Raw genomic sequence first — 72,089 nt, forward strand, 5'->3', positions numbered from 1 at the left:
TTTATCCCTTAACTTTTATTCTTTCTTTTTATTAATAATTTGAAAGCAAATGATAATAAATTTAACCCCGAAAAGAGATTATAAATGAGAAAATAAAGTATTGTCACTAAAATAAATTAAAAAATATATCACTCGACATTTTTTTGTGAAAGATTGTATATTATATGCATGCATAGTAAAATTTGGTGACGATTTTTTTTTTTTAATGTGTGTGAATCCTCTTGACATTATTGTTCCCGTTTGCTTTGGAATTGACGCCTTTGATTAAAGAAAATTGAGAAGAGAACAATAAGGAAAAATAGAAGAAGAAGAAGAAGTCATAGCAGTTGTTTGACTTGTGTTGACGAAAACCAAAACGAACTGCCCTTATCAAATTATTTCCAAAGAAAACGGATAGATAAGAAGAAAACAAGTTTACTCCATCAGACCGTTGAACGTAACTATCTAGTTTCTCAATTTCCCACTATTTCCAGATCCATTCCATTGCACTCAAATGATCGCCTCTAACAATCGCCCACATTTAGTTCACCACACAAAACCACGTTCACTCTTGCGGTGGAAAAATGTTTTAAAAATAAATAAAAAATCATTTTAATATATTTTAAAATAAAAAATAATTATCATTACAGCACTTTTTTAATAGTAATACTATCTAGACTATCGCTACAATCATTCAAACATTCCTTGAAATTAATCGATAAAACAACTATTCTTACAATCATGAAACACGGACAATTAGGTCTTATAACATGGAAAATCATCATTAGATTTTTGAAAATGAAATATATGCTCTAACTAATTATGTTAATCTTGGGGCTAGGCCCCTTTCGTTTTAAAAAAAAAAACCAAAAAACTAATTATGATAATTTTGATTTAGACAAAACACATGCCATTCTATGATTTCATAAAATTTAAATTTTTTTCTTTTAAAAATTAATTTTTTATATTTTCAATCGTTTTGATATATTAATCTCAAAAATAAATTTTAAAAAATAAAAAAATATTATTTTAATGTAATTCAGCATAAAAAAATATTTTAAAAAATAAACACAACTACACTTTTATACATACTCTCAAGTGTTTGATTAAATGTGTTGAACTTTTTCTATTGATAAAAAATATATTGTTTTATTAAAAATAAGTAAAATGGCTTGTGATGATATATATTATTTATAAATCTAAAATAAAGAGTAAAATTTTTATTAATTGATACAACACTTAATATAGGGTAAACAATAATTTTTTTAATTTGTATATGGTATTAAAAGTCCAGATAATTTTTTAATATAAAAGACAAATATTTTAAACGTTCAGATAATTTTGCAGGTTTGGTTTTCTAAATTTGGTCTCATGCTCGAAATAAAGAGTTATGAACCTTCCTCCAATAATTATTAATTTTATGACATGATTTAGAAAACTCATAATTTAAAACTTCTTTCATATTATATTTTAAATTAAATTGAAAAGATATTTACTTGATAAAACATGTTTAATTTAATTAAGTTGTTAATAATTCAATTAATTAAGTTAAAATTAATCTAAAACTCAACCAAATTAATATAGAAAACATTAAAAAAAAAATGACACAGACTTTTTATTAAAAAAAATTGTTTTTAAAATTGGGATTAAGAAGCATGTTTTCTTCAGTGAAGAGATGAAGAGACGCGTGCATATAATGTTTTTATGAAAGCCCGTGCAAAGTAACTACAGTAATTAGCAAAATATTACAGGAATTTTTTTATAAAATATAAGCAAAATATATATTTTTATTCAACTTGCAAACTAAAAAATAAACTTTAATTAAAATATCAAAAACTTATTATTTATATAATAGTTATCCTATATTTTTTAGTATTAATGATGTAGCCGAGTTAGCAATAATAAATGATTCTAAACACTAAAATATGCTTCTACCGTAACTAAATGATGATAAGCTAATAGATATATTTATGAACTAATGTAACAAGTTTAGGTTCAAGAAGAGGTTTAATTGTATTATATCAAAATAATGACTAGAAAAATCATAACTTTTATGGTTTGTTTTGGAGTATAGTTACAATTGTTTTTCAAATAATTTTTCATATTAAAATATATATCAATTATTTTTTTATTTTAAAAAAATTATTTTTAATATTAACATATAAAAATAATTTAAAAATACTAAAAACATATTAATTTGAAGTAAATAAAAAAATAAAAAATTTAAATTTTTTCAAAAATATTTTTAAAATGCAAATACAACCATTGAATTGCACTTAAATTTTTATATGAGTTTCAAGAGGTTGTTTTGCTAAAATTAGCAATGAAATTTCTACTCCAACCATCAAATCTTTAGATTTTAAAAATCTTACATTAAAGCCTTAATTTTAACAATTTTATGATTTTTCTTATGAATCAATCAATTGATTTAATTGATTGTTATAAACTAAACACTTAATAGTCTTGAATTTAATAGATATTATGATTATAAATCATAATATTAATTAAAATTATATCTAGTAACTAATAAATTTAATTAATATCATGATTCAAAAACATAATATTTAATTAAATATAACATTTCATAATCGTGACTTCTATACATATATTATTTCACCAAAAAAATTTACTACTATTGATTCATTTTTTCTTTTTAATTTTGTTTTTTAATTATCCAATTTTTATCTCATATTTCAAAACATGGATCCGAGAAAAGAAGACCGTTCCCCGACACTTGTTCCCTAAGTTTCTCTCTGTCTCTTTTAACTCACTTCCCTCCCTCTCTTAAACGAACCTCGCCAAGATCTCTCTCTCACACACAAACTCCAAGACTATCTGTCTGTCTGTCTCTCTCTCTCTCTCTCTCTCTTATTTCAGACACCACGGGAGACAACGACGCCTTCGTTTCTACCCGCATCATAAGAACCAGTGGACCATAAAATCGAAACCAAATAAAAAGGAAGTAAAAAAGAGAATAACAAGAAAACTAACCCACAAATCGATAGAGACATTGGAGAGATAACATTGATATCTCTCTTAAAAGTTTGGAATTATGGTAGCTGGTAAGGTTAGGCTGGCAATGGTTTTGCAAAATCACCTGCAAACAAAACTGAAACTCATAATAATACACCACCACCAAAACCACCGATTCCACCTAGCTCCGGCAAAGTATCCTCTCAAAAGGCGGTTTTTTCACGCTCTTTCGGTGTTTACTTCCCCCGCTCCTCTGCTCAAGTCCAACCTCGTCCGCCTGACGTAACCGAGCTTTTAAAACTCGTTGAAGAGCTTCGTGAACGTGAGTCTCTCTTAAAGACTGAACTTCTTGAATTTAAACTGTTAAAAGAGAGTGTGGCAATTGTTCCAGTTTTGGAAACTGTGATTTCTAATAAAAATACGGAGATTGAGAAGGCAGTGAAGGAGGTGGAATCACTAGAGCGTGAAAACGAGAGCTTAAAAGCCGAATTAAGTGAAGTGAGATTGAGATTCGGAGAGGAGAGAAAAGAGGGTGCAAAGAAAGTTAAGGAATTAGAAGCGGAAGTTGTAGAGCTGAAGAAAGTGGTGTCAGATCGTGAGAATGAAATAGAGCTCTCTTCTTCACAGAGGTTTCAAGGGTTAATGGAGGCCACAACCCAGTCTACTTTGATTAGAAGCTTGAAGAAAGGAGTCAAATGTACCGACATTATGAGTTCATCGAGCCAGAATCAAAATGTAGATCATCATTCTAAGAGATTGGAAGAGAATGTCGAAACCGAGAAGCCAAGGCATTCGAGGTGTAACTCTGAGGAACTCACTGCGTCAACTCTGTCATCTCGAGTTCCTAGGGTCCCTAAACCACCACCAAAACGATCATTGTCATCGCTGGCGACATCATCATCGTCAGTTTCATCCAGCGGCTCTGATCACTCAGTTTCATGTCCACCTGCTCCTCATCCACCACCACCTCCTCCTCCACCTCCGGTGGCTAAGAAGTTTGGTCCACCTCAGCCGCCACCTCCTCCAAAGGGGAAGAGATCAGGGACGGAGAAAGTGAGGAGAGTTCCGGAGGTGGCGGAGTTTTATCACTCGTTAATGCGGAGGGAATCTCGGCGGGATTCCGGCGGTGGAGTAGCGGAGGCCTTAGCAGTAACGGCTAATGCCCGTGATATGATTGGGGAGATAGAGAATAGGTCGACTTATTTGTTAGCGGTAAGTACCGGTTTCTCCCTGTTTTTAATCTTTTGAGATATTTACGAGATTTGCCATTCTGGGTTTTGGTGTCTTTATATGTGTATTTGTAAAGGAAAAAAAGTTGTAATTTTTTTATGAATCTGATGGCAAATTGGGCAATTGAAATCTGATCTAGAAAGTGTGCAGGCATGAACTCCGTTTGCAACTATATGAAATATGGAATTTTTTAAAAGTGGATTTTTTTTAAATATATTAAAATAATATTTTTTATTTTTATTATTAAATCATCAAAAATAAAAATAAAAACAAATTAATTTAAAGTTAAGAAATCTTTAAATTTAGAATTACAGTTAAATTAAAATGTTTGTGTGTTATTTGGTCACATGATTATGGATTATGTTTTGCCTTGTTCCTGCGATTAGAGGTATTTATTAGTTAGCCAAGTATAAGGCCTCTCTGTGTATGGTTTGGCAGATAAAAACAGACGTGGAAATACAAGGAGATTTCATCAAGTTCTTGATAAAAGAAGTTGAGATTGCTGCATTTACAGACATCGAAGACGTCGTCCCTTTTGTTAAATGGCTCGACGATGAGCTATCTTATCTGGTAGATTTTCAATTTTCCAAGAAACCCCTTTGATTTAGTTCAGATTAATTTAAAGACCTGGGAGAGATCATAAAGAATTTGTTTCCTTGCTTGGTATTTAGGTTGATGAAAGAGCAGTGCTTAAACACTTTGATTGGCCGGAGCAGAAGGCAGATGCATTACGTGAGGCTGCCTTTGGCTACTGTGATCTCAAGAAGCTAGAATCGGAAGCCTCGTTGTTTCGAGACAACCCCCGCTAGCCATGCGGTCCTGCTCTCAAGAAAATGCAGGCGTTGCTTGAAAAGTACGTCCTTAATATTTATCTCTTTTTTACCCATCTGAGTCTGTATTTATTTGTTTTTGATATTGCAAAGAATGGAGCTTTCTTATCGAATTCCATAAGTTGTGTTGTCGGTCCAGATTGGAGCATGGTGTTTACAATCTAGCAAGAATGAGAGAATCAGCAACCATGAGATACAAAAGATTTCAAATTCCAACGACTTGGATGCTTGAAACAGGAATAGTTAGTCAGGTAATTTAACCTTTTCTTACGGCTTTGGACAATAATGGGTGTTTAGAGCCTGTTTGTTTATGTACTTTAAAAGTGTTTTTTAAAAAAATTAAATTTTTTTTATTTTTTTTATTAATTTTAAATTAATATATTTTTAATGTTTTCAAGTCATTTTAATGATAATATCAAAAATAATTTTTAAAAAATAAAAAAATATTATTAACATATATTAACACAAAAAACTATTTAAAAAACAACAACACCATTTACATACATGTGTTTAAGGAAAAACAACAGTAACACGCAGACACCACAAATCCCACTTTTTGACACATAGTTATATTTAATTATTAGTAACCAGAGAGAGAACATAACTTTGTAGTTCACCATCTGGGGAGTTTTTTTCTTTTTTTATTTTTTGGTGGATTATTGGTAAAAAAATATCAATAAAATTATAGCATAAAAATATTTTAAAAAATAACATATAATTGCAAATAATATTTGTGATTCAACTGTTATTTATGGTTACTTTTATCATAAAAAAATTAAAAATAAAATTTAATAAAAAAATAAAAATAACAAAAACATTATAACTCTGATGATAATATTAATATAAAAAAAAAAAATACAACTAATGATCAGACTAGGTCACACATGTAGCCCTAAGAAAAATAAGCTTCAATATTTTTAGATAGCTTATGTGGTCCATTTTATTTTTTATTTGTGATTTTTTTTATTGTTTAATTTTTATTGTCAAAGTTTTTTTATGGTACTAGTAATATTGTTATTTAAGCTTTATTTTGTTTTTGATATCTTTTTTATTTATATTTTATTTTTTTCTCTCTCTTATCTTTTCATCGGTGACAAAGAAAAGAGAGATAGAATAAAATAAAAAAAAATTGAAGACATATCAAAGCTCTAAAAACTAATATTGGTATCATTAAAAAGATATTAACAAAATAAATCTAACAACACCAAAAAAATATTATAAATATAAATAGAGTGTGCTACACGAGTTGTTTAAAAATATCATAATTGACTTATCTTTTGACCATTTATGTTGCTCATTCTAATCATTATTGATAATTTTTCTTGGTATTATTGAATTTATTGCATGAAAATCTTTTTAATGATGTCATTATGAAGTTTCAATATATCTATGAGATCTTTTTTTTTTTTAATCTTGTATCTAATAATTTTACCATTTAAGAGTGTTACATATAAATATTTATCTATAACTTTTTAAATTATGCTATTTTTTAAAATATTTGTTACTGTATTATTTTATTGTTCTTTTACTATGCTGTAATCCAAAAAAAATACTCCTATTTTGCTAGGCATTATTGTAAAAATACCAGGGGTAACAAGATGACAAAAGAAAAGTTTAGATTTTTGCGTCATTTTCTCTGCCAACGCCTGCCTGCTAGCCTGCTAGCGTGCATGTAATTTCCAGATTTCTAAAATTTATTTTCTTGTTTGCTTTGGAATTTGGATTCATTGATATAGAATCTCTAAGTTGCCCCGTAAAAACTAGCACATTTTTTTCTTTTTTTAATATAGCTCGAAGGATTTTAAAGCTGTAAAAGCCCAACAGAACTTTAAAGAACTTGTTGTCCCTTTTTGATAGGACTAAACTTCTAAACTTATTCAAATTATATGATGAAGCTAGCATAATATTTACTTCATAGATCATGTACTTAATCTTCAGTAGATACAATGCAGATTGTTGACTGTCTTGTTAAATAGCAGTTGATTCAGTTGTTAAGTAGGCATTTAAGTCGTTAATTTCTTTTGGGTTTTTTGCTTTGAAGCTTCATCAATAGTTCTGATTTATTTAGTTCTGAACTTATTTAGTTCTACTCACACATTGTTGCAGATTCAGTTGGCATCTGTGAAAATAGCGATGAAGTTCTTGAAGAGAGTATCTTCAGAACTTGAGACTGTTGGCGGGGGGGGGCGAAGAAGAGGAGTTGTTAGTCCAAGGCGTTCGATATGCATTCCGGGTACATCAGGTGAAGATCCATTTGCTTGCATTTACCTTTAACGATTAGAATAATTATACTTTGTTGCAGTGAGGCTCTAGTGCTTTCATTTTTTGTGGCAGTTTGCTGGAGGTTTCGATGTGGAAACAATGAGGGCATTCCGAGAATTGAGAGATAAACCCAGATCATGTCATGTACAATGTCAAAACCAGCAGCAACAGAAACTTGTATGCGGATCTACACCTTGCTAATCTGTAGCAAACTCAGCTTCAGAATTGCTGCCTTTTGTTGTAAAGATAAAACACCATGTTTGTCATCTATACTATGACCGTGGCCAAGGACGGAGCCTTCTAGAAGGCTTAGGTGGGCTGTAGCCCAGGTAAAAAAATTAATGCCGATCTATTACGTCAATAGTTCTTAAATAAATAGGAAAGTAACCCATATTTTTTGTCCCATGTGGAATGTCAAAAGAAGCCAGCAAAAAGGCTACCAATGTAAGTGCGCAGAGTTAATCACAGGGAAATCTCCAAGTTTTTTCTAACCTCCGACTCATTATACTTTGATGGCTTGCTTGCTTGTTTTGTTTAGCTTGTTTCCTTCGAGGTGTCGCTCTTTCAACCCTGTTATAAAAAAATATAATAACCCACTTTTTCTTTGTTTTTTTCACGGAAAAACCTAACAAAAATAATTAATTGATTGTTTTCTTTAGTCTTTTGCATAAAACCTAAACAAAAATAATGTGTGAGAATTAAATTTACATGCTTTTCAACTAACATACTAACATGGAGTTTTAGCTTTTTATTTCTCAATAACATATCAAAAAGCTATAAAAATATAAAATCATCATATAAAAATTTAGAAGTTTTAACTTTGATTTTGAATTCAATATTTTACATTTACTGCAATAAACTATACCCTAAAAATCTAATAATTTAAATATATTAAATTTTTTAAATATTTTAATGGATCTCAATTTATAGGTTATGATTCATTGAAACCTTGTTAAGTGCATTGTTTTAATATATATAAAGTAGAAGGAATCGTGACCAGATTGTTTAATGATAATTTCTCTTTCATGTTTTTTTTTAATGAACCATTAATCTAGACCATAGTTTTTTAATTTTTTAAAACCAATTCAAGCCAAGCTAACATTAATTTGAGTTGAACTTGAACAAGCCAAGGTTATACACAACAACCATAATTGAAGTTACGAGGATATAAAAAAAAATAAACACATGAAAAAAATGACATGAAGGATGTGAGGTTCGAATTTAGACTCATGAAAAAACATGAAATAAACATATGAAAAAATAATTTACTAGTTATTTCAAAAATAAGTTTCTCAAATCTTCTTGTAGTCTATATCACTATTTTATCCTTGTATATTCTGCATTTCATAAATATTTTATTATGATATTACTATCTTTTCATCTTATACCTGACTTCCCTAATCCTTTTTATTTGAATAGATTATAAATTATAATGGAAAATCAATCATGCAAGAGAGAAAAAATTATGCTTTTATTCTTTAAACCAAGTAAATAAACATCAACCAATAAAAAAAGAGTTCTTAACGGATTCTATAATGATTTACATTGAACGAAAACTTGTTAAAGATATTGATTTAAATTCTATTATAGATGAATTATATTCTACAAAATATTAAAGGATTCAATTTTGATAGTGTAATTTATTTTTATTTTTATTTTCAATTTTATTTACTTTAAATTTTATTTTATTTTTTATATTTTATGTTATGTATTTGAATTAATATTTTATTATTAATTTGATAAATTTATATATACAAATTAATGATCAGTTAATAATTGATCTTAAAAAATAATTTATTTATATATATATATATATATATTTATAATGTAGCCCAAGGCAAAAAAACATTCCTAGTTCCGCCCTTGACCGTGGCGATCTTGGAATCAATATTTTATCATGATTCTTTGGTTCATTCTTTTATTTTATCAGTGCCCTTAGGTAGTGTACTTAGTGCCCATTTGTTTATGACTTTGATTACCTGACCGTCCAACTTTTACCGGGTATACTGTTGAATATCTAAAATATGAAGAAAATCTCTAATGCCACCCTCACCATTGTTGCCTTGTAAAAATTGTTAGTTACCTGTAAAATTATATAATTTTATTATTAATTTTATGATTATAAAAATTATACAAGTCAATATATATTTATTATGTAAAACCATGTAAAAATTAAGAAATAATAAAATTATACCAAAACCATTTTAAATAAGGTAAAATCATGATTTTATTATCGATATTATAATTTTACAATAATTTTAGATTTTCAATTCTTATTTTCCTCGTTGCATATACTTCTATTTACTCACTAATGCACAAGTCTCACCAACACTTGTATCCATATTTTTTTTTTCAATAAAATACACAAGGACAAAGAAAATATAGTTTTGTATAAATCCTTCTAAACAAATAAAAAATTATTTATCATTGGATAAAACTTTGAAAAATCTTATTCTAGAAGGATATTTTTATGAACAAGAGTAATAGATCATACTCTAAAGTTTGATTTAACATGTGTTTATGCTTAAATATCATTATCTTTTAAATAAGTTTACAATATTATAATCTAACATGAACTAGAGTTCAAGATTTTAAAAAATCTATTTTGAATGATAGACCATACTCTTATTCTAGAAGGATATTTTTATGAACAAGAGTGATAGATCATACTCTAAAGTTTGATTTAATATGTGTTTATACTTGAATATCATTATTTTTTAAATAAGTTTACAATATTATAATCTAACATGAACTAGACTTCAAGATTTAAAAAAATCTATTTTGAATTGTTTGATTCATTCATTTTAGTTCATACAAAGTCTATCATTGCATGTATGCAGCATTACAATAATTGTTTTTTTTAATTGGGATCTTTATGGTAATGTGTGTGAAAAAAACAAGAAATTATTATTCTTTATTATTAAAAAGAAGATATAATCATTATCTAGTATTTTAGTTATTAAAAACTCTAAATAGTGATATAATTTGAATAAGAAGATTTTTATCTAATATAAATTAAGGTATTTTTATATTTTTTAACTGTCAATCTATTTAAAGTTTTTTAAAAAATATTTTTGATAAGTAAATCTTTATTTTATTAAGTTAAAATTTAAATATTTTAAAGTTAAATATGAAAATAAAAAATTTTATTTTTATTCAATATCAAAAATATACTTTACATATTAGTTTATAATTTTATATATTAAAAGATACAAAATATATTTTTACAAATACATTTATAATCTTAAATGGGCTAGACAAGACCCAGCGGCCCAGACGATCCAGTAACCGGCCCTTGGTTTTTTTTAATCTGCAGGTGTGCGTGAACGGTTTACGCACACCTGCTACAGTACATAGTTAATTAAATTGCAGGAAAGGAGGAACGAAGACTTACCTGGTTTACAGGCGTTTAGGACGAGAATCCACCGGTGCTTGTTGCTGGGAGACGCTTCCTTTCGTCTTTCTTTCCTTTCGTTCTCTCTGTCTCTGTTCACCCGTTAATTCTCCCTTCGTCTCTTGGGTTTTTTTGGTTCTCTCCTCTGTTCTATGTTCTCCCTCCCTTTTTTTTTTACCCGTCCCCTGTGTTGCTCTTCGAGTCTCCTTTTATAGGAAGTGGACTCCTACTTATCCCCAGCAGTCCTTCCTTATCTTGGGGACTTGGTGTTTTGGTTGGACAAAAACACCGACAGTCCTGCCATTGTTGGACTGTCGGTGGTGGGTTTCCTCGGCGTTTAAAGGCACGTCGGGGCGTGAAGGAGATTGGACTGAAGATTGGATTCGTGGTAGACTAAACGGTCTACCGTTTGCCTGGGTTGAGCTGATACCGTCAGCATTTTTTTGTTTTCTTTTTTGCAGGTGGTCTCCTCCATACATAATTTCTAAACTCACGACCGTCCAACGTACAGGTTTCGAGTTTTGGTTGAATAATTGATTGTCTGAATTAATTTTTTTAAATTAAAAAAATATTATTTTAATAAAAAAATAAAAGTTCATGAAATATAATTAAATTTTTGATCGAGTTAGTTGAGTTATCAAATTATGCTAGGTTTTTGTTTTTTTTCTTTTCTTTAACCTAACCTAATACTAGTTCCAAGTTGGTCAAATTTTAAATTGATTTTTGGAGTTAGATCAGATTTCAAAACTATAATGTTTTTTGTTTCTAGAGGAAGAAAATAAAAAAAAACAGGGAACGTGAAACGTTATTGTCTTGAACTGAGGTAGTCATTTTCAATTTGATCATTAAGGTTTTAATATTTTTTAATTAGGTCCCCTATATAAATTGTAATTAGACCCCTACATTTCAGAGCCCTTTACGAAATAGTCATTGGTTTCTTATCTAATCAATTCAATTCTTAATTAGATCTTCAACTTTTAATTTTTTCAAAATTATTCCTAGAAAAATCAAGATATTAAAGTGAAAAGATAAGGGTTGAGTTGTTTGACCCTTAAGAGTTGTAGAGATGTGTTTGTTTCCTAATGTGAAGGTGCCAAAAGAATTTAGAGCATCAGAATTCATAAAATACACCGGTAGCTAATGCCCAATAACTCACCAAAAGGTATATTATAATAAAATGATGAAAGTAGTAAAAGATGAAAAGTTGTTGATCCATTTATTTTAGGATAGTTTGAGCAACACTACCTAGCCGAGTACATGAGGATAGATAATATCAATATTAGAAGGTGGAAAGAGTTAGTAGAGGCTTTTATAAAATTATACAAGTTTAATATTGATATTGTCCTAGATAGATCTAATTTGCTGGTTATGAAGAAGGAAGACAATAAATCTTTCCATAAATATGCTTAAAGATAGAGTGAGAAGACTCCACAAATAAGCCCACCATTGTTAGAAAAATAAATGATTAATAAATTCTCTCGTTTTTGTTTTTTACTTCTACCAAATCTGGAATTTCGACTTTGCTTTAGGTTCTACAATTTCATATTTATGTTTTGTCTTTGTATTTATTTTGGTATTTCGTCATTTCTTCAGTTTTTGCAATTTGGTATTTGTTCAATTTCTGTAATTTTTTTTGGAGTGATATCTTATCTTTCACTTATGTAAAATATGGTATTTCAACTTTCCTTCAGCTTTTGCCATGACATTTACTACAAAAAAGATTGTTTGGTTACATTGGTTACTTGTTAATATGAGAGTTTTCTTTTCTCATCCTATTCTTATGTATTGTGATAACCAAAGTTCTATTTAGATTACTCACAACTCGGTTTTTCATAAATGAACTAAGCATATTGAGATCGATTGTCTTCGTACTCGTCATCATCTTAAGCATGACATCATTACTTTGCCATTTGTTCTTTCTTCCTTGCACATTATAGATTTCTTTACCAAGACGTATTTTATCTCTCGTTTTTGTTTTTTAGTTGGCAAACTCTCGATGCTTGTAGCTGCCGTATCGTGAATTTGAGAGGAGATGTTAAATAATATTTATCTAGTTTTATTTATTAAGGGTAAAATAATATTTTCAGTTTAACCTATATATAATTCCTTTGTATTTAGGTTAACTTAAGCACTCATAATAAACAGATTATTGAGAATTCTAACCTCCCTTTATGTTTGATTTGAATTACTTTAACACTAACAACCAACCTATGAAATATACCAATCATTGTTTTCTTAAACACATGTTTTTATGGAACATTGGAGTGGAAAAATTATAGAGTTGTCAGCGGTGGAATGGTATGTTTAAGTGTTGTGTATATTGAAGAAATGGAAGACAAAAGTGGTGATTGTTACATAATGAATGATGCATTATATGTTGGCTATTAGCTTTTATTACATTACAAGAAAAACAATAAATACAAATAGAAATACTGGGGGAATATTTTTGTTGGTAAATTGTTGATGGATTTTACAAACAAAAATATTTCCTTAATATTTATCGAAGGAATTATAGTGGGAAAAAATAATTAAAATAAAGCAAAAAAAATAATGATATGCTATTTTTACCAATGGAATTACTGATGGTAAAATCCGTTGGTAAATTCATTGGTAAAATATAAATATTGTTCATCTTGTCAAATTATAAAGGGCATCACTAACAAAAAATTTTGTCGGTATTTTTCAAAGAGTGTTGGAATTGTTCACTTCCTAGTTATACTATTAATTATTATTTTTTAAAGACAAAATCATCGATGGATTGAAAAGTAGTGGGTGTTATTTGACAGTTTTTTTTTAAAAATTTATTAAATTAAAATTTTAATTTAAATATTATAAACAAAATCACTGACGGATGAAAAAGTTTTTGATGATATTTAGTGGTTTCTAAAAATTTTGATTAAATTAAAAATTTAAATTAAATATTACAGAAATGATTAAAAATATTAATATTTAATTATTTATTAGTAAAACGTCTAATAAAAAGACTATAATCCCTAATTTCACAATAGGCAGGGCTTCTTTCTTCTTCGTTTTCTTCCCCCCATATATAGAAAATTTCAATATTGATTTCTTTCTCTTTTTTTTTTTCAACTCCTTCTCTTCTTTTCCATGCTCAGGTATGCATTATTTTTCTTTTTTTATTTAGTTTTTTTAATTAATATATATACACTTTACTAATTTTTATTTTTTTCTCTTATTAACTTCACTTGCAACCATATTAAGGTAAGATTTTTTCTTCTTTTTTTTCATGTTTTTTTTCTCACTATATTTGTTATTTTATTTTATTTTTAATTGTTTTTGTTTTTAATAATTGTATGAATATTGTTGTAGGATTTTTTTAAAGTGTTTTGAGTATTATAGAGTGTTAATTTATATTAATATAATTATTTTATAGTTTTGTAAAATAGATTTAAAAAAAATATTTTTAAATAATTACCGACGAAATTACATATGATATTTTCTAAGAGAAACACCAATAGAATAAAACATATAATATTTTTTTAGTGCATCTTTTTTATCAATAAATTTATTAGTAATAATATTTTTTTATTATTAACAGGATTACCAATATACAAAAATCACTTACCAATGGAGTATTTTTGTTAATGATTTTATTGATAAATTAATTATCAATAAAATAATAATATAAATATCAATAATTGGTAAATCTAAGATTGTGGTAGATTTACTGAGGCTAGTTTTCACTTCTTATTATCCATTAGTGGTAAATTACCTTCGTGCACTCACATACACTGAAAATTTTACATGGTGTACTTCTGTCTCGGATCTAATGCATCCGAGGTTTCAAGTATAACAAATGGCCGTGCCATAAATTTTTTCCTTGATTCTGCATATTCTTATATGCCACCGTTCGGTGCTACTTTTTGTTTCGCTGTTCTTGATTTGATTTAGTACATCTTTAGTATTAATGGGCATGGTCAATGTTTGTGAAAAAATACTCACCGAAGAGTCTTTTAGCTCAGTGGCTATTCTTACGAAGTGCCAGGGGCAGGGCTTAATTCGGTATCCCTCGTTTTTTTATGTAAAGTTGTTCTGTATGCCATTTATGTTACTGTGTAAACACTGTATGGGCAAGTCTGTTCCATGAATATGATGTGTCCTGCATGTGCGATGGCATGGACATAGAGTTTAGAATGTCCGTGTCTGAAAACCAATCTTGCTCTCCTCAGGTCACTGCTGTAAATGATGCAGGACCCTCGAAAGGCATGCTTCTCCACATTTCTGTGGCAAACAGCCGTGTAATGCTTTTGGCAGATTTCTCTGTCTCTACTTCCCTTAAACTCGTGTTATTTAGATCATTTCTTAGGGCCATAGAGCTCGTACATTTTAGGATAGGAACATCCTACTTTGCTAGTCGTTGCAAATGAAAGAAGAAAGTGAAAGCGTTGCAACATTCAATATGGGCTACTCATAAATTCACTATCTGTAAAATCTAATTAAATAACAGCAAACGAGTCTGACAATACATGGACAAACTTAAGCTTACTTCCCAATGGATTTCTACTTCCTTCACACAATCATCAGATGCCATTTGCATCTGTCACCTATCTTTGTATCATCTTAGGGTAATTATTGTGATTAAGAAAATCAATCACTTTACATTTGATTTTTGCCTCCTCGGGAGTAAATGAGAATTTCTTGCCCCCCCATAATTATACAATTCTATACAAAAGGAAAGAAAAGGAGAAAACTAAAGTGAGATTTTGATGTTGACCTTCACATGAGGAGGGCCGCATATAAGAGTTGGTTCCAAGTATCAGGCAATCCAGGCAGGCACCAATGACTGCAATCTGTGCCAGATCCATCACTATAAGTTGAGGGATGGGCATCTTTTCTTAATTGTGATAGTGTTGTTATGTCAAGTAGATAAACTGGTTTCGTAATTGAGCTCAACACTTTGCTTACAACACCAACCGCCGGAGGTGCACCTGCCGGATATGTAGACCCTGATAGGGGCACTGCTTCTCCAGAACAACTCTTTTGTGGCTGATTCCAGTCCTTGCCCCTGGTTTTATAAAAATAGTCGGAATAAAATTAGCTGTGTTTCTAGTGCTGCTGCATTGCATTTGATGCTCAAACAACTATATATATATATATATATATCGTTAATTTAATGCATGTTTTCTGCCCCACTTACTGATAATGTGTCGGCGAAATCCCCTGAAAGAAGACTTTAGTTTTAGAAGGATCAACATTTTGGTCAACCCATCTGCCCCATGTGGTTAATCCTTTACTGAACGCTTCTATGCGGTCCATGTTTTTGTACAATGCTGGTCCATCCCGGATGTAGTCCCATCTGCATTTGCACAGCCAATAATGGTAGCTATTAAACTAGAGTTCCATATAAACGGAGACAGCCATGTACATGCATATAAAAACAAGAAATTACTACACTACATAGCGCTGGCAGGGCGCGAGAATGGAGGGAGGGAAATACCCTTGGGACTTTCCAGTGTGAAGCCACCAGTGCCAGGAATTGAAGACGAGCATGTCCATCCCTTTCCATGCATTGCCGGCCTCTATGGAGTTTAGGTTTAACACATTGCCAACATTTTCTCGAACAATATCTACCAAGTATGGTGTTCGATACATGTACAACGTTAAACCGTAGTCCTGCAACACTATTTTGTTAGCCACTTGAAATAGATACTGTAAATACTTTGTGTTTAAATCTCTTTTCATCTATGGATGTAAGCAAACAACTCTCTTGAATCCATGGTTCTTGTTACTGGCACTTTAGAGATGGAGTATATGACGAAGAGTCAAGATTATATTGCACAACTTTTTTTCTTACTTTTATTTTGTTGTTGGATTTACTACAGGAGATGCCCTCTTCCTTCAAGATCAATCTCAGAGAAACTAACCCCTTTCTGCTTCTTCATAATTGATATGATGATCTATATATGTAACTCAACAATGGCCATAAAATGCTAAGATCCACATCGCTATGATTTTAAAAACCTTTTACATGTCAAGTAGCACAAAAAAGAAGAAAAAAATGGTTCCAGTGATGCTTTTCAGTAGCGTAAGATAGAATCTCCTCAAATTCTCGCACCCACTTATTTCGAGGAGACAGAATAATAAATGTAATAATACAGCAGAATAATAAATGCAAGATTCTTATTCTCAAGAACATATAATATAGAGCTGTCTGGGCAGTCAATCACTCACAAGCGTCACAGTAGCCATCCATGGTTCTTCTGATGAAGAACTGGCCGCTAGACAAGCATTCACGTGAAGCTTAAAAGGTCTTACAAAATCTAGTTTTCATGAATATTAGATTAGCAGTTAATTAGCACTAATCGGTGGTAATTGAATTCACGGAAACACCACAGTACTGTTATAGAGCTGCCCACCTTATTCATCTCGCACGTCAAGTAAAATCAGTGACCCGGAAGGTTAACTCCATCGTTCCGATTTTTTTTAAATTATTTTAGATATTCATCAGATCAAGTTTTTGGACTTAGAAAAATTAATTTATAATGCAATTAACTCGACGAGCTAATTATTTAAAATGAATTATTTTATTTTTAAAATCTTTATTTACAAGATATCATTTTAGTTTTTCTTAAAAGAACTCACTGAAATGAAGAAGTTTTAGAACTAACCCGGGTTCGTTCCATAATCTATGAGTTGCCTAGCAATCCACAGACCCGGTCCTTAACGGAGTTAAACTCTGAAGGAGAGCCAATCGATTATGAGTGGGATGGCTCCTAAATTTGTGTATGCTGATAGCTATATCCAATAATAATGTGATTAAATAATAATATACATAAACATTATGAAATAAGTAAAATAATTATTCACGGCCAGCCGTCTATTATAACAAGAAAACCACAGGTTGGCAGCTTCTTCAAAACAGCTGTCAAGGGAAAGTGATGGGGCCACTCAATTTCCTCTAATTTGGTCCAAGATGGCAACTAATGATGTCCTAATTAATTTCTTTATCATATTTTATTTTTATTTTTTTATGGGCCGTGGACTCTCTCTCTCTCCCCTCACATTGAATAAAGAGTCACGGAATTTAGAAAGCTACAGACGTGTATGTATTGTCTCTTCGGTCGGTCAATCATTCTTGGGACCCTCACTCACTGTTTAACGAAACACTATCTGGGAATTGAGATCCTTTACTATATTTAAGATATGCTACCACAGAAGACTAGAAAAGAGGAAATTTCTGTGACCCTCTACATTTAATAACCAGGGAGAATTATGGGCATATTTGTGTAATTCGTGCCTTGATGTCTCCATTCAGCAGAGACAAACAATCTATGTGCCTTCCATGCTCATTTACTAATTGGAAACACGAGACCCCATTTTGAATGGTGGAGTAACGAAGTCTAAATTGCCTTAAGTAAACTAAATAAACCTGTAGTTTTCACTGGGCAGCATAAACAACAGCTACACATAAAAAAAAAAAGAAAAAAAAAAAGAAGCTACTCATTATGGTTAATACTGTAATAGTTCAAGGAAAAAGGCCAAACTACAATTTGGAAGCAGACATTTTCTCAAAAGCAGAACAATGGAATAATCAATAACATATAAAAATAAGATGGAAAATGACAAACATGCAATAGTAATAAGGAGATGTGCAGACAAAATCGGTTGAGGTTGATTTTGATTTTTGAAATGGAAAGGAGAAGAACTGGTAAAGTACTCACAACGAAGGTCACGGAGTTCCGCTTTGAAAAAGTTGTCTTGGCAGTGGGCACGGCAGCATGAATCATGCATGCTAATGATTCCCACATGTTCAGACTCAGCGAGTCCCCCACGAACATTATCTTCTTCCCTCTCCACCTTGCCAAAAAATCTGCACCGCTAAACCTGCACAAGAAACAATAACAATAAAAAAACAGCATAACCATAGTGCTTGTTTATGTTCTTGGTCTTCCGTTCAATGAAAGGAATGAATTGAAGTGAGTAATTCTAGCTAGTACGTACCTTGGTATATTGCAAGAATCGGGTTGCCAGGAGTATTTGAGATACTGAGTATCAGGTCTGCCATACCCTTGGCAATCAAACTCAGCATCAATGAATGGACAGCCAGAGGAATCATAGAGAGGATAAGAAGTGTCAACCACCCATCTCCCTTGAAACAAATCACAACCACTCACTTGCTTTCTCCCCTTCAACCTGCTAACATTGTAGTGGTGCTGTCCAGCTATTGCTTCTTGTAAAAGCAAAAGCATACATTGACAGAAAATGGAAAACAAAACTCGGCACTTAAAACCCATCTTGGATTTTGAGTTCCTGGCAATGTTTCGGGATATACCAATTTGCTAGTGAATTGAGCTTATATACAAGCGAGAAGCGAGTCCCTGAGAGAGGGAGGTAGTTAGGGAGTGGGGCGCCGCTAGCTAGGGTGGGTTCACATGCTAAGTGAAGGAGGCTGGCACTGACTTTCTTTATATATATATATAGAGAGAGAGAGAGGACATGAGGTCGGAAATCTTGGAAGGATTTGTTGATATAGCGTATAGCTAGCGCAATGCGGAGGTAATGGGGTTTAAATTCTTATTTCTTGAAAGGTTCTCTTAACATTCTATTGGCCTTGCATGTCACGGGCATATGAATCATGTACTGACATGAAATTACACATGCACGTTAAATTATTGGTGATTAAACAGCTAAATTTCAAAAATCGGTGTTACAATTTCGACAGCCGGTCATCCCTCCTGAAAATATTTTTTAAAATAAAAAATTATTTTAAAAAAACATAGTCATAATGCAAAGACAAACATGATTTTTTTTTTATATATATATATATAATCATCAATGTTATTGAAAATATGACTAGTTAGGCAATGACTATAATAAAAAGACCAAAAAAAACGTCGATTGAGAATTTTTAAAAGGAAAATAGATAAAACAGATCAGAACCACATCAGTAAGACAAACGTGCTCTTAATTTAATTTGTAGTTTAAGCCTAATGCCTGTTAATTTTAAAGATTCCTGATCAATATACATAATTAGCAAGAAAGAATAGGGATTTAAAAGTAAATAAACATAACAACCGCATAAACTGCCATTAATGAGATCGCAACATGAGATGACAAAAAAAAAACATGTAAATAAAATAAATAAAATGTAAATTAATATGATCAATTGATGTTAATAGAAAGAAAGAAACAGACTTGAGTATTTAACATGAATTGACAAGTGATAATGTCCATGCTTTTTTTGGGTTCAAGTGTAGCTCAACACAAAATTAAAGTTTAGTTGAAAGGTCTTTAAAGAGCTAGCTAGGGACGGACAAGGGTTAAACGTGAGTAAAAAGCTTTCTATAATTGAACACCAAACTATCCCTTTGATCTTACAATTCCTCACTTCCAATCGATCAAGAAGAAGCTATGGTGATCTATCAAATCCCACCATCATGCATAGATGATTCCAATCGATCTCTTAACTAATCAAATATCTATCGTGCCGCATTAGGTGACTTGATAACAACCAAAGCTTTTCATGCAATAAACTAGTAGAGTAATTATAACGCAATAGTAGATAAAGATTCCGAGAGTTTTATTTTAAAAGTGTTTTTAAAAACAAAATAATTTTTTTATTATTTTACTTTTAATTAATTTTTAAAATAAAATAATTATTTAAAAATTAAAATACTTTAAAAACATCTCCTGAACACACAACATTTTTCTGCATACAGCCAGAAAGCTTACAAAAAATATGAGGAAGGCCACCGGTCCACTAAGAGCGTACCTATGTGGTTGTGTTCTGAAAGTGGGCCTGACGACAGTGCCTATAGGAGAGGCAGGACCCAATGGGTCCACCAACATGGGACCCATCATGAAGTTGGTGAACCGTCTACTAGGGCCATTGTCTGGTCCTTGTGTGCCGTGCCGTCTATTGCTTGTTCCATAGATAATGAGGATGCGTTTCTCTTTTCTTGCTAATAATAATCATGCTTTTTAATTTTCAATCATTCAATATCCATGGAATCTTCTTACATCAGAGGGACAATTACCTCTCTCTTGATAGAATATTATAAAAATCCTCGTCTATTCCTGCGTATAACCACACAATATCTTGAGGTCTCTAGTAATTAACTAATTAATTTTTATTTATTTTTTTACCGGAACCCTTGTACTATTTGTTATGATAACAGAAAGAATTCTTGAATACAGTCAACAAGATGTACTCTTAAATGGTTTAAGAAGCTATTTAGTTTAGATTAATATATAAATTTAATTAAAAATATATAACTTTACAATCAAATCCTAAAAAGACCTTCAAATTTATACTAGACTGCCATCTCTAAGATTTTGGAACAATAATCACTTTGATTTCTTTTGTTTTAAATTAATTTTTTAGATGTTTTTATATTTTCTATGTGTTCACATCAAACAAAAATAAAAAAATAAAAAATATTATTTTAATATATTTTTAAATAAAAAAAACCTTAAAAACAACTTCTCGCAAATATACCATCAATCTAACCCAGCCATATTTGAAGATTTTGCATCATAATTTGATTATAAAATATAAACTATGAATAATAGTAATAATATGAGAATTTACTCTCTCAGCAAAGTATAATTTGAAATATTTATTTATTTATTTATTTTTGAATTCTAGTTGTTTACATCACGAGTCAAAGTAACAATCATTGACATGGCACCTTGCTGCAACATCAACTTGCTGTAAAGTAAAAACAACATGCATTTTAAGCCTCATCTTCCTAAAGTTTAAATGGGAAACAGAGACTTCCACTACTGCGTTAGAAGTTCTGGGAACCAGCCTTTGGAAGAGGCAAAGTGGGTTTCTCCAAAAGAATAATTCAAAATGACACGAGGAACAGCAGTTTTCTACTCTCCAATGTCTCAACGTCATTGCTTCGTTAATAAACCACAACAGGATTTTATTGTCGGAATGATCTCTTATGGCGGCCAAAATGATACCAACTTCCAAGCAAAACCTTGCTTTTCTATTCTAAATTCAATACCACCAGCTTAAATAACTCAACCAAGGATGCCAATTATTCCGTCTGTAATGATGAATATATCTCATTTCAGTTTTAAAAAATAAAATAAACTGGAATAGAATTCATCTCACTTAGAATCTATGTACAAATTAGGGCAGGGACATTTCGGCTGTTTCAATCAAGCTAAATAGTGTTATATATATATATATATATTTTTAATTTTATGATATCAATTATATCTTTCCATTTGACCATTAGATAAGATTTTACTAAGAATATACTTAAATATTATTATATCTCAGATTAAACTTTTAGGGCAATTAAAGTTTTGAAATTTTTTGTAAGACTGCAAATAATATTTTTATAATTTTATTTAAATTTGTATTTTTGCTTACAAAAATTATTTTATTATATATTTTTTTAAAATTTTATCATTTAATAATAGATTTATTGATAATTAAATTTTATAACTTATTTTAGTTAAAATTATCATAGTTTCATAATTAGAATTAGAATTTTAAAATGTTAAACATATTTAATATAAATCATCGTTTTAATATTATTTTTTTAAAAAAATTGTTTTAATTTTTTTTATCAAGCACTATTTTTACCTTCATCTCGTTTTTTCCGCCTTGTATTTAAAATTTAAATCAATAACTTTTTATTTATTAATTTAAATTAAATTTATCTTTGTTGAGTTAATATTCTTCGCCGCCATCAAATCATTTAATCATTAAAGGAAAATGATTTTCTTTGTTACTCCATTAATGAACTAATATTACAGGTACAAGAAAGTACACTTTTTAATTTGGATTTTTGAATTTTAATTGTAGATTAATCGATATAATTATATAATTTATTTTTAAGAACATACATTAGACTAATGTTAGAGGCCGGATGCGTCCATGATCATTTATAAATAGAATTTAATCTTTACTGATTGACGTATAAATTACTCCAAAATATCTTTTATCATCAAATAAATAATAATAATAATAAATTATTAACGAAATACTTGATGATTTCTTAAAACTGAGTAGAATAACTATTGTTTTCAGAGATTTTAATGGCATCCATCTTTGATAAAGCAGATGCATATTGTATGGTACTTTAATTGTTATGATTAATACATTTCTTATCCAATAATCCAAAGAGGGTGTTAAGAAGGCACTCTTAGATGTAACGTGCACATGTAGCGTTAACTGATCATGAAAAAATAAATAATTAAACAGCATACATTCCTCAATTAAGGTCCACTTGCAAATATTTCATTTAAATATTAAATTTTTTTTATCAACAATCACAACCAGTGAAGATAGCGTTTTAGAACGTGATTTAAATAGAATTTGTTAAATTTTTGAATTTTTTAAACTATTTTAATGTATTTATATTAAAAATAAATTTTTAAAACTAAAAAAATAATATATCAATACATCTTCAAATACAGAATACTTTAAAAATCAGCTGTTACAACACTAAACAAGCATGAAATGTATCTACTTCTAGATCTTTATGCCCGTCACAAATTTGTAAGCACTACACCTCTAAGGTCACGCAAATCATGAATTAATTCTTAATATCAGTCGTCCCCGATGTGATTTTTGAAGACATTTCTCTTAAATGATAGATTTAAGTATGTTCTTAACTTTCTATAGACATTAACATTACGGTAATATATGTAATAGTAGTACTATTATGCGAAGTCGATTTTGCTTATATCACAAGAAAAATTGTAAAGCTTAATGCTTTAGATGGATAAGCCAGTGTTATGAACAACTTCACTGTATAATTTTTATTTATAAAATAAACCAAACCCCCCCCTTGTTTTCTCCCCGTGAATCATTGAACAAAGACTGTGCCCAATAAACAGAGTATACTTTAAAATGTTAGCCTCTCAGCCACATCTTAAAGATAGTTCAAAAGCCCACTTTCCCAACATATCAAAACCTTACCTTTTTTTTTTAACGATAAAAAAAAAAAAACCTTATCTACTAAAAAAAAAAATAGGTTGGTTTCGTTAATGGAAAACAGAATTTGCACTCCAGCAGGACTGCTACGCACCCACTCATCTTAGGCACCACTCACCATATACTTGTTAGCCGTGGGCCAACAGTGATACCATGATTTATTTTTATGAACTGAAGATTTTCTCCATTTAATAATAAATGGTCTATAAAGATTGTCCAAGGTTTTATCTGTTAAGAACATATAAAAAATAAAAAGAAATATTTTTTAAATATTTTCAAATATCTAAGATATTATTCACCTTAAACCTAATCTGTTGGAAGGCATATCGATATGGGCTCCAGCTAGAAAGGCGTCAGTTTCTTGGCTCCATTTACAAGTTGGTAACTGCATAAGCAAGACATCACATTCTTCCTGCCTCTTTCGACGTTCATGTTTTGAGGGTTATTTGCTTCTCCTTTCTCTCATCATGATACCAGCCTCGTGTTTGAATATGATTATTTTGGCTTTATTTGTTCGACTTATCGACCAAAGAATTTCTTCATCTTAGAGAAGCTTGGGTCACCCATGTCTTTAATTTATTTTCAAATAGCAGGATCTTTCTCAAGTATTTATTTTGAGCTATGATTCGACTCAACTGGTACGGGCCAACAAACCTAAACAAAAATCAACAATTATTTTGGGGTTGTTGGAAAATTGAATTTTTTACATCTAGAATTGAGTAGTTTTAACTCTTTAAGTATTAAAAATGACTTCTTCTTGTACACACAAACACAACAATCATAACAAGTGATTGAGTGGTTAAAGACTTCAACGTTGTTATCTCATCAAGATTTGTTCCTTTTCTTTTAAGAAACTATTTTTACAGAATTTGTGAGCCTTTTGTACACGGCATGGTTACTGGTTAACGGGGAAAACTCTTTTTGTTCTAGCCTACGAGTCTTTTGATAATGTAATGTAGAATATTTTTTAAAAGTAATTTTTATTTATAAATAAATTAAATATTTTTTTATTTTTGATATCAACAAATCAAAATGATTAAAAATAATAATTTAATTTACTATTTTTGATTCTCATATAAGGTACGCGCATGAAATTTTTGAAGTGCATGAATCAAGTTTCCAGTAGCGGGCATGTAGTCAATGATATACGCCATTCTCCCAGAAAAAAAAAGACTAATTTATAGTGAGGATTTGAACATGAATTAACCCTAACTAACTTCTCTTTATATTTCAAAAACTCCAACTCTTACTGTCTCGTCCTTGAACCTACCATAGACCAATGCCTCGTAGTAGGTCAACGACTTGCATTTTTAAATGATGGCTTATCACCACATCAAATTTCTTGTTTTTTTAGTTATAAATAAGTCAAAAAAAATTTAAGGGGAAGACGACGTTGAAGTCCTTGATTGAGATTGTAATCTAAATACAATTCGAATAAAATTATATTTTTTATTTAAAATTATTTTTAAATAATAATAAAATATTATTTTAATATATTTAAAAGCATTGAAATGGAATTAAGGAAAATAAAAAAAAGAGAGGAGGAGGAACCGCTAATATTTGGTGGACTATTAATGGCCTACAGTTGTGGGCTTTGTTTGAACTAGAAAAGAGTTTCAAAGGAATGGACTATTTTGTTTACATGGTATTTTTAAACGACCGAAAAGGCGTTGGGCTCCGAACCAGGCCTTAAAACTTTTGTTTGATTGCCGAGTGAAGAAAAAGATCAAGGCCAGCAGGGAAGAGAGGATAATAAAGCTGAAAGAGAGCGAGAGAGAGGGGTCTAAGACATGGCAACTTCAATATCAATGATATCACCACCAACACCACCACCACCATCACCATGGATTGGATTGTCTCATGTAGAACAAGAAGCTATGGCAACCCATCAGGTTCATTCTCCCTTTTCACTGGTTCAAGAACGAGAAGCATTTTTTCAATGAATGTGGCCACCAACTCCACTACTCGCTCAGGGCTGCTTCACTGCTCCTTTTTCTCTTCCTCTTCTCTCTCTTTACCTTCTTTCTTCTCAGATAAAATCCTGGTATCATAGAGTTTTCTAATTTCTCCTCAAAATGGTTCAAGTAAGGGACTAATTCACTTGTGGTGGGTATCTCTTTTTTATGGTGACCTTTTGTACTTGGATTATTTAAGTGCATGAAATGAGCATTGACATGTGTAAGGAGTTTTTTTAGTGAGTAATGAAAAGATCATTCCTTATGTCTCTATTGGTGGAACGGATGAATTTAAGTGCATGAAATGAGCATTGACATGTGTAAGGAGTTTTTTTAGTGAGTAATGAAAAGATCATTCCTTATGTCTCTATTGGTGGAACGGATGAATTTAAGTGCATGAAATGAGCATTGACATGTGTAAGGAGTTTTTTTAGTGAGTAATGAAAAGATCATTCCTTATGTCTCTATTGGTGGAACGGATGAAAGAAGGGAAATTCTTAGGTTTTGGTTGAAGTGGTTTGCAAAGTAGTAATGCAGCAATTTATGATAGTTGCTAAAATTTATCCGATGTTACTGTTTTCTTTCACCTTAATTTCTCTCCTTTTTTTTTTGGCTTGTCTCGGTTTGTGATCTTTCTACCCCTTTTGTTAGAGCAGAGGGTGTCCAACATTCATGATTTTACTTATTAACACTCATATCACTGATGTTTGCTAAGTTTTGTATTTGTATTTGTGTATTTTTGACAATATGGTTGTATGAACGTGCGGTCTGATGCTGGTGTGGATCTGTTCAGATAAACAGCATTGAGAATAGGTCAGTGCTTCATGTAGCTCTTCGTGCTCTAAGGGATGCAGTTAAGCAAAGTGATGGCAAGAATGTTGTACCAGATGTCTGGAATGCTCTGGACAAGATCAAGGATCTCTCTGAGAGGTTCCGCAATGGTAGAATAATGAATTTGTAGAGAATATTTTTCATTCTACACGTGTCTGCAGAGATCTTACAATATCATGATGTTGGGATCAAAACTTAACATATAAACTTTCATAAATTGAATTAACTAGACATAAATATGTTGTTTCATTAAAAAAAAAAAAAACAGTAATAAAATTTAAATACGAAATCTAGCCCAAATGAATATTCTATTTAATTCCTCAAACTTATGTGCTAGATTTCATATTTAAAGGAAATGTTTTATACCTGCGAATTTAAGGTATTTGTAGTTTTCTGATTTTAAGGAACTGGTAGTTTTCTGGTTTTAAGGTGCTTGTAGTTAACAAAGCATAAAGCGTTCAGCCACTTTATTTATTTATATATTTATTTTATTAAAGAAAAGTGCCTGGAAATAAATAGAACAGGGCCTCAAAAAACAATGAAATTTATTCATTTTGCTAGCAAGAGAAGAGGCTCTTTTCAGATCACATATAAACAGCAAACAGCAACACAAGTATATACTCCAAGGAGCTGGAACTGACACGAGGAATGTTCACTAGCTGCTAGTGAAGGAGAAATTAGGATGAAGATGGATTCATCAGTTTGCTAATTAATCTATAGTTGGATAGGAGGCACGAGTGGCAATGCCACAAAGACCTCCCTCGATATCAATATCCCTCGCCATTCTACGTATCCATTCTCCCCCCATGTAGTTCCCCGTGAATTCTTGACCAACCAATTCTTGGTACCGTCATTGCTTGTCCCATATCCAACCACAGTGACAGCAAGTGCTCATTTGGTTCATCAAAATCCAGTGAAGACCCCACCTGACTAGAACTGAAAAGGATATGCTTTAGCTGAAATGGAAACAGATACTGGTTGGTGGGCTCTGCCTTCAATAGCGCTTCCTTACTGTAGGCACGAACATTTTCATAATCTATAATCCTGACTGATGCATTCATGGTGTGGAAAATGCCTAGCAGAAATCCTTGGTAGTGGACTAGGTAATCGGCTTCAGTAGCTAGACCTTGGGTTTTCTATGATGAATTCAAATGCTTTTCCCACCCGCCCACCCCAACAACCGCAGTTGTCACTTGTGTCACAATCAAGTAGCTCTTTCCCGGCAAGAGAGCTCAATTTTCCCGTAGAAATCGTTGTAATTCCTTCCATAGCTGCCACAGCAGAAAATGCAAAACAAGATCCTACAATTTTTGCATAATTCTTACAACAGGGCTCAGTTCATTTCCCTTATAAATAAATAAAGGACAGTATATTTGTTAACGTGTCTTCCCACATCTGCCTTGTTTCTTGATGGGCAAATGGATAAATATTAAGGATAAGATTAATTATATAAAGTTATTTAAGTAATTAATAAAAAATTTATTATTTTAGAAGAGTAAAAAATATATTTAATATATTTATAAATAGTATTGATTGTACATCTTGCACAAAATAAAATAAGATTTAAAAAAAATTAAATTTTATTCAAATAATCAGTAATTTCTTTTAAAAAAAAAAAAAATTAAAAGCACGTTTGCTAACCAATCTTGGTATTGAACTTCCCTCATAAATTAAGCGCGCTTCCAATAACCTAGCCTCCATTAAATTGCATAATTCTAATTACGACATGGACTTTGGACTATGCAATAGAGGGTATATAGTCCTCTTTTATTATAAATTGCGATCGTTAGGATTAGGATCTTGATTCAAGAAAGAAAGTTACAGGTACACAACTATATATTACATTAAACTTGTGTAGAACAAACACATTATTTTAATAATAATAAATAAATAAATAAAAGCAATTTCATGGGAAGGGAATTGATAATAGGAATGCACGTTTGTCTGAACGTTTTCTTGAACTTGTTTTCATCATTTATTTAGGGTACAAATGTGCAGGCAAGCGTGGTTTCGCAACAGCAAGCAGTGGTTTAGCGAGAGCCATGCTATCTTTTGCGGTGGAAAGGTCAATGCTGGACTCATTTGATGGCAAACTCCAACTAAAACCATGAAGAAGCCTAGCGAATAGCATGTTCGTCATCGAACTCCCAAGGGTCACAGCCATGCACCCACGCTTTCCTGTGCTGAATGAAATGAATCTTAATCCATTCTCAGCCAACACAACATTCCCTGTTCCTGTGAGATGACGCTCTGGTTTGAATTCTAGTGGCTCGTCCCAAACTTTAGGGTTTCGACCGAGCCCTAATCTGCTAAGAATAACATAACTACCTTTTGGGATGAAGTGGTTGGCAACTACTGTATCAGCCATGGATACGTGAGGAACGTTAAATGGTGCAACAGGATGCAGCCGAAAGGCTTCTCTAGCGCAGGCCTTGACGTAATTGAGTTGTGCAAAATCTGATTCTTGGACCAATCGTTGCTTCCCAACCACTCTATCCAATTCTTCAACAGCTGTTTCGAGTATCTTAGGGTTGTTTAACATCTCTGCAAATGCCCATTCACAAGCATTTGATGGATTGTCCACTGCTGCTAAGATTATGTCCTGAGAATAATAATATGTATAATTTAAAATCATTATTAAATATAGATCTAGTAATATATAATTATTTGAGATTAATAAGAAAAATTATTTTGAATTTATCAAATAACTATCTCAACAACTCAAATTAATTAAATTTTAATTTAGATAAAAAAAATATAGTAGTCAAGATAGCTTAGATGAAAACTGAAAATGATTTTATAGTATTAATTAGATAAATAGTTAAATAACCCAAACATATCTTGAATTTTCGTTTAAAATAAATTTAATCCTTGAGCATTAGTTTTTTTATTTGATTATCTTGAATTATTTTTTAAAAAAAACAGGTCATTTCATTAGTTTTGACTACATATAAAAGTTTAGAAACAAGTAAAAACACATGATTTAAAAACAAATTAACAAAGAACATAGACCTGGATGAAAGGGATTTTTTTATTAAAAAATAACTATGGTGCTCAAACAAGAAAAAAAATAAAATAGAAACTAAGTTAGCTATAAGTTTTTTTTTTTGAAAAAAATTGATATATTAAAAGAGCTAACTAGAAAGTAGCCGAAAACAAAATATATAAGTTAGTTATAAGTAATTTAGTATTACATAAGTGTAAAACTTACTTCCACTTGAGCTTTTATCTCATCCTTAGACAATAAAGGATTGCCATTGTCATCCTTTAAGGTTATTAAAACATCAAGCAAGTCCTCAATGTCTTTCTTCTTGCCATCCTTCCATTGTTGAATCCTGTTGTCAATTATAGGATCATGATACTTTTTTATGATCCTATCTTTCTCCTTCATCACCTTCTCATGACCGTTTAGGTCAAGCCATGTCAAGAATGACAGAAAATCTGAGACACAAAATGAAAATAAATGACTGAGGATAGTGAAGAGTGCATCCACATGCTGCTCTTCTTCAAAACCAGGTCCACCATTCTCCATTCCCACTCCAAAATATCTTTTGTTAAACATCAGCTTCCTAATAACATTTGCACAATAATGTTGTGATATGAATCGCAAATTCACTATGCCATCTTGATCAGATTCCTGACATTGTTTATAAACAAGACGAACGAGGTTATCGCCTTCTTCAACTCTTTTTTTGTGAAGCCATTGATGTCTTGTAGGAGAAAGCACTTGTTTTGCCATGACTGTCTTCATTTTCTTCCACTGATCTCCAAATGGTGATACAACTGTTGCTAGGTACCCATTTGATGCGAGATAAGAGGATATGGTTTTGGGTCTAGATGAAAATACATCATCTTGTTCTTTCAAGAATTCACAAGCAATATTAGGACAAGTGACAGGAATCACATGGATGTTTCCTAGACGGATACAAGCTATTTCAGTGTTCATTTCTTTCATGAGATTGTGTATCCATTGGTACACTGGCTTGTTTCGGAGCATTGTCGGGAGGCATCCAACAATAGGCCATGATCTTGGACCAGGAGGCAGTGAGTATTGCTTGACATTCTTGTGGGATTGGATAAAGGAAAATAAAGTGATTGCTAAGACGAGAAAAAGAACTGGGAAGCTCAATAAGATTGTGAATGAACTAGTGGATGGAAAATAGTCCATGATGAAACAAGTGTACTTGTTTTCTTCACAGCATGGTGCTGTTATTGTGGTTTTATAAATATATAAAATTTTGGAAAATCTCCATTAGAGACCCTATATATATGTGTGTGTGTCATGATCCATATCTTATATAACTAGCGTAATAGATTTAAATTTTTGTGAGAGAAAACAACTTGGATTCTGCTTATTTCCAATATGCCTTTCAATTGTAAGAAAAAAATCAATTCTTTATTTATTTAATATAGTTTTATTAGGAAAAATATTTACCTTAACAGTGGAAAGAATTAAATTGTTATTACTGTGCATATCTTTCCCTCTCTACCTTGATATGTTTCTGGATTTGTTTTATGTTTCCTTATTAGCGTGTTAAAGGTAATGCTTGTATTTTATGTCAATCATGCAGGATGTATTTGATTGTTATATAGAATAAAAAAGATATAAACTTACTTTATTGATAAAGCATAGACATAGAAATAAATCTATCTTAGATAAAGACATAAAAATATAATTATCTCTAAAATATTTTGGAGTAAATTTTTATCCCTTTAAAATAAGAAGTGCAGAAGAACATGTCCTTTATATCATAACTATCTTTGTTTTTTCTATTATAAGATATTAACCAAACGTTACTATTATACATAAATAAGGTCATACATACAAATAGATAGACGAACAAATAGACACAAATACATGTATAAATACACATATATGTATGGATGTATGTATAAAAGGTGTGGTTCATGAACTATTGAGACCGTAAAATAAAAAAAAAATTTAATCTCATCGTTTCTCTTTTTGTTAACTAAGATCTAGACAAAATAATTTAGTTCAATTAGCTTTTTTTAATAAGGTGTCGGTGTAAAAGAAAATGAAATTAAGTTGATGATAAATTATGCTAAATATAATTTGGTTTAATTGATTTAAAATGTTAAAATGTAGGGATGAAATTTTATAATAAGGCAATAATGTAGGCTTTTTATTTTTTAATAATGTGTGTTAGGCATCTTTTTAAGCATTTTTGTTGATTAGTACTTAAAAATATATTTTTATCAAGGTTTTATATCAGTTTTTTGTATTTGAAATATCAATAATTCTTTAACTAAATTATGTTTTATAATAACAAGTTTGATACTATATGATACCTTTAATGTATGATAAATGTTCATCTTAAATGCAGGCCTATCACATAAATTAAAAGATTAATTGATGAGTTCAACTACTAAAATTAAAAAAACAAAGAGATGGTAAAGTTTAAAAAAGAGATGTTGGTTCAGTCCAAACTAGAATACTGTTCAGTCATTGGATCATATCTGAAACTGTAGATCTTGGATTTTAATTTGGTTTATATGACTAGAAAGCTAAGACATAGACCTAGAGTTTTCATAGAAATACAAGACTTAATTCTATTATTTGAAAGTTCAAATCTTAGTAACAACGGAGAAGTTGGAATCTGTTCTGTAGCTTAGATATTGTTCAATGTTCAGCCTATATCTCTAGTTCTAGAAGTCCAAATGACTTTAATTTTTTTATTGGAAAGCTGAGACAATTTTCTAGAACTGTCATGATCAAGTCTATTTAAATTCTGATGTTAGTAATGATGTTTTATTTAGACAAGAAGATAAGGATTGTTACTAAGTCAAGAAGTGACCATACACTCAACAATTAGTCAACAAATCAATAGTTCTCAATTTTGGCCTATAAAAATAGGCATTTGTCATGCATTTAGACATCTTGATTTTATAATGTTCTTGCTTTAATATATATATTGTAATACTTAAGTTTTGCTTTTATTAATATCTTATTTATGCTTTTCATTTCATGTCCTTTACTCAGTTAACTTATATCTTATTTATGTTTTTATCTTGTTTATTTATGTTTCCTTTTATATATATATATATTTAGCTAAGTTTATTATGTCAAGGTGAAAAGGTTACATTAATGATGTAATAATAAGTATCGTATAAACTCAATATGGACTGTAATATTTGATAGTAACATGTTTTGTATTTGTTATCTTGTTCACTTTTAATAATTTGCTTGTTAAATGGTTAATCTAATTTTTTATTGTATAACACTTGGTACAACAAATACTTGGCACTTCATAACTCAACCATATGGTATAATATAACCTATACTTGTACTATGAAACGAACTTGATTTGTTGTTAACATAAGTTATAACCATGAATACTTGATAATATTTATAAGTATTAGCATTATTTAAATAAAATAACTAATATAATTATGTTAATAATTTATAATTTGATTAGTATCTCCTTTGTATGTGGTTTCCACTTGAGTAATAAAAAAAAATTATACTATATTTGTTTGAAGTATCATTAGTGAATCCTCTAACCTTGACAATCATTTTATCCTTGTTTAATCCTTACATTAATCTTACATCTCAAAGCCTCATTTAATTCATCACCATCTACGTCATTATTATTATTATTATTATTATTATTATTTATAATTTATACAGTTAACCTCATTGTAATTCGATCTCAATCTTGTTGGGTTATTTATTACTTTGATACTTTTGCATTTGAAAGAAGACATCAATCTTTTAGTCATATCATTTATCTTCAGGATTATTTTTTTTGGTCCTTTTGGTTTAAGACTTTTATGTTTTGATCTAAAGCTTTATTATGTTTCCATTTTAATCCTTCAGTTTGATAGATGAGTGTGAGTGACTGAAAAATGATGAAGAAGAAAGAAAGTATGAAGAAGAAAGAAAGTAGATAGTTGGCTAGATTCCATAAATTAAAACAAAATCAAATTGAGTATTAATGTGTTCCTTTTTGTCGCACGTCACCCACGCAGCGTCACTTGGTGATTTTTTCATTTTGTTTACATGATTTGGGATCTTGGAAGTTGCCACTTAGTATTTGATTGAGAGTTACTAGGAAACTTGGATTTACTGGCCATGGTTAGAGATTCAAGGGTAAAGGACTGGTTGTGGCTAGAGAAGATATTAACATCCCTAGCGCACTATACATGAGGTAAGTTGTTTTGTGATTTAATGTGATTTGAAAATTTAAAATATTAATTAAATTCCAAGACTTTAATAAATCAGTTATTAAATCCCATAATATATGTAGAAACATGTTCTTATATTTTCACGGGAAATACAACATGATTTTATTTATTCTTCAGATATTTTATCATATTCAAATTAAATAATTAATTCTTTTTTACTTTTTTTAATTTTTCAATAACATAAATAAAAATACAAACATACCCACGACCCTTTTTATTATGTTTTTCATCATACACACACATTTACATATTACAAAATAACAAGAATTCAAAACAAATCAAATAAAAATAATATGAAAACATACATCCACGTCTGAAAATTACAAAAGAAAGCCTCGGGAATAGTGCTGGAAGCTCTGAGGCACATGAATAGCACTGTGAAGCCTTTGGGTCGCCTGACAATGGCGGCGCGTCTTCTCCACGCACCACCAACACTGGCGGCATGTGGGTTCACGCAGCGCGGTCAAAAAATCCAAACAAGCATGGGGTTTGTAATGACCTTCTCCTCTCTTCCCTTCTTTGTCGGCGGTGAGAATGACATCACCTGCAAAGCCAAGCAAGCACCATAAACAGTCGATTTTATTTTGTTTTTCTTTTCCCCTTTTAGATCTATTTTCTACTGTCTTCCTGCCCTTTTGTTTACTGTTCTTTCTTTCTTCTTCAAGTGGCAAATCTAATGTGGAGAAACCAATGTTGAAAGGAGTGGCGGCTTTGCTATGATGGGGAAGGAGACGCGCAGGCTTGTTTGGAGAATTCAACATCGACTCAATAATAAAAATTAGTGATTGTAAAATTAATGCGTTAAAAGTTGAATACGTTTCAAATACCTTTAAAATTTTAAATTTTTCTAAGATGATGTTGAAAATAGTAAAAATGATGCAAATATATCAAAATGTATTTTTTTGAGGTTTTCTTTGTTTTTTTTTGCTATTTTTTATTTTTTAAAAATTTATCAAAAACATGGATCAAAAATTAAATAGCAACACTTTTGATGAAAGTAGTATCATCAAGGTATTTTTTATGTTTTATATTATTAAAAAAATAGATGAAGGTTGAGAAAGATTTTTTTTCTCGATTAATCTTCTGTTTTTTAACCTATTTAGGGTGTTTTTTTTTTAATTGAAAAAGTAGCTTATTAAGGTTTCAAAAGTATTTATTAGATGTTTTTAAATAAAAATAAATTAAATTTTATTTTTTTAGATATAATAAAACCGAGCTTGATTTTTCAGCCTCCTCTTCTGTGGCTCTTATTTGAACAAGAAAATTATGTGTTATTTTTTCAATAAGAAAAATAAAGAGAGAATTATATGAATCTCTTATAGTTCGGTGTTTTTTCGCTTTCTCTCAAAAATCTAAAAAATTACACTTTAAATCCTTCGTCAACCTCAACTTTCAAACTATGTAAAATAACTTTTTTACCCTTATATATAATATATTACAAACCGAAACGAAACGATATACACTCACTCTTTATGCCTCATCTCGCTCTCTCTCTCTCTCTCTCCATGATATTCTCTCTAGATAGAACAAATGTATTTCTTCTAAGCTTGGTCGGCATAGTTTGATCTCCCAATTTTGTGAATCCATGTTCACGGTTAAGTTGTGGGGTTATTAACCTTCAAGAAATCATCTGTTCAATCTCATCCAAATAATTTGGATTAGAAACGAAGAAGAGGGAGCTGTTGAAGAGAAAATTTAGATTAGAAACGAAGAAGAAGGAGTTGTTGAAGAGAAAAAAATTCTAACCCTAAAATTATTAGAGGGTTGTAATTCATGAGGGAAATCAGGAATTGAATTAGCACAGATATAGTTCGCATTGGAAAGAGGGATTCCCGACTTTTGTTGCTATGCTTGACACTCGCAGACTCTCGTTTCCTCTTTTTCAATTGACTTGGTGAATTGCTCCCCATGTTTGATCTTTTTTACAGCCTAAGGCTATACTGCAATCATCACAAGGGCTAGCCTCCATGTGAGAATAAGCCCTAGTGTATAAGCAAAAAGAGACCTGAAGAATGTTTGAACCAGCAATGACAAATTATAGCACTAGTGTTCTCGTCATCATCAAAGCACCATATTTCAAAACTCATAAGTTCTGCTAGCAGTTCCTTACGTGCTCTCCTTGTCAACTTTTATTCCATAACTGCAAAAATGTAGTGTTGGAGGAGACTGGTGATGAAATCTAAGAGTAGCAATGCCTAAGAAAACAAGAGACAATGTGTTGTTTGAATTGGTCAGCTATATATATTCAATGGTGTATACCAGAAAGTACAGTGGAGTACGGATATTGTGAAAGAAAAATTTCGCATCGAGGTTATGGAATATTATAGAATATCTAGCTAGTTAGGATCAATTACTATATTGAGATTAAATTTTTGAATTCATTTTCTACCGTCTTGATTCATAGTTGAAGATTTTTGAATTTAATTTCGTGTATGCAAGTTTGGATCTTTTTAGAGTTCAAAGTAAATTTTAGAATAGATTCACACATAGAATTGTTTTGATTGGAATGTTTTTGGTTGTTTTCCAGTTTGACATCTTTTTAAAGACCCTGGAATTCTAATAATATTTCTTTTATTACTATGTATATATATAAGTGTTGGATTTACTGAGAAAGTAGTTTGATACGAGTGATTCCACGCAGTAAGCAATAATAGGGTGAACAGATCCAGAACTTATTGCTGCTAAGCATCCAATAATCAATGCACTTCCCCAATATTCTGGTGCATTTATTTTCAGCAGACGCCATTGAGAAGGAGCTGGATAATTCAGTCTGGTCCTCCTATACAGTGGGATATAGTTTGACATTGCTTTGGGTTTGACTTTTTTGTGCTAGACGCGCAGGCTCAATCTCTTTGGCCAGATGCATAGCCTCTTTCTTTGGGATTTTTTTTTTTTATATAGATTTTGTTCCCTTCAATCACTTAAGAATATTGAAACATTATTTTGGATTTTTCTTGTGAGATCATGATACTTTTATATTTAAAAAACAGTATTTTCAGTTAAAAAGCATGCTATTGTCTTATTGTACTTAAAAAGTATAATAAAAAAATACATTAATAAGGAAATAAATAAAATCTAGATAGAAAAAATGCATTGCTTCTTGATAATTCTATTGATTGTTTTCATGTAAACATTTATATTTATAATTATTTAATTAAATAAAAAATAAATTCTAAAAAATAAGATTAAACTCATCTAGAATCATATCTTAGATCATGCATTAAGTAGGATAATTTGTTTTAACCTATATCATCTAAAAGATCTTCAATTCAATTTTAGTGTAAAAAAATTATTATATCATCTTTTTAATTTTTATTTAGAAAGAAAAACAATTCAGATTTTAACTGAATTAAATAAATCATGATTGCGCCTGAAAGGTTAGTTAATCCATAATATATCACATGGGTTTCTTTCATTTAGACTACTGAACACAAGTTCTTGTAATGATTAGACTTTTATTACGCTGCAACTTGATAATGTATTGAACGTTTAGCTGATCATAATTCCCTTCATAATTGGTTCCATTTCTTAGACAATGATGAACTTCCTCATGCCTAGAAAGTTCACCTGATTTTCTCTCGACCTCTATAAAATCATCAGGGATGTACTAGCCGCATTAATTCAAAGCATCTGAAACGAGTTTACATCCTTTATTTGCATGAATGAGGCAACAAAATCACTTGAATCGCCGAATTAATCATGTTCTAATTAATTTATCTAGACAATCACCCAGTCGGAATCGCAGGGATCGTGATCTGGTCTGGTAATAACAGTTGATGCAAAACTTTCTTTCTGTTGACTGGGGTTTGGATCAAAAGCTGGTCCCTGATTGAAAGCCTGACTCGCTGCCTCCCTTCTTTTGAAAGAAACATTATCCAAGGTTTCCTGCAGGAAAACAAGAGAAAAGAGAAACATTGGTTATCAAAAGTTTCAACTTTTGACAGTGCAATAGCTCATTTTAAACTCTAGTGTTAGTACATTAATGCCCAAAAGTTCAAATGTCAAAAGATTGCATATTTAAAATTTCATGAGTTTGCTCCATATATGACCAAAACTAACCCCGTTTACAAACTTGAGAGGAAGTCATACCTTGGAAGACCCTAGTTGTCCTGCTTCATATGAAACAGAAGAAAGCTCATTGCAATCTGTAACAAAGCAACTCCCATCAAGTTTCACTGAAGAAGATGATCCCGGATTGGTAGCATCTTCAGTGGAGTTGTCTATCTGTCCTGTAAGAAGATAAGAAAGGTAAATATCATCGTAATTGCTCCGTTCTTTGATTGCAAGGTCAGCTAAATCAAGACAAACAACAAATAGTTTGTGAAATGCAAAAGATAATAAGAACTTTCATTTCTAACTTTCATCCACAATATTCTCTATCTTTTCAGATGGGAATCTCTCTCTCTATCTCTCCCCCACTAGATAAAAGAGAAACTGCAGGATAGAGTTGGGCTAGAAAGTTCACAGGTTATAAAGTAAAGCCTTGAATGCTAAATGAGCTAGTGAAGTTTCCCCATAGCAAAACTAGTTCTTATTTAAAGTCAAAACCTTGACCACAGCAGTTTCAAGACGAGACAATGGGATCTGGTTTGGAAAAATCATTGTATGGCTCAAACTCGAGAAAAGAAGGCTCTGTCCCAGATGTGGTTAGGGGGCTACATGAGTTTCTAGGCCTACCAACGCAGATATCAATGGAGGAAAAGGAAAATTGAGGGAGTAGTTTAGAGATAGCAGAAGGAAATACTTACTGATTGATTCAGCTGAGGCCTCCCTAGAAGTAAATCCCAACTCTGGAACCTTGCTTTCATACGAGTCAACCAAATTAACAGATTTTGAAGATAGCCCATCTATTGGAATTACCTCTGTTAAAGAGTTACTTTCGAGTAGATCATAAGATGTTGAGGATAATACTGAAATGCTTAGATCTTTCTCTTCTGGGGTATCCAATGTCTCAAGCTGAACTTGCTTCTCCTCGGAACGATTTTCCTTAAGACTTGACACTGATTTTTCATATATCTCAGCAACAACCATTTCCTCCAAAGACAGATCATTCTTTGTGGGCTTGATAGGTTCAACAGAACATGAGTAGAGCAAACGACTCACGTTGCAAGGTTCCATATCAAAATGGTTTTGGACAATGCCTTCCTTTGACATTTTATCTGACTCGGTGTTTTTCACTAGACAAGAGACGCTAGCTACGCCATCCACAGTATCCTCAGACGGCTGAGGCTGCACATCTCGCACAATATCTGAGCAAAATTGCTTGACATTGGCACCTACTGTCTGCAAGTGGTCGGCATATTTCAACCCTTCCTGTCCAAGAATGTATTCAATTTCATGACATATGTTTTGGCAGAACTGACTGCAGCTAAAGCAGGAATCGGGCAGCAAGCAAGCAACATTAAGGATTTAAGAGAGAGATCAGGACAATCACATCAGAAAATCAATTGTAACAAATTAAAATGAAAACCGGTACAAATTAATACTTTTGTTCTAAATTTTATAATTAACGAACAGTTTGGAGTTGCAGTATTAACCAAAAATTTGTTATGCTCGAGGAAATTACGGAATCCTATCTTACTGTACCAGGATCTAGAGTTTTCAAGGAAATCTGTAATGAATGATGTAAGGTTTAAAGAAGCCATTCATCAGAGAAAAGAAAGAGTCATCTGCCCAAAGGTGAGGCTTTTCCATTAGAAAAATGCAGGAAGGGTTTCCTCACAATAACGTCAACTGCATTATGCAGGCATGGGTGCTTCGGGCATGTTGCAGCCTCTTAGCGGTGGGTAGATTGCATTAACCATTTACGCATACTAAAACTGTATCTTTTCTTTTGATGAACTAGAAATATTTATGCTTTAGAAACATGATTTGATCGGAAATACAATCAGTAAATATTCAGTCAAACACAAAAAGAAAAATATCTGTAGAACGCAAATAATAAAAACAATCATGGGTACATTTCAAGGAGATTGATTGTGTAAATGGCAAGAATACCTGCTCCAGAATATCATCCAACTCCAAACACATAGCTTCGAATTTCTTGTACATATTCCGCATCCAGGCCATACCTTTACTTTTTGATAACCTTATCAACAAAAACAACTTGGCATTAATTTGTACATATGGCACCTCTAACTCAGACTGTTACAAACATCTGTAGTCAGATAACTGGGAAGTCTACAATTTATAAAAAAGAAAATACTACAATATCAGGGCTAAAAAGCATCAAATCAGAAACAAAAATAGTTGAGAATGGAATGTATATTTTTTTCAGCTTTTTTTTCTCAGTTTCTTAGGTAACTATCAGCGAGAGAGTCAAAAGAAAAGGAAAGGAACAAAAATAATTAAAGCCCGTGAGCCAAAATTAACGAGAATCCATAAGCTGGGCAACTTTGGGAAGATCAGTGATAGCTCACGAATAAAAGCAGTCCAGGGACAGAGATAACAAGCACGAAGAAAGATTATAACAACTCCCTCCTCCTCCCAAAAGAAAAAATCGTGTAGCAAATATAAATTCAACCCATAAAAAAGTAAGAGACAGAAAAAGTTCAGATGATCAGCTTGCAAAATTAATGGCTGCAGATTCACACTAATCTAACTCCGACAAGCCACTCAAACCAGTACACACACACACTAAACATGAAGTTGGGTCACTTACAAGTTGATTGCCCAAAGAAAAAGAAAAGGTCTTGAATACCTTCCAAAAAAAAAAAGTTTATTTACTGTACTAAACAAAGAGAAAACAAAAGTATATTTGTTTTGTAATTAAAATAGAATAGAAAGAAAAACAAAAATAGACAAAAATAGAGTGTTGTTATTGATGATGACAAAAAGGAAAAAGAGTATTAAACACGCACTTATTAAAGGAGCTTCTTAGAGTGAAAGCCGCCTGCTCCCTCTCCTCCTCCCAAAAAGGAAAAAGAGTCTATAAAACACGCACTTATTAAAGTAGCTTTTTAGAGTGAAAGCCGCCTACTCCCTCTCCTCCTCCCTCCTACAGTACAGACTACAGACTATAGACTACAGAGAACGAGAGCGAGAGAGGAGGCTATTTATTTTATTTAATTTATGGAGTTCTGTTTTGTTGATAACAAGTACCTTTATTTATTAATTAAGAGGGGGGAGTAAAAGAAAAGAAAAGGGGTTGATCTGTCGAGAAAAACCAGGTATAACCCATTAAAAAAAAATGCTAACACTAACAATATTTTATTTGAAAGAATTTTGAAGTAATAGTTATTTTTAAAAATATTTTTAATTTAAAAATATATAAAATAATTTTTTTATTTAAAAAAAAATATTTTTAATATCAATATATTAAAATGATTTAAAAATTATAAAAAATTAAATTTTAAAAAATACCCGCATTTCCAAATATACAATAATTTGTTTTTGTTTTTTTTTACTATAGTTTCATTTTTTATTGTTTGTGCTATTTTTCAATGTGAATTTTGTATAACGGAAGCTGATTTTAAAAGATAAACATAAAATATTCCTAAAATTACTTAGATTTAAAGATATCCTTAAATCTTGATTTCAAAATTCAAATTTTACTTGCAACTTGTACAGTTGGTGTGGATAGTGATATAAAAAGTAGAGACCGTTGTTGTTGATCACATGAACATGTAGAATGGGTTAGATGCAAGCAAAGGACTCCAAAGATCCAAAATGAGAGAATTTGTCAAAAATTACATCCCGAAATTTGAAAAATAATTTATGATACTCGTAAAATAATTAGTAAAATCATATTAGTTATTATCTATTTCATTAACTAACATAACATTTAATCATTTATGTCAGCAAATCCAAGAACCGTCATTAACTAATATAACATGTAGTCATTTATGTCAGCAAATCCAAGAAGAGTAAAGGCAAGATGGGCGGTTCCAGCACCTGAAATTCCAGTAAGAGCACAAAGACATGGTACTATGTTGCTGCTTTGTACTTCTGCTTTCAGTATCCCTTCATGCCATAATCATATCAGTAGCTCTCTTGTAATTCAGAACTTGTCCTTTTCAATTGATGAAACTTTCTAAGAGAACATGAAAGCAACTCTATGTAGGGATTTCACAAGGGTTTATACATTACCTTATGGCGTGGATTTGAGAAAAGCCACATGGGCTCTGAAGTTGCAGAGATGGTGGAAAGAGAGGTTTCTTTTTCTGTGGATTTTGTGACATGGGACCTTGACATGGCGTATTAACGAGACCAGGGAGTACACTCTTACACTATAAAATCTGTCAAAAATCAATGCTTGCTCAATAAACACATCAAATTCAACACAAGGAAAGAGTATTGATGGTTACTTGGGCTTCAATATAAGTAAAAACAAAGTGTTATTGCTTAATTTATAAGAGATTTAGAGAGAGAGAGAGAGAGAGAGAGAGGGCATTGACCTGTTTGTAGATTAAGAGCCATAATATTAAGGGAAAAAAGTTATTAACCTCGTGATTTATCATTACTCTGCATGAAAAAGAGTTGAGGAAAGAAAAGAGAGGTAATAATTTAATTTTTAGAGCTGTGATGACATGGTACACCAGTTAATAAAATCATGGAATAACTAAAATGACATCAAGAGTTGCCATTAAAATTTTCTTGTGAACCCATTTTGGATTAGTTAGATTTGATCCCAAGTTGCACCGTAAGTTATCTACATTTTTTTTAATTCGATGTATTTATTGAGAAGCTTTTGAAATTTATTTATTTTTTCTGGGAGTACAGAACGTATAATCCACTAAATCTGGATTAACTTGTGAATGCAATTGGTACCGCTAATAAAGAGGTTTACATTGATCTTGATACATGATATGTTTGACAAAATATAATTATAATTATAATTACATTAAAAAATAAGTTAATTAATAATTTCATTTTTTTCTACAATATAACTATCAAATAACCCTTAAAAAAAATCCTTTTGATTTAAGTAAGATTGTCAATTCTGTTTTAGCAAGTATTTTATTTTTTAATTGAAATAAAATGTTTTAATTTTAGAGTGTTCCGGCGTGTTATTTTAGGGTTATAGTCTATATATGTAATTCAACAAATATATAATTCAAAATTCAAGATAAATTAATTATAATAATTTTTAATTTTAAAATATTTATATATAGTCAAAATTAAATAGATTTTTAACTTAAAGTAATTCAACTTAAATAAAATATCAAAATATTATAAAAATATAATATTTTAACACAAATATTTTAAATATAAAACTAGGTCAATGTTATCAAAACTAATTAGATCTAAAATATCCTTTATTTTACTTAAATTCCTATAAAGTATAAATATGAAAAAACAACATGAATATAAACCATATATATTAGTGATAAATCTAATTTTTTAAAAATTAATATCAATATTAATGACAATAGTAATAATAATTTTTAATATTATTATTAATATCATTGTTATTTGAAATAGTAATGAAAAATATTTTTATACTTGGGTGGTTTAATTAATTAAATTAAACTGGGTTTAGTTTGATTCAATAGCTTTTCAAGACCGGAACAAAACATGTGAAATGAAACTTGAATATTCTGGATGAAATTTAGCCAAAAAATCTGGAATGGACCAAGATTTAAAATAAGATGAAAATTATTCTATTTTGTGAATTGATATGAAATATTTTGATCATTTTCGAACGAAATGAAATGGAATCGACATCCTTAGGTTTAAGGACTTTTAAGGTTTTTTCTATTTTTTTTGTGCATGTTGGTTGCTTAAATGTCCCTAAAAAATAAATTTTCTATGAATGCAATGTCATTTTAGGTTTTTTCTATGGTTTTTTTGTAATTTTCGTATAGAGATAGCATATTTTTAAAAATTGTTGGCTTATGTTATGCATTGTATAAAGATAGCGGTGATCTAATATATATATTTTAAAAATTGTTGGCTTATGTTATGCATGTGCCAGGAAGTAAGAGTCGTACGTACCCTTTAGGTGGCACGTGTTGTGCCCACACAACATCAAATGTTGTTGTTCGAGGGGTCATTCGATGTATCTCACCATCTTCATCATAGTGGTGAGGGCGTGTTCTCCAGTTGCACGAGGAGGAGCTCTAGCAATGAGCTTTTCCCTTCCTCCCTTTTTTTCCTCTCTTCATTTAAAAAATCATGCTGACCATTGCAAAAAAATAAGAAAGTATAGTTATTTATTTATTAACTTAAATTAGATTCTTATTATTGATTGCAATATATTTGATCTTGAATCATTTATTGAGTTGATTTTTTTTAAATTTCATCCCTTAATATTTTATTTTTATATTAGGTTTGATACTTATTCTTTTAATTGCAATGCATTTGGTCTTGAATCATTTATTAAGTTAATTGTTTTCTCAATTACATTTCTTTATACTTTATTTTTATATTAGATTTGGTTATCGTTCTTTTAATTATAATATTTTTTTGTCTTAAATCATTTATTGAATTAATTTGTCTTTGGATTTTAGCTCTTAACATTTTATTTTTATATTAAATATGATTTTTATTCTTTTGATTGTTATTCTTACTTGTTCTTATCCTTTTCTTAATTGAAATTATTTTTTAATTCCATCTCTTATAATTTGGTTTATTTTCTTTTTGTGAATTTGGTTCTCTTTCTATCCAAATCTACATTTTTTTAAATTATTTTTTTAAATTTAATTTTTCAAGTTTATCTCTAATTATTTAACTGATTTATAATTTTATATTTTTTTATTTATCTTTTACGTTGTGATTCAGCCTCATGAACTATGTTAGAGATTTTGAAGCTTGGATTGGGTTCCTTTCAATCATTTTTAATTATTTTAAATTTTATCTATCATCATTGATCATTGAGTTTGTTAAAAAATTATTTTTTTTGATATTTTTTTATATATGTTTTGAATTATTTTATGAATTTCATTTTTTTTTATTTTGCCATTCAATTCAATATTTTTTATATTTAAGGTTTGGCATAATATTACACAGGTTTTAATGATCTCACTTAGTTTAGCTATTTGTTTTATTTTTTAATATTTTTTTATTAAATTTTTTATTTTTATAATTTTACAATTTGATTCGTGAGGTATAAAGATCATTTTTTAAATTTTTTTTATTATGTTCAGGAGTTGATTTTTCATCACTCTTTAAAATACAATGATAGCATTTTAACTTCTTCTTCTTCTTTTTTCGCTGCATTCTGACGAATCCATCTCCTCACCTCCTTCCCTGTATTCCAACAGCTCCATCTCCTCACAAAATCCAAGAACCAAAACAGAAAACAAATAAAGTGCATGACTGAACAGTAAAAAGACAAGTTTTGATAAGGAGGGATTAAAAAAGAAAAATGGTGAAACTTTTGAGACCAAAATTAAAAAAAAAAAGCCTTCCTAACAGTAAAAAGAACAGTAAAAAGAAAAGGAAAACTTTTCTTTATTTCAATGTCAAATTTGGTTTTTGGTTTTTTAAATTTTTCTAAGCAATAAAATTAAATTTCATCTTGTAAAATTGAACTTCAACTTAATATCAAAATGATTTTTTAATATCATGGAACCCTATTATAAATTAATAGAAACAAATTATTAGGCCTAGAATCTAATCAACACAATATATAAAGATAAAATAAAAAGAAATCTATAAATGAATAAAAAATGCTTCAAGAAAAAAAAAATCACAATCACATTGGATTTTCTCTTGGGCTATAGTGTTTTCACTAGTTTTTTTTTCCCTTAATTTTAATAAAATTTCCCATGACTGTACATAGAATAACCTAAAGCCCTCTAAGCTTATGCAAGGGTCCTACACAATATTACTATTATACAAGTGGACTGCCTTGCACATATCTATAGAAACATTAAAACCATGAAGACGATGAATATAGAGCTTCAGATAACTGATACGATCACCCTAGAGTTACAGATTAGTCTAACATCATTTTCCATCATGCATGCACGGATACCACCAAATTCAATGATCAATGACTTAGATTTATGGATTTGTTTTTGTTTTACTTCTACAATCTCATATATAAACTATATTATATATAAATATAACAAATAATAATACAATATAAACATGATATTAATTTATGAGAAGTTATGCTCAAATTTAATTGATCTCAATTGATCTCTTATTATTGTATTGCTCAAGAGTGAAGATAGGAGGATTTTAACAAACGGGTTACCAAGCTACACTGCACCCCTTTTAATCGATCTACAATGCTACTGTTGAGAATCACCATCGTATTTTTCACTTGCTTATTTCATTTTATCTTTTTCATTGAGATACGTAACTTATTTTATCATTTATTTATTTTATTTTTTGTCCCGCGATTACTTTGAAGTTTTAGCAATTACAGTGTCCATGACTAATCACATAAAATCCCTTCGAGAATACTGCACAACCACAACTCCATGAATATACAAACATTATAATTATACGAAATTCTAAAACATGTGGATCTTCGTTATAGCATAAAAAAACATTATTAATTCTCTGGTATGTTTCACCAAGGACTTATTGTGTTAATTTTTTTTTTTTTATTTTTTGAAGTCAAATTAAAAAACCCGATTACTTCAAAAAAAATTTAGACAAGATTGAAAGGATGATTATGATGAAAAAGACAAAGAAAATAAATGGTACTTTCAATTTTAAGTTAAGAAATTTATTTTGATCCTCTTATTTTTTAAATTATAAACTTTTTGTTTTCATTTTATAAAAAATCAATTTTAATCCAAAAATTTAATTTCATATATTTTTTATTCATTGACTTGAGAGAAGCAAAAGAAAGTGGTTAGATTTTAAAATCAGTTTTGATGTGAGGATTTCATTCAATGACGTGAGTTTGTCCTTTGTATCTTTGTTTTTTGTTTTGCTTAAGATAACAAATCTAAACATAAAAAATATTTTGGTTTTAGGTTGATTTTAAATTTTTACAAGAATTTTTTTATATTTTTAAGATCATATATAAATTTATTAAGATATTTAAAATATTTTAGATTAAAAATAAATTAAAAATTGATTTTTACATAAAAATTCGAAGCACCACTATGGCTGGAATCAAGGGAAAAGCAAGCCACATTTCACCAACCTTTTTATTTTTCTAAAACATTTTGGGGGTATATGACATGTTATTTGTCGCATTACCATATTAAAAAAATAAAAGCCTACGTGTGAAAGCCTACAACCTACTCACGTGCCCTTTCAAAATGGATTAAGGACCAAGCGCACGGGATTTGCTTACTATGCCTGGTAGTGTTTAGGCTCTTTTTTTTTTTTTTTAATTGATGTCTTTTTTAAATATGTATTTTTTCAAACAATTTTTTAATTTATATTTAAATTATACTCCATTCTTATGATTGTTTAAATTGTTTATTTAATATATTTTAATAGCATTTATTTTTTTAAATTTTTTTATATGTATTTAATGTTTCGAAAATATTGGTCTACTTTAATTCATAAATTTATTTATGTTTTACATAAATAACTTTTAGTTTTAAAATTAAAAAATATTTATTCTAAAAAAAAAGTGATTTTAACCCAAAAAAGAAACTGAAACAAATAGTATAGTCACCATAACCCCTCTCATATTTCACCTTGAACTGTGTTAATTGTAAACATTATAATTATAAGAAATTCTAAAACATGTGGATCTTCGTCATAGCATAAAAAAACATTATTAATTCTCTCGTATGTTTCACCGAGGACTTATTGTGTTAATTTTTTATTTCAATTCTTAATTTTTTTTCTAATTGTAATTTTTTGAAGCCAAATTAAAACTCGATTATTTCAAATTTATTAAGTAAGGACAAGATTGAAAGGATGATTATAATGAAAGAGACAAAGAAAATAGATGGTACTTTCAATTTTAAGTTAAAAAATTCATTTTAATCCTCTTATTTTTTAAATTATAAACTTTTTATCTTCATTTTATAAAAAATCAATTTTAGTCCAAAAATTTAATTTCATATATTTTTTATTCATTGGCTTGAGAGAAGCAAAAGAAAGTGGTTAGATTTAGATTTTAAAATCAATTTTGATGTGAGGATTTCATTCAATGACGTGAGTTTATCCTTTGTATCTTTGTTCCTTGTTTTGCTTAAGATAACAAATCTAAACTTAAAAAATATTTTGGTTTTAAGTTGATTTTGAATTTTTACAAGAATTATTTTTATATTTTTAAGATCATATATAAATTTATCAAGATATTTTAAATATTTTAAATTAAAAATTGATTTTTACATAAAAAAACCATCAACGACTTTCGAAGCACCACTATGGCTGGAATAAAGGGAAAAACAAGCCACATTTCACCAACCTTTTTATTTTTCTAAAACATTTTGGGGGTATATGACATGTTATTTGTCGCATTACCATATTAAAAAAATAAAAGCCTACGTGTGAAAGCCTACAACCTACTCACATGCCCTTTCAAAATGGATTAAGGATTAAGCACACGGGATTGGCTTACTATGCCTAGTAGTGTTTAGGCTGCTTTTTTTTTTTTTTTAATTGATGTCTTTTTTAAATATGTATTTTTTCAAACAATTTTTTAATTTATATTTAAATTATACTCCGTTCTTATGATTGTTTAAATTGTTTATTTAATATTTTTTAATAGCATTTATTTTTTAAATTATTTTATATGTATTTAATGTTTCGAAAAGATTATTCTACTTTAATTTATAAATTTATTTATGTTTTACATAAATAAATTTTATTTTTAAAATTAAAAAATATTTATACCTTAAAAAAAATGACTTTAACACAAAAAAAAAAAAAAAAACTAAACCAAATAGTATAGTCACCATAACCCCACTCATATTTCACCTTGAACTGTGTTAATTGTTTTTTTTTTTTTTTTTTAACCCTCCAACCTCCCTTTTTTTTTTTTTTTTTCTATTTTAACCATCAAACTTCCTTTTTGAAGATTTCATTCTATTAGGCTTACTTGAAGGCCAATTTCTTCTAATTTGTTGAGGAAAAGCAAGATTAGAAAAAGAAAAAGAAAAAGAACATGGTGAAAAGGATGAAGAAAATCGATGGCAGTTTTGAAATTGGGTAAAAAATACTCCATATTATCCTTTGACTAAGTAATAAAAATTTAATTCTACTAAAACACATCATTAAACAACCATAAATAATCACATTGCAAATATCTTAATCATGAAGCAATAAAACTATCTCATAATATCATTTTTTTTAATATTTAGTTATCATTAATGATTTTTCTTATTGACATAGATAGCTCTTAATTCATGTAGTTATTTTTTATGTCAAAATGCATTGACACGCATGCATATTCAATTTTATCCCCTCAAGGACAAATTTATCCGACTCACTAGAGTCAAATAGCTACTTGAAATTCTAAGACGCGTGCATCGTAGCCACCCTATTTTAATATTTATGACTTTATGGTCCAACTTCAGTCCATAAAAGAGGGCAACATTCCCACCACACCAGAAGGTTAATGCCTATATAAATATTTTTGCAGTGCATATAAATTAACAAGCACGGAAACTGTACCGGGGTCTCACAGCAACTCGAGAAATACATGTTTATCGAGATATTATTTTATTCTTAGATGTCGAACGAGTCAGAATGGTTCTCAGTTATATGAAGCTTTGTAATATACTTTCGGACGTGGACCAGTGTTCTGCAATGGTTGAAGCTCCTCGAAAACAACCTCCACTAGCATTAATCACTGCGAATGCTCGAGATAGATGTTGCTCATGCCCCCTCCATGGTCCACGTGGTTAGGGGCGGCACACCATAGAAAAACATTAACAAAGACAGGAGACAAAAAACCCGGCAAAGTCATTAGTTTCCATCTCCAAATGACAGGTTGCATGCGCAAGCTTAATGAGAGAATGCAATCACAGAATTCCCAGAATAGATTGGTAAAGAGTTGATTTCACATGGAGCTTAGAAGCCACAAACAAAACAAAAATGGGATTTGCCCAGGAACAGGACCCAAATCAACTAGCAAAATCGCGAAAACCTGACATCATAGAGACCCCCTCTTCACCACAGCATCAACCAAGCTTCCAAATGCCAGTGTGCACCAAATACAAAATGAGGATCAACATATACCCCACACCACATCTCATTAGATTACATAAAATTAGGATACGAATTTGATCCCAGGCAATTTTTGTTTTTATTTCATGTTTAAGACTGTCAATTTTTTTATCAGGTCTACATCTCATTGACAAATTTGCACACTGTAGCGGGGTTTCTACATCAATTGCTATTAAAAAAAAATTCACTGTTTTTGTAAACCTGAACAGCCCAAAAACTGATCAATGGTACCAGACAAGGCGTGAACGAAGCAAGAGAAATATAAAGGTACAAGAAGCAGAACTATTGCTACAATTCGCACTATGAATACCAGAGGCATTGTAATGCTAGATACATTCATAAAACCCACCAGCAGCAGGCAACGACTTTAAATACAACTTCAATACTTAAATAGACACTTTGCAAGCATATTAACATTCATGAAGCCCACCAGCAAGCAACAACTTTCGAGTACAGCTTCAATACTTAAATAGACAATTTGCAAGCATATTTATACAAGCACTAAAACCGTCAGTTGGGGCCTAAAGCATTTAATGACCTTCAGGAGCAAATGAAGTCAAGATTTATACACCCTTGTAAGAGTACAATGATAGTTTAGCAACTAGTTGTGCTGTTAAGAGCATTTCCCATGATTGATAACATGGTGCAACCTGAAACCCCTAAGATTGCCATCCTGCTATAGTGTCAACACATTACAAATTTACTGCTTATATGAATACGCATCAATGCTATGCATATCTATACAAGCACTGAAGCTGTAATGTGAAGGAACCTAAAGTCAAATGACTCATATCACAAACAAAAACCAATTGAAGTTTAAATTCAAAGATCTAGCTCTCACAGCACTTAAAAGTGCTGAGGACTAAAATACCAACATGGAAGACTTATTGTATGGATCAGCAATTAAAATTCAAGGTAATATACCTCTCTTATCTTATTGCATATTGATATTGCTCTAAATTTCCTTCATTTTTGTATTTAATAGAAGAAAGAGAATCACAATTATTTTCAATTATATTAAGCTTTTAATATATTATCATTCAAGTTAAGTCATTGTCAAACAGGAAAACCCATGTAAACATATAAACCAGAACTCTAGAACAAGACCGGCTACTAGCTGGATTGAAAGCCAAATATTGTATTCTCACAATGATTTTTAACCTATAAAAGAAGTTCATAAAACTTATTAATGTTTTATGGAGTGCAAAATATCATTTAATTAACAAAAAATAGCATTAGGAGACAAGAGACAATCTTTAGATGTCCTAAGAAATGGGTGGTTGGTTGAATGGATGTTGGCCATTGCTTGCTTCCAGAGGGAAAGCAAATTGGAACCCCAACTTAACATGCCCCCACCACAAAAAATATTGGGAACAAACCAGAAAAGAACACCAAAGTCATCAATTCCAGCACCATATGACACAGGTAGCATGAGCAATAATTTAAATCATCTAACAAAGGTTAATCAGATTCAGGCATAGACTTCTAAAACAATTCTGCCATGTATCTAATCTCTGACATCAGAGTATAAATACCAATGAAGGGATTTACACTATTACACATGGGGAATTTGATCACGAGATCACAATCTCATAATAACTAACAGTGAACATCATAAAGACACCTCTTACAAAAACATCAACCAAGAAATTCCAAAAGCCAACACACAAAATCCCAAATTCCAGTCACTACATAACCCAAAATCACATTTCCACTAGTTTCAAAATATTACATAGGATAAAATCAACATAGTATTTAGTAATTTTATCTTGAGAGAAATTACACTGGTGCATTAAATTTATTTATTAGACCTAGACCATATTGGCAAATCTGCATGTTGCAAGTTCCATTTGCAATGGAATCACTGTCCATTGTTTTAAAAACTCATTCCCTGTTTCTGTAACCCAACAACCCAGAAACCAGAAAAATGCTGCCAAATATAATACATGGCAGAACAGGAGAAGTTTAGGGATACAAGAAACACAACAGTTATTAATACAGCTTGGACTAACTGAGGTACTAGAAGCATTGTAATGCCATGTGCATTCTTGAAGCCTCCACCACAACACAATGTCTAAGATGACAATTTATAAAAACAGACAATTTAGGGGGGGGAAGAACCTCAGGGACCGAAATGCATTTTAAACAAATGAGGCAGGGGGGAAAGAAGGATTAAAAGCAATTAAAAAAAAAAAGACATCACATCAACATGTAAATATGTAAAAGAGAAAGACAGTTTTTCTCTCACAGAGAGATATATGCAGAAATAATGTTGTGAACTCTTGACAAATGAAATAAAAAAATTCCTTTTACCAATTGAAATAAAAAATCCACACAATCAGAAAGGTAAAGCCAACAACGAAACCTCAAATACCAAAAATCTTCTTGAGGAGCAAGAGTAGCAAAACCAGAAAAACAGGGATATTTATAATCTAGATAAACATTAATTCCGGCATAGCAGAAAAGTTCTACAATCCTTCTGTAAAAGCCCCGTTCTACAGATAGAAACTAATTTTGCAAAGTTTAAGTAGCATCCATCACAAATCCAACCACATCTTAAGGAAGCAGATGAAGTGAAGCAGCAACAAAAGCACAGCAGTCCACATAATTAAATTAAAGATTTCATTGCTTGCATTCAGGAAATCACGACAACCATTTAAAGCATGTGTTCCCAAGAAGCTCTCATACACCTGAATCAAAGACCCATCAATGTCAAACATATAAAATAAAGCTCAGGCTAGCTGAGCACAAAATAACAAACCAAAAAGTTGTAGAAAGCCATGAAATAAAACTACAACTAGTGTACTGTATCTTTTAAAGATCAGAAAACTCTTTATCTTTCAGTTGTGTAGTTATAACTGTTCTCTATGACCCACAAGAAAATGCTATAACAACACAATCAAATCCACAAATGCTGTGACACGGCTTCTCAACAATTATAGAGAAATAGCAATTAGTCTAAAAATTCACAAGTGCAAACGAATTGAAAAAAAAAACAACTTTTCCACAAAAATAAAAAGAAAAAAGGGATTGTTACAACAAAATAAAATAAAAACTTCACACGGGGCAAAATCATTTGAAAAAAAAAAGTCAGCAATAATTACCTTCAGTAATATGGTGGTGGCATACCCTGATACATTCCTCCAGCTCCATGTGGGAATCTAGGAGGCAGTGGCATTGAGGATGGCTGCTGATGCTGCTGTTGCTGAGACAACGCGTAAGACCCAGCATCTGGATACACCCCAGAACCAGTACCAACAGTGCTCTGTGGCATTCTATACATTGAAGCCCCTGCATTGTTCAATCCACCATCATTTGGAGCCACCCCTACATACGGCGGAACCCTATAAACACCATTATACCCAGAACTCGTCAATGAAGTATTCAACTGATAGCTGTTACTAGCAGGCCCATAATTTTGTAAACTTCCTGTTACCCCGCCAATCGAATTTTGTGGTTGTGGTTGTGGTTGTGGTTGTGGGAACGATGGATGCGCTAATGGCTGTGAATTTTGTGCATTTGGACCGCCCTGACTAGTCTTATTAACCCTCTTGTTATCAACAGCTAATTTACAAACAACTTGATGCCCATCAATATTTTTCATAGGATCAGCAATCGCAGCCTTTGCCCCATCCTCAGACTTGTATATAAGAAAGGCAAAACCTTTTGATTTCCCAGTAGATTTATCAAATCCAAGCGGGCCTTCTTCAATCTCACCATACATTGAGAAAAACCCTAACAACCTCTCCGAGGTAATCTCAAAAGGCACGTTCCCAACATAAACTTTCCTTAGCGAAACATCACCGGTACTCGAATTATTCGATGCTAATTGAGTAACAGTAATCCTTCCATCAATTTTTTTACTAGGTTCTCTAATAGAAAGCATAGCAGAGTCCACATGTTTGAAAGTAATAAACCCGAAACCTTTCGACTTACCTGTGTTCTTGTCATGGATAACAATAGCTTCTTCGAGTTCTCCGAAGGAAGAAAATAGAATTCGGAGGGTATCCGAGGTTGTTTCGGAAGAGAGGCCGCGAATGAAGAGCTTTCGGAGGGAGATGTCGCCATCCGCTACGGAACGGACAGAGTTAAGGATGTCAGAGTGGTGGAGTGTGGCCGATTGGAGGATGTCTAATAGTTGGTCTTTTGTGAAGGGTTCGAGGATTTTACGGATTTCTTCGGGCGTTAGAGGAGTTATTGGAGATGGTGGAGAGGTGCCAGTGGGGATTGAGATGCCGTTTTCGTCGGCTTTGCGTTTTTTAATGAACTCCATGGTGGCGGAAGTGGTGGTGGTGGATTGCTGGTTAGCGTGGAATAAACCCTAGAGATGAGGGAGTTACGCAGGATAGAGAATGAAACTGGTCTTGTTTTTGTGGCTAACTGAATTTGCTGGACCAGTGTTTGGGTATTTATCTTTGTTGGGTCCAGGGAACCTGTTAGGGTTTCATTTTCACCGCCATGATATTTTGACTTAAATTTGGGCTTGGTGATCCTGAATGAGTTCTAATTGGGCTGGGCTGACGTGAGAAGCTTGAACTTAGCTATTTCAGCATGCTCTCATTTGAATCAGTTTTGCTTCGCCAGGGTTGTTTCCCTTGTGGAGAGACCTGTTGAAGACTTCAGCTGCTTTAAATTTGCTCCCTTTTTTTTTAATATTAATATTTAGATAGTTTCTATACCTCAATTAATTCTATAAAACTTGAAATTAATAATTATATAAATATTCGGTAACTCCAAAAACTTCATTAAAAAAGATATAAAATGTGACTAGTTAAACTTATACTAGATAAATTTAATTAAAATGGTCTGTGCAAGAATTAATGCACAATTAAAATTGATAATGTGGGAAAAAATGGGAGTTACACCCCATCTGGAGACTTCAATTTCTATTTTCTTTTCTTTTTAAGGTCACCATGTACAATTAACATAAGCTATTATCTGCACTCGAGCATTTCTATTTTTAATCAGCCAACATCACATGGCCTAGGCTAAAGAATTGGATTCCTAACTTAATGAGCAGGCATCGAGGAATTTCTCTGCTGCTCCCGGCACGAAAGATGCCCAAAGATTGCTGAAGGGCCTGTAAAATCTTTAGCAAGGCAAGCTTTTAGAACTTGTACTGATAACTAGGGACTTGAACTTAGAAGAGTCCCCTGAAGTAGCATTGGCTCGCCGGGTTATCAACTCCATGTTCTTGTGCAAACTTTGCTTCACCAAATCCTTCATCAGTTTCTTTCCCTCTTGAGCTTCCCTGTTATTTACCGGTGACCCTATTGCTATCCTTGCTGTTTGAGGCCCAGAATGTGGCCCCATCCTTGTTTGCCTCTCATCTTTGAACCACTGCAGTAGTTTTAGTGCTCTCTTCTGAGCTAGAGGACTCCCCAATAATGCCACTTCAAGGAGTACAGGAACAATGCCAGATTTAAGCATTTTATCACGCAGAGCTGAGCTTTGATGAGCTAAAATCATCAAAATATAAGCCGATAATTCTTGACATTTTGGCTTATCCTCCCATGTCATTATCTCTATCAAGCTCTCTGGCACAAGTGAACTGTTTTCCATTGCTTTCTTCCCCATTAAAGTCACCACTAAATGGCCTAGTGTCGCTAGAGCTTTCTCTGAGAATTCTTTTTCTGATATTACCCTCAGGAGAGTTTGAACTGCCCCATTAGAGAGCAAAGGCCCTGCATTATCTAACACAGCAGACAGGTTGTATAGAGTACTCAAACACGACTCCTTGGTTTCGTAACTTGAGCAAGACTCAAGAATTCCAATTAGAAATGGCAAAACTTCTGATGAAGCAAGAGGGAATTGGGTATGATTCGCCAGCGAAGACAATGACAGGATTAATTCTGCAAATTTTTGTCTTGTTGGTTCTTCTAAAGCATCCATGCTCTTTGGTAGTTTCGAAAAGATCCCTGCTTCTACCATGAGAGCCTTGTTCCTGAAGAAAGAAAATAAAAATACATTAATTAAAACAAGAACAGCACACTAATCTAGTTGCAGTTACTGAGCCAAAGAGTACACATCAGGGATAGTAACACGGTGGCCATTTTTTAATGTCTCCCCAACAAATAACGAGCATCATGCACGCCAAACTAACCAATCAACAAGTATTAAACAAGTTACTGTCTTTTTTCTAAGAAAGTCAAAGAGATTCTTGATTTAGATCTGAGATGGAAGATGGAAGTCAACTGATGAATTTGTTTATTGCTTTATGGATCATAGGGAATCTGATCATTTGCACCAATTCTTATGTCCAGTAACTTATTTCTATTCAAAGACAACATTGTCGATTCAATAACATCATTGTTCTGTCTATGCTTCCTACTAGGGCGTGTAATAAGCGCCCTTTGTGCTTGTGGCCTCCTACTTCATCCAAATTAATTATTTTCATATCTACTAAAAAAAATTTAATTATTTTCTTATGATGTTGATTTCAGGAACATGATCATTAACATGTAAATGGGTGTCTTTAAATCAATCAATTAACAAATATTTTGATTTTGAAATTTGTTAAAGGGTATAACAAGACTGAGAAATGAGTTTATACAAAAAGAAATAACTCATAATCAAATCTAGGTAATTAAATATTTGAAACTTGACTTAAAATTAAAACAAACTTTAAAAATACTAAAACATTATTTAATGAATGAGAATAATAGAATTGTTAATGACAATCCGTACAATAATAATATTTTAAATTCATTTGATATTTTCTTCATCATAATTATCATCTAAATTATTATGAAGAAATATTAACAATTACTTTAAAAATACTAAAACATTATATAATGAATGAGAATAATAGAATTGTTAATCACAATCCGTACAATAATAGTATTTTAAATACATTCAAATTGAATTGATACTTTCTTCTTCTAAATTATTATGAAGAAATATTAACAATAATTAACCTGGACAAAAAAATGGAAGGGACCACGCCTAAAAAATCAGGTCAAGAACCATCATGAAATCCCCAAAATTGGATGCTGCCTCAGCCAAGGGTAAATCAAAGGCAAATCCTCTTTCTTTTTCTGTTTTTTCTCGTCAAGAATTGAAAGCTTGATGAGGCACCAAGAGCAATTATAGACTACCATTAAAGGGAAAATCAAGAAACCGAACCTAAAAGCTTGGATCCTATCTATTTTATGAAGGGCGGCGCTGAAAACCACGCTACGCCTCCACAGCCTCGACGTAGGTTGCTTTCTTTAACAACGAGGGTCCCTCCCTCTGATTACTCAGTTTTCCTTTATTCCTTCCCCAGCGGCCGAATTTCAATTCTTTAGGATATAAATCAACCATATATGGGTATTTCTCGCCTCACCCCAAGCTCAAATGATGAAATAATTCATACCCCAAAAAATCTAGATGGTGCCAACAACCAAACTCCGTTTTTCAAACTGTTGAAAAAACATCCAATTACATAAGCTGTTTGATGTAATTAATCTTTGTTTTCTTCTTCAAATTCACATGGATGGTCAGCCACACAACTCGGGTGCTTATTGTACTATGATAATATTTTTTTTTCTTCATTTGTTGATAATAAGAATGAAATATTTGACTAATTAAAGTAAGAGGAGCTAACGTCATTCTCTTGTTATCTGAAGTGTTAGTGGAGATTGACCTATCGATGCGAATTCTACAGTATGGTGTAATCAGCACCCAAGATTATGTTAGGTTTTAGGCAAGTTATTCAATGCCTACCAAAGACCTTGTTTTTTGCATTTAATTTTTTTTTTTTTCATAACAAGTTATAGAGTTTCATAAAACGATTCTAGTTTGTCTCCTAAACAAATATGAAAATATTCTAAACAGCTCAATTAAATGTCCTATGAGGAGTGATTCTGGACTACAATTGAATTTCATAATCTGAATTTTTTTTGGTAATAAAAATGAAAAAAAAAATTAATTAAAAATAATGATATCAAATTAGAAAAGAAGAAACTTACTTGTAATTTCCATTAGCAAGCTCAATCAAAGCATTAATAGCCATTCTCTGGCGGCCAGCTACTTCTGAAGCCACCATCCCCACCAAGGCAAGAATAACACCAAGCTCAGCCATCAAATTTCTCATCTTAGCATCTTCCCTAGCTAATTTTTCAATCTCAAGAGCTGCCACCTCCTTCTCTTCCCAGCTTCCAAAGTGAAGTTTCTTTACTGATCTTTGTAACACCACAGAATCATCATCAACATCACTACTTTGCCTATCCACAGTGGTAATTGTTGCTTGTTCTTCTTTGTTGACCATAGCTTTGGTTCTTGTTTTAATGCTCTTTTGTGCCCTTTTAGTTTGCAAGAACCGCCTGACACGAGCAAAGAATTGAAGTTTCAAGTAAGAAAGTGCAAAGATAGAAGAGGAAGATGGGGAAGGAGGTGGTTCAGGCATGTTTGGTCTTTGTGCTGGAGACATGAAAGAAAATCAACAGCTTGTTTGTAACTTTTCTTTTCGTATATATGAAACTAGACTTTTGAGAGTGAAAGAGAGAGGATATATATATATGGACAAGAGCTGTACGACGAGGGGGAAGGTGAGAGAGAATATGTGAGGAAAAATTACAGGAAGAGCAGAGAGCACATGCAGAGGGAACAGTGCTCTCTTTAATCTCACAAACTGTAAGAGATATTCAAGCCACAATAATAAGATCACTTGCAACCTCATAAATGAACTTGTGGTTTAATTACTAATTATACAATAAACCATCCGACAAGGGATTAATTAGTAACAATATTAGCCTAATTAATTAAGGATACAAAAGAAATGGGCTATTAGTGGGATTTATTGTGATTTTGTCACCTAACCCATCTTGGAGAAGCTTCCTTGGGTCTCAAATGAAATTATTGGACTGCCAAGACTTTTTGCTGACTCCTTACATTGAACTTTGCAAAGTGTTGGCTTGGCTATGATCAATCATGTGTTAATCAAAAGAAGATAAGAACTTTAGCTAACTATTAAATAAATCTTCGAATCTATGTGAGCTAAATTAATGGCATGTGGGTTTCAGCTTTCAGGTGGCATCAGCCTTGGTGCTCTGCTCCCTAATAATGGGGCTGTTATCAATCCATCTAGTTGTTGATTTTCTCTCCAACACTTGTCATCCATGCATTGAAATGGGGTTGCTAGTATATTAAATTCTCAGGAGAAAATCTCCTTTCTCAGAAACGAAAAGATCCGCATCCATTCTCTGATATCTTTTTACATGGATGATGGCTGGATAAATTTCTCTAGGAAATTGGGTGGATAAACATTTGTGAAATTCCATTGCAAATGATCCAACAGAAATAAAATACTTCGTAGTGAATATGTTTGTTCTATATGATCCTATTTCTTGATTAATTTGATAACTAGGTATCATGCGTCCTGGAGATTTGCGACTGGAACAAAGGAAAACCGACCACTATGGAGGCTTTTCCTGCCCGTATATCCTCTCTTTCCAAAACATGGATTTGAAAAGCATGGATTTGAAGAAGCGTAAATGAAATGAAGATCAAGTTTGAAAGGGGAAAAAAAAAACAGTAATAATTAACAAAAGCATCGAAGATCAAGTTTGAAAGGGGGAAAAAATAAAAAAAACAGTAATAATTAACAAAAGCATACGTACCGTAAATATTCAGGCGTCAAACCAATCAGGTCCTCCACTATCTCCATTACCATGTTGCGATGATGAGTACTCGGTCTGGCATTAATTAGTCGAAAACGGAGACATTACATACCACGACTATTCCTCACGGCCCACTGAATACCCTGCAAATCCAATAGACATGTAAAGCACTACGGAGATAACAGGCATGCACACTAGGACTCAAACCCAGATACAGTAAAAAAAGTAAAAAAAGAAAAACTCCTTCCACCACTGGAATGCATCTCCATATTGCATGCATCTCCATATTACCATGTTATGATGATGAGTACTTGGTCTGGCATTAATTAGTCGAAAACGGAGACATTAATTTTTTCTTCTTTTTAATTTTGGAGCTGAAACAGTGCGACCTCTAGGTTAATTACTCATAGCCATCCAAAATCTACAACTCTGCTGATTTAATTTCAAACTCAATACATTAATAGAAAATTGGCGTTTTGCAACAAAAAAACACTCATTTTTGTCGAAAAGATACAAAATATTTTCCTATTTCTACATAATAATCTATCAGGAATTAAAGTTCTTATTTATAATGGAATCAACATAACAAAAAAATATTAAAAATTTTATTGGCATTAATAACATATCAAATATACCAATACAATAAATAATGGAAATTTCATGGATGATGCTAAAATCAATCTACTACCAGAATTTTTATTTTTATCGATGAAATTTTTCATTATATTTGTACTATCATTCCGTTAGCAATTATTTTTCCAACAGGATCACAAATGGAAATGCTCTCATCGATGAGTTCTTATTGATAATTTTTTGTCTATTGGTAAGTCTATCAGTAATAATAAAAATATTATTACTAATGGGTTTACTAATATAAAAAATATGGTAAAAAAACTACTCGCTTCATTCTGTTAGTATTTTCCTCAAGAAACTTGTCATATAACTGGAAAAAATACCAATGTAATTCTGTCAGTGATTATTTAAAAATATTTTTAAGAAATCTATTTAACAAAACTAGAAAATAATTAAATAATTAAAATCTATTTAAAAATCATATAAATAAAACAACTAAAAATTGATCTCTTATAAAAAAAAATCTTTCAACAACATTCATACAATTATTAAGAACATAAAAATTTAAAAATAAATTAAAATGAAAAATATAATGAAAAAAGAACACAAAAAAAATAAAAAAAATAAAAATCTTACCTTTATATAGTTGCGAGTGAAGCTAAGAAGAGAAAAAAATCATAAAGTATGTTAATTAAAAAAACAAGAAAAGAAAAGAGGAGAAGAGGAGAAGACATACCTGAATATGGAGGAGAAAAGAAGGAGTTGAGGAGAGGAGAAGACATACCTGAATATGGAAGAGAAAAGAAGGAGTTGAGGAGAGAACAGAAAAGAAAGAAAGAAAGAGACATTGATGTAAAACATACCTGAACGTAGAGGAGAAAAGAAAGAGTTGAGGAGAGAATAGAAAAGAAAGAAAATGATGTTGATGTTTTTTACATAAGAGAAAGAAGAAGAGGTTCGTCTGTTGTGAAATAAGATATTCTAGTCTTTTTATTATGGCATGTTACTGATAGTTTCACAGATAGATAATTAAATATTAATATTTTTAACTATTTTATTGGGGACTTTGCCTACAATATTTAATTTAAATTTTCAATTAAAACGAGTACTTTTAAAAACCGTCCAATATCACTGATGAGTTTTCAATTCGTCGGTGATTCTGTTTGTAATATTTAATTTAAATATTCAATTTAATTGAAAATTTCAGAAACCCGCCAAATAACATCGATGACTTTTCAATCTGTTAGTAATTTTGTCTGTAAAGAATAGTAATTAATAGTGCAATTGAGAAGTGAACAATTCTATAATTCTTCAAAAAATACCAGCAAAATTTTACCAACGACAAATAGTGTCAGGGAGAAGTTAACAGTTTACTAACAAGTTTATAGACAGATTTTACCAACGATATTAATACCGTCAGTAATTTTGTTGGTATAAATAACATGTCATTATACTTTTAGGATTTGTTTTAATTATGTTTTTTAATTGTAATTTTCTCGGTATTTACTGAGAGAATATTTCTGTCAATAAAATTCATTGTAATTTATCAACGGAAACATTCCGCCAGTATTTCAGTTTGTATATTTTAATTTTCTGGAAGTTATCATAACATGTCAAAGGAAGAAATGTGTAGATGAGTTTGGAATTTTACCAAAAACAATTATACCTAATACATTAAAAGATTGGCATGATTTGTTGATGGATGCTATTTGGGGCCCGATGATTTCTCTTATAGGAGCAAGTGGAACAACACCATACAATGGATAACCAATACATTAAAAGCCAACAATTCAAAATTAGCTAGCAACATGATTGTGAAGTGTTGTTGGTAGATATTCTGTGTTGCTTTGCATGTGTGGATATACTGCATGTGGGTGTTATCCCTGTTTTGAATGCTTTTAGTTGATTTATGTTTTCTTGTGATTCATGTAGTGCTCATGACAGCTTTTCTGTGCACACTCAGTACTTTATGGAATACTGTGTTAATTGTTTCCTTTTAGCTGCCATTTTTAAAAGAGAAAAAGTTCCATTTTCAACAAGAGTTTGCTACTTCATCAAGCTTCAGTAATAGTGATTGTGAACATGCTGATAATTTAGTTACCGATCATGTAGAGACACCTGAAGAGATATCTTCGATAGAAGTTATTTATTAACGCTCATCCAATGCGATAAAAGAGCTCGAATTCAACACAAACCCTGTGAGTTTATTGCAGACAACATGTTTTGCCAATAAAAAAAAATTAATATCGATAAAATATTTTATCAGTATTTTTTAATTTTATAATAATGATATCTAATTTTAATAGATAACCGCCACATTTTCATTCTATATTGAATCTATGGTGTATTATTATGTGGATTACTGAATTAATACAAACGAATTATCATCTTACTTACTAGCCTTTTTCGTGCAATTATAGGTTTTTTTCTATCACAGCAACAAAATTAAAGATCACACGACCAATCAATCTATGAACTTTTCCATTATCAAAGACAACGAACTTTGAAGTTTCAACGGTGTCTTATAAATTTCCAAATCGATAGAACTAATGCCTTTTTTTTGTTCATTAGTAATTGACTTATTATAATTTAATTAAGCTATATAAAGCGCACATAAATATATAATTATTAGATCCGTTTTGGATTCTAACTCGTCTAATTTAACCAGTAGTTTGAATTTTTGAGTAAATCTCAATCTCTAGTTTCACCCATAGATTAAAAAAAAATTCTTTTAATAAAAAACAATTATACTTTCTACTAGACCGGATTTGACTACATCTATTCAAGAGCTGTTTCAGATAATGGTAAATGTTATTTTTTAAAATATTTTTTATTTAAAAATATATTAAAATAATATTTTTATATTTTTAAAATGTTATTTTTGATATCAATACATAAAAAAATATAACAATAAAAAAATTAATTTAAAAAAATTAATTTTTAATAAAAAACAGGTGAGAGCTCAATATTAAATTAGTACTAAATATTACATGATTAATCGACCAATGGATCAAGTTTCACACTTATAGCAAAGTGAGATTTTTTTTTCAAAAACAAACTAGATTAGGTTTGATTTTTACATATCAGGGCATTTTTATCCATTTAAATAATATATATGATAAAATAACATCTTAGAAAATAAATTCATGAATAAATTAAAAGCAATTAAACTTACAATTGAAAAATTGATTAAAATACAATAATAATTAAAACTAATTGTTCTTTTTCTTTAGTGAAAATGTAAACTAAATTTTTATCCAACAGGGTCAAATTACAACTGATCGTGTGTGTGTGCGTGCAAATTTAGCTAGCAATTATACTAATCTCACCTCTTTCATGATCAAGGATGCACATTCTATGATAAAAAAATAAAAAAAGTGAACTCATTCTTGTTCAGATAGATTATGATTTGGGCATACCTCTTTGCTTCTCAATAGATATTCGGTTTATATAGTTATATAAATAGTTAAATTGGATTTACTTTAATTGAGTTGAATTTCCTAAAATTTGTAAAACAGGGTATATATATGGATTTAGAACCTTTTAATTTTAGAAGTTAACTAGATAAATGGGGTTGCATTATGCTGAGGGACAGGTAAATGTTTTTCTATGTGTTTTTGTTGTTAGTAAATCCATTAGTAAAATTATTATTGATGAACTTATCGACAGATTATAAATTATTAATAAAAAAAAAATTTAATAATTTATTGTTATCCATGAGTCCATAGATTATAAATTATTAATAAAAAATTTTTTTTTAATAATTTATTGTTATCCATGAGTCCATTAAAAAATTCATGCTCAATAGAAAATTTTGACAATAAATTTAAAAATGGTGGTGGTGGTGGTAGTAAGAAAAAAAATATGCAAGCCATGGATGTGTTCTTTCTAAATTATAATTAAAGAGTTTTTTTAATAAAATAAAAGTCAGCTAGTTAACACATGTTAATTAGCCAAAGAATATTGATTATCTAACATAAATTCTTAAATTGTTGTCTATAATTTGTAGACAAGAGTTAGCACTAAAAACACAAACAATATGTAGATGCAGACAAGGGTTAGTTTTAAAACAAAAATAATGCTATATAAATTAGTCACTTAAAAATTGTAGCCATGCCTTCCATGTTAATTAGTCAACAATCTACTCAGCACAAACGTTTATTAGCGCACCGCTAAGCACTAAAATTGACCTCTTTTTCTTTCTTGTTTCTCTTAAAAATCTTGGTGGACTTCGCATTGCATTAGTGATGGAGCTTCAATGGTGCGTGGCAATTCCAACTCGGATTCCACTACAAACTATACTACCCCCATTTGTTGAGCTAGCAGCAGGCAGGGAAATTGTTTTTCCCACATGTGGAACAGGCACCACGGCTAGCATGGTTTGGGGTTGACGGAATCGGGAGTGTTGACCTCAAAAATGCAAAGAAATAGGTGCATAAATTATGTAGAAAATATAGAACATGTTATGTACTGTTTATTTATGCTCTTGAAACTTGAAAGAAAGAGCCGGTTCTGTTCAGTTGCGTCTTTGAATCTCTTATTTGAACAAAAAGAGGAAAAATTACTCAAAAATGCGTTATCTTGTTTGATTTCTTCTACATAACTTCAGTTGATCAATTTTATGAAATTAGGCAAGCAGAAAGATTGTTGGTCAAAATCAGATGGAGTAGAGACGTATAATCTATAGTTTGACTAAGATAAAGTTTGTTTTTGTTGTTGTTTTTGTTTTTGGTACTGTATTTAGGTATGTTTTAAAAATATATTTGGTTACTGTGTTTAGGTATGTTTTAAAAATATATTTGGTTTGAAAAAAGTAATGTTTTTTCAGTCTTTCCTAATAATTTTGATTTGTTAGTATAAAAATAAAAATAATATTTTAATATATTTTTAAATAAAAAATATTTTTCAAAAATATTTTATACCGCAATATCAAATATCTAAACACATATTCTACATTTGCACAATTTATATGTACCAGGATTTCTTGTCCTAGAAAATACTTCAAAATGAATTTCAGTGCATCTGTACCTACCAGAATTTCCCAATATTGATTTCTTTGTACAGTAGCAATTTTTAAATTCACTCTCAAATCAGGTGAAATTTCCCATATTTTTAATTCTTATTTCTCTTAACTTGAGGTCTCATATGAAAGAAATCTCAAGTTTTTCTACTTAACGTTTTCTTGCGACGATTATTAGGCTGAAGACTTATTTCTCTAATATACAGTGTGCAAGGAATCATACCTTCTGGAGTCTCGAGTTCACGATATGGCGTACAAAACGTATAATTAACGAAGTTCTTTATTATAAAGAATTACAGATAAACATTTTTTAAAGACATGTTGCTACACCTCATTGATGTGGACTGCTACACGTTTTTTGCCATATGCTCGATATGATCCCCAATTCCTTATTAGATCTTTTCGTTGGAAATAATCTTTGAATTCGGCATGTGAAGATCCCTCGGATCTTTTCCTGAAGATGCAAAGTGAAACTCAGAATGGGCATTCCACTAATTTTGTACACCAACATATTGGACTCGAAGGAGTCTTTAATTAATTATGAGGCAAAAAGTGTATAAAAGCCCACTTGCTACAGAGGGATGGACCTTTTTGCAAGGCTTCTTGAGGTGGCAGACTTGGAGAATTCAAGAAAAATAAAATCTGCTTCCTTTTTAGGGGATGGCTGCCTTGGTTCTATGCTTCTTGTTGCTCAAACCTGAAGTTTCGTATCATGTTCTGATGGATGTATAGTTACGTTAGGCCAAACTTTCTAGTGTTTGAGCTAAAATGAAGCTAAATTTGTGATCGCTTCAACTGCTCAGTCCTCGAAGTCATTGGACAAGAATTGTAGAGCTTTTGTGGTTATTTATGGCATTGGGTTTCCCGAAAAACACATGTATATACGACAGAAACAGTAAATCTAAAATTTACAGGGAAGTTAAAAGAATCATATTATACAAATTTAGAATTATTTAACATTTAAGTGAAGATTACATGAAAATTAAATATTTTATTAAGATTTGAATATTTATTTTAAAACTATGTTATCATAAATTACAAGATATCAAGTGTTTGACATCTAACAGTAATTCATATGAAACACTCATAAAAAATCTATTAAAACCTATTAGAAAAGAAGAATGGTTATATCTTAAAGTACTAGTTCTAGTCTTTTATGTTTTAGGTGTTCACGTAGTGTACTTTTCTTACCTTCTCTTTTTTCATGAAAATAAAAGACATAATATTTTATTTACATGGAAACCTAAAAACTTTATAAATAGTAACATATCAACTTGTCCCCTTAAATAATTTTACATATATTATTTTAGAATAATTTTATAAATTTATTTAATCAAGTCCCTACTTTATTTTTTAGGTTTATAATTATAATCCCTGTATTAATTATATTATACTTCTCAATTTCTAAAATTTATCTATAATTAAGTTACACTTGATTAATCATCTCATCTTAATTTCTAACCAATGGTTTTTATGTATATAACCCATTAAGTTTCTTAATAAATTGACTTAAATGTAAATCATAAAATAAGATTGAATAAATTGAATAATTTAATTTATTATCAATTCAATAAATGATTAATTTATATTTGGAGAACAAATACAACGTCTAGTAACTTATCATGATCCTTTAAATATTAGAAAAGTTATAAGTGGTTTGACTTAATATTTTAATAACCAGTTTTTCAGTGTAATTATTATTCTTTCATCATAAATGTTTTGATTTATACAGCATAGCATGAGGTATGTTTACTTTGTTAAATCATATTAATTCTCAACATTATAGTCATTCATTATTAGAATAAGATTTTAAAATTATTTTCAAAATTCATTCCACCTTAGTTAAGGATTTCACAACCAATACTAATTGAGAATAGATAGAACATATTTTTCATTTAGGGTGACAAATCCTCTCTTAATTATTCAAATGTTTTCATATATTTTATGTTATATCTAATGTCTGCCTGTTTATACCCTTGATTAGGACAATAGATGGTCAAAATCAAAATATAACACTTGTTATATAAGATAACTTAGTGATCTTAAGTCTAAAGATCATTTACACAACTATCACGAGAATCTTTCTATAAATATAGGTGATCTTTCCATTTGAGATTCTCTTATGAGTTAGTTTAGTATATATATCATATCTAAAGATCATTTACATAACTATCACGAGAATCTTTCTATGAATATAAGTGATCTTTCCATTTGAGATTTTCTTATGAGTTAGTTTAGTATATATATCATCTGACAAGCACCTGCATATTACTTTCAAATATCTCTCTTACCTTAGTTTATGAGAGTAATTGCTTCATTTCATAAAGGAAAAAATGTAATATGCATTAATCTCAACAACTCTAATTAATGTACAATCTTAATAGAACATTGATCATGAACATTTAATAACAATGCTTTGATGTAATAGGAGAAGAGAAATTGAATTTACAAAGATTTTTTGGAGAAAGAGAGAAGAACAACAACAATTGTGTTGTTTGTTTTTATTAACATGAGCACTGTAATTCCTTTTTCTTTTTTTCTATTCTGTTGAACGAGTTTTTCTTATGTATTTATATAGGTATACATTACATCTCTACTTTATCTACAAGAATAAGGAAGATAATGCTTATCCTTATCCTCGTGGATGATCTTTTTCATTAGGCATAAGAATTCTGCTCTAGTGTGCTTCCTAGAGATAGATTTTGATTGCATATCAATCACTCTTGTAGCTGTTGTTTTCTTATCAAATTAGACTACTATATTGACTAAAGTTTGTTGCCTTCTGAACTTCTTTCTCTCCTAACTTTTATCCACTAATTTTGGAGATGTTGCTGACAGTAGAGTGTGAGTATTCATCCTAATTTCTCTCATATTTTTTATTCACCTTATCACTCCATCTACTCACATCATAGTTACTGCCATTAGAGTGTCTGCTGCTAACAATAGGAATCTTATAATTATAATAATTGTATAATTTCTTCTGAAAAACATTTTTATTCTATAGACTTTATATTTACCCTAGATTTATTAATTAAATATTAATAAATATTAATAATAAAATTTTTATTAATAATAAATATATTTTACATGAATAAAATTAATATTACTTGTACCCAACTATTTGGCCGCGGGACATGTTCACTAACAAATGACATTTAGGCTGCCTTGTCAACTATGCCTAATAATAATTGAAATCTATGGATGGCACTTGGGATCACCTAATAAATGAGTGTATATCAACAATCTTCCTTGTGGTCCTAAGGATTCAGTCCACCTTTCTTGAGAGGTCCTAAAGAATATATATAGAAGGATAGAAAAGAAGAAGAAAAAGTGTTTGATTTCCAAATTCCGAAGTCACAAGTTGCAAAAGATATTACGTAAACATGGTTTCATTTTGAATTAGTTGAAAGTTGCCAAACTGCTGAACCTCTAACGGCTGTTATCTTCTTCATTGACTGATTATGTTGCTTTAGAATATTACACCAAGATACTTGACCGTGGTGTGCAGCACATAATTCATAGGGCATGGAATTGTACTCTTTGAGTCTAGTCTTTTTAGGGCAGCACTGAATTGGAGATTCAAATTCTGAAGGTAGAGATAAGAAGAGAAAAGTGATGCGGGCATGGATGGTAGGGAAAAATATTGGCCTAGTTGGGGGCGATAATCAAGAGATCAACGACTTGGAAAAAGTTGAAATCACATTGAAAGCACATATAAAACCAAATGCACCAGCCGGGAATCGAACCCGGGTCTGTACCGTGGCAGGGTACTATTCTACCACTAGACCACTGGTGCCTGTTATGATTTGTATGCATTAAATTAATATATATTTTATATCAGATGTTCCACTTGTTTGATTTTATATGTGTGAGAGAGGGATGGAGACATCTCTCTCTCTAAAATTATATATATATGAATGATCTCCTCCTTCAGAGCTCCGTATTTGCATTCTAAGTATCTTTAGTTCAAACTAACCTACATAACTCTATTATATTGCAGTGGGATTGTAAATTAATTTTAAATGTTAAGAAAAAAAGTTTAGAATATATTTCTCATTTCAAGAAATTTGTTAAATTATCAATGGAAAGTTGATTTCTATATATAATACAATGAATATAAAGATGTATTAATAAATAAATAAATAAATAAAAATGTTTATGTTAATTAAAGATTAAAGTAGGAAGTTAATTCTTTAATGTAAGTAGTTCTAGTTAGTTAGTCGTGGATGTGTCACAACTAAGCTATATAGTTTGCTTTACAAAGTTATTTATAGACTGATGGGCTAGAACTAAGACCAAGAAGAGTTATAAGGTGCGCGAAAATATCGGTACAAAAAAACTGATAACTTTTGAACTTTAGAGCATACTTAAATTTTGTTAGAAGCTTTCAAAAGTCTAATTTTATAGGAGGCTCGACTGACCATAACCAATTAAGATTCAAAAAAACATTTAAATTAGGCTCAAAGTGTGTTGTTCCGACTAGTATGTGTTGACTCTATTTTTAAAAAAAATTATGTTGCTTATATTTGTTATTTTATTTGTGTTGTTTTTGTCAGCATCATTTTTCTAATAAAAATAAAAATTACATATAAATACAAATATTTTATCTCATCTACCCTTTTCATTAGATATTTTATTTATTTATTTATCTTAGAGATACAAATAGATATCTTATCTTCTAGGATCTACATAGACTTGTAACTCAATTTAACATGAATATCACACACAAGAAAAATTATTAAACTCTTCGTCATAATATAAACATTGATCAATTCAACATGTGGGCACTTGCCCACATTAATAGAAAAAAAAATCAAATAAAGTATATATCATACTTGAACCAGTAATAGGTTTCGACAATAGGTTTCGACTGATATAAGAATTAGAAGAAATTAAAATAGATGTGTCATGAGAATGAGAAAATAATTTGGAGGAATTAGCTTGAACCAGTAATAGGTTTTGACTGATATAAGAATTAGGAGAAATTAAAATAGATGTGTCTTGAGAATGAGAAAATAATTTGGAGGAATTATAATGGAAATGAGATATAAAAGTTAGGAAAAAACCTACATGAAAAAAGTGTTAGTGTAAATCTTGGTTAAAAATTAGTAATATTATCATGAAATTATAGTAAGTATGTAAAAGAAACAAATAATGAAATGGAAAAAATAAATATATTTTGAAATAAAAAATAGTCCTAAGGACTTAGTAAAATAGCTTATATAATTCTAGCAATGATTGAATAAAAAAATTTAGATTTTGATGTAAAATCAATTATTCATTTGTTTTACGCTATCAAACATAACTCTTAATCCAACTATTATATTAAACTATAATTTTACGAAAAGCTTCTCAACACATTGTTATATCTCGGGTTAAACATAGTCCTTGAAGTTTGGAAAGGCAAGAGCATCAACAGTCAAACCAAAAATAAGATATATGCTCTTTAATGGCATTTTCATAAATAAATTGGAAAAAAAATGGAAATTCAGTTTTTTTTCCCGCTTAAACTATATAGCAGTGCAAAAAAAAAAGGATAAAATAAATAGATCTAAGAGCTTCCTCACCAAAACCTAGAGAGAGACCAAGATTTAAAGCAAGATAGATGAAGAAGTGAATCCTAAACAGATTTAACTCAAGAATTAAAGGAAAAATCAAGTGAGAGAAACAAAATATAGAAAGGAAACTCACAATATTAAAAGAGAAAAAGAGGAGTAGAAGACTTTTGTTTGTTAACATTTAAAGTTCATATCATTATTGGATAAGATGTCATTAAACTTGATTGTACAAGTTTAACTAAAGATTAACAAAGTTTATGCAAAATTTTGAATTAGGATTATTAAATGTTAAATTGAAGAAAAGTGAATTGTGAAAATGTAATGTTTTTGGGATGAAAAATGAGGTAAATGACTCTTAATAAAGCATAATTAAATAAAAAAATTGGGTATTTATTGTGAAAGTAGGGTTGGCGAGGGGAATGAGAACTTTTTGAACCATAATAAATATTTGTAGTTGTGTATATTTGTTGTGTGTTGTTGTGTTGACAAAGATTAAAATAGATTTAATTATATTGTTTAGTTGTAGTTGAATATTTAATGTAATTTGAAAAAAGACAATGAGAAACTAATGAAATAAGGTTATGGTATATTCTTTAGTCTTTTTTACTTTTAAAATTAGCATTAATTTTACCAATGATTACTATATTATTGGGAAAAAATTGGTAGATATAAAGAAGATTGTGGTAAATCTTTTAGTGTTTTTACTTATAAAATTATCATTAATCTTACTAGTTATCCCTATATTGATAGAGATAATATTTTCAATGATAAAATTAATTAAAAATAAATTATACAATTAAACAGGGAATGATTGTGAATTATAAGAAAATAAAATAAAATTTTGTTATGTATCTTTTTTATAATATATGTAAATTTTTAAACTTTATATTAGAAACTTATAATTTTTAGACTTTTAAATATTAATTAATTTAATTATATACTTATATTATTTTTCCCTACTAAAATTGGATTTTGTATCCGTCACTGCATGTAATAGAAGGATAAAGACCCAATCCATCATTAATGTTATTTGAAAACTCACCGATGACACATATTTTTTAGAATAATAACATTATTCATTATCATAGAAGCTTTACTAAGCTCTTTAGCCACCTCGTATTTACTAATGAACGTTTTTTTTTTTTTTTTTGAGCTTAGACATATATTTAGATTAGAAAAATTAGATAATAAAAAACATTTAAAAAAGAATTAACTTTTTAAAAATTAACTTGATTTTCAGGAAAAAAACTTTATTTTGGACAATAACACTTTTTAAAAATTGTTAAAAATAAAATTTAAAAAAATTAACTTGATTTTCAGCAAAAAAAACTTTATTTTGGGCAATAACACTTTTTAAAAATTGTTAAAAATTTAGAAATATCATATTATTTGATAATTATAACAAATTTAATTCTCAAACTTTCGATTGCTATATTTTTTTTTTTTAATTTTATCCCTTAGAATTTAATTTAATTTGATTCTTATATTAAATCTGATTCTTATTTTGAAATTTTATTCTTTAGAATTTAATTTAATTTAATTCTTATATTAAATCTGATTCTTATTTTGTTATTTTCTTTTCTCTTATTATTTTTTAATTAAATTTTTTTCTATCAAATTTAGTCCTCGTTCTTTTGATTATTACTTATTTTATTTGAAATAATTTATGAAATTGTAATTTTTATCATTTTAATTTTATCATCTTTTAAGTTT

The 72,089-nt window shown here is 30.5% G+C and overlaps 5 protein-coding genes, 1 long non-coding RNA gene, 1 other non-coding gene and 1 pseudogene across 11 annotated transcripts; 2 read left to right on the forward strand and 6 right to left on the reverse strand.

Annotated features, from left to right (window-relative positions):
• The first annotated feature begins 2,844 nt into the window (after positions 1 to 2,844).
• Positions 2,845 to 7,555, forward strand: LOC105111727 (protein CHUP1, chloroplastic-like; annotated as a pseudogene).
• A 7,511-nt stretch (positions 7,556 to 15,066) lies between these two features.
• On the reverse strand, positions 15,067 to 19,171 carry LOC105111728 (protein trichome birefringence-like 37). The gene is made up of 5 exons (XM_011007171.1): positions 18,631 to 19,171; positions 18,351 to 18,513; positions 16,127 to 16,302; positions 15,827 to 15,985; positions 15,067 to 15,694 (listed from the first exon to the last, which is right to left on the reverse strand). Exons 1-5 carry the CDS (start codon positions 18,921 to 18,923, stop codon positions 15,406 to 15,408), a joined length of 1,080 nt encoding a protein of 359 aa, XP_011005473.1. The 5' UTR covers positions 18,924 to 19,171; the 3' UTR covers positions 15,067 to 15,405.
• Positions 19,172 to 28,351: 9,180 nt separating this feature from the next.
• On the reverse strand, positions 28,352 to 30,544 carry LOC105111729 (cytochrome P450 79B1-like). Its single transcript, XM_011007172.1, has 2 exons — positions 29,588 to 30,544; positions 28,352 to 28,978 (listed from the first exon to the last, which is right to left on the reverse strand). Exons 1-2 carry the CDS (start codon positions 30,542 to 30,544, stop codon positions 28,352 to 28,354), a joined length of 1,584 nt encoding a protein of 527 aa, XP_011005474.1.
• A 6,622-nt stretch (positions 30,545 to 37,166) lies between these two features.
• Positions 37,167 to 40,645, reverse strand: LOC105111730 (uncharacterized). 5 transcript variants are annotated; one of them, XM_011007174.1, is made up of 6 exons: positions 40,526 to 40,645; positions 40,244 to 40,282; positions 39,580 to 39,670; positions 38,331 to 38,895; positions 37,672 to 37,811; positions 37,167 to 37,467 (listed from the first exon to the last, which is right to left on the reverse strand). In XM_011007174.1, exons 3-6 carry the CDS (start codon positions 39,649 to 39,651, stop codon positions 37,300 to 37,302), a joined length of 945 nt encoding a protein of 314 aa, XP_011005476.1. In that variant the 5' UTR covers positions 39,652 to 39,670; positions 40,244 to 40,282; positions 40,526 to 40,645; the 3' UTR covers positions 37,167 to 37,299. The 5 variants fall into 5 exon arrangements, with proteins under 5 accessions (XP_011005476.1, XP_011005477.1, XP_011005478.1 ...); XM_011007175.1 differs by lacking the exon at positions 40,244 to 40,282; XM_011007176.1 differs by lacking the exons at positions 40,244 to 40,282; positions 40,526 to 40,645 and adding an exon at positions 40,443 to 40,494.
• A 7,798-nt stretch (positions 40,646 to 48,443) lies between these two features.
• LOC105111734 (uncharacterized) lies at positions 48,444 to 63,437 on the forward strand. Its single transcript, XR_839649.1, has 3 exons — positions 48,444 to 51,466; positions 58,162 to 58,168; positions 63,426 to 63,437. It is a non-coding gene; the product is annotated as an uncharacterized LOC105111734 (long non-coding RNA).
• On the reverse strand, positions 51,969 to 54,011 carry LOC105111733 (UBP1-associated protein 2C-like). Its single transcript, XM_011007179.1, has 2 exons — positions 52,728 to 54,011; positions 51,969 to 52,313 (listed from the first exon to the last, which is right to left on the reverse strand). The coding sequence occupies exon 1, from the start codon at positions 53,894 to 53,896 to the stop codon at positions 52,730 to 52,732; it is 1,167 nt and encodes a 388-aa protein (XP_011005481.1). The 5' UTR covers positions 53,897 to 54,011; the 3' UTR covers positions 51,969 to 52,313; positions 52,728 to 52,729.
• Positions 54,467 to 58,370, reverse strand: LOC105111732 (U-box domain-containing protein 7-like). The gene is made up of 2 exons (XM_011007178.1): positions 57,576 to 58,370; positions 54,467 to 55,567 (listed from the first exon to the last, which is right to left on the reverse strand). The coding sequence occupies exons 1-2, from the start codon at positions 58,034 to 58,036 to the stop codon at positions 54,715 to 54,717; spliced, it is 1,314 nt and encodes a 437-aa protein (XP_011005480.1). The 5' UTR covers positions 58,037 to 58,370; the 3' UTR covers positions 54,467 to 54,714.
• Positions 63,438 to 68,543: 5,106 nt separating the features above from the next.
• TRNAG-GCC (transfer RNA glycine (anticodon GCC)) lies at positions 68,544 to 68,614 on the reverse strand. Its single transcript has one exon. It is a non-coding gene; the product is annotated as a tRNA-Gly (tRNA).
• Positions 68,615 to 72,089: the final 3,475 nt, after the last annotated feature.

The sequence above is a fragment of the Populus euphratica genome, unplaced genomic scaffold (genome assembly GCF_000495115.2).
Source record: "Populus euphratica unplaced genomic scaffold, PopEup_1.0 scaffold420.1, whole genome shotgun sequence".
NCBI lineage: Eukaryota > Viridiplantae > Streptophyta > Magnoliopsida > Malpighiales > Salicaceae > Populus > Populus euphratica.

Excerpts from the sequence above, each read along its gene's own strand:
- LOC105111728 (XM_011007171.1), bottom strand. The coding sequence starts at position 18,923 with ATGGGTTTTAAGTGCCGAGTTTTGTTTTCCATTTTCTGTCAATGTATG. Across the intron at positions 15,986-16,126 it reads CACACTGGAAAGTCCCAAGG|ATGGGACTACATCCGGGATG; the intron begins GTATTTCCCTCC and ends GTGCAAATGCAG. Across the intron at positions 15,695-15,826 it reads ATTTCGCCGACACATTATCA|GGGCAAGGACTGGAATCAGC; the intron begins GTAAGTGGGGCA and ends TTATAAAACCAG.
- LOC105111729 (XM_011007172.1), bottom strand. The coding sequence starts at position 30,544 with ATGGACTATTTTCCATCCACTAGTTCATTCACAATCTTATTGAGCTTC. Across the intron at positions 28,979-29,587 it reads AGATAAAAGCTCAAGTGGAA|GACATAATCTTAGCAGCAGT; the intron begins GTAAGTTTTACA and ends TATTATTCTCAG.
- LOC105111730 (XM_011007175.1), bottom strand. The coding sequence starts at position 39,651 with ATGGCCTGGATGCGGAATATGTACAAGAAATTCGAAGCTATGTGTTTG. Across the intron at positions 37,812-38,330 it reads GGCCTCAGCTGAATCAATCA|GACAGATAGACAACTCCACT; the intron begins GTAAGTATTTCC and ends ATCTTCTTACAG. Across the intron at positions 37,468-37,671 it reads GACAACTAGGGTCTTCCAAG|GAAACCTTGGATAATGTTTC; the intron begins GTATGACTTCCT and ends GTTTTCCTGCAG.
- LOC105111733 (XM_011007179.1), bottom strand. The coding sequence starts at position 53,896 with ATGGAGTTCATTAAAAAACGCAAAGCCGACGAAAACGGCATCTCAATC.
- LOC105111732 (XM_011007178.1), bottom strand. The coding sequence starts at position 58,036 with ATGTCTCCAGCACAAAGACCAAACATGCCTGAACCACCTCCTTCCCCA. Across the intron at positions 55,568-57,575 it reads CTTGCTAATGGAAATTACAA|GAACAAGGCTCTCATGGTAG; the intron begins GTAAGTTTCTTC and ends TTCTTTCTTCAG.